Below are 72,089 nucleotides of genomic sequence, written 5' to 3'. Positions count from 1 at the left end.
GCTCATAATTCTGAATCTTCAGTTTTCTTGGGTATTTAATCCAGTTTAGAAACGTAGAAAATAGGGCAGGAGCAGGCCATGCAATCCTTCGAGCCTGCTCTGTCATTCATCATGACCATGGCTGATTGGAGTATGATCTTGTTTCATTAAATTAGTTGATCAAGGCTTGAAATGCAGGATTGTGAGACTTCTGCTTTTTTAATGTCTGGCAATAAATTATAGACCCAGACACCATTTTAGTTTGCTTTTAATTTTGATCAATTTCAATTTAACAGACAGAGCATTCAAAAAAATTATAGACTCAATTCTACAGAAAAAAAAGTGACGAAAAAGTAAGTTTGATTTGTCACGTGGCTAAATTGTATTTTTAATGTGGAATCTAACACCATGAGAGAAATTGCTGGAGATTCAGAATATCCTGCAAAATAATGTTGAGACTTTCTCATGAAGACATGCCCCGAAAACCAGTCTATATTGTTTGTCCTTGAATTTTTCCAAAAAACTTTCAAGGATTATGATCAATATGTATGGTTGTCTCAGATACATTACTGGCAAATGTTGTAACGCCAATACCAAACTCAAGGTCTCTTTCTCAACTTTAAACATTCCTCGGAGAAATTGAGGACGGCAGAGTCTGGAGATCAGAGATGAAAAATGTGTTGCTGCAAAAGCACAGCAGGTCAGGCAGCATCCAAGGAGCAGGGGAATCGACGTTTCGGGCATAAGCAATAGTCAGTATTTCTATCAGTGTCCACCGTTACAGCTACAAAAAAATCTCTAATATCTCTCCTCAATGGGTCATTCTTCCCCCTTGAATGTGGGCGGTGAGCACTCAGCTGTATCTTTTTTTGGCAGCAAATGGTTGCCCAGGTCATTTCCTCTGCTCTGAAGCTCTTATGCTACTCTCCCCCCACCCCTACCCTCCTCTAGCTTATCTCTCCACGCTTCAGGCTCACTGCCTTTATTCCTGATGAAGGGCTTTTGCCCGAAACGTTGATTTCGCTGCTCGTTGGATGCTGCCTGAACTGCTGTGCTCTTCCAGCACCACTAATCCAGTATTTGATTTTCAGCATCTGCAGTCATTGTTTTTACCTTCCTTGCTTCCAGCCTGCTCTCAACAAGAGGTTAACTTGCACTGTTAAAGTGTGGCAATACTGAGAATAATCCTCCCCATACATGACCCATGCTATGATCACAAGAGAGGGGCTTATGCCCGAAACGTCGACTCTCCTGCTCCTTGGATGTTGCCTGACCTGTCAAATATTCCTGTTGATGAATGTTTAGCTTCCTTATCCTGAGAAACAATTGATAAGTCTTTTTATCTTCTCGATGCTTTCTGTAAGATTATAGCACCAACACTTCTATCACTTGCATCGAAAACTACGTTGAATAGCTTTGGGTTATTAGTTGTCGCTAATATTGGGGCAGTAGTTAACACAACTTTCAGGCTGACAAATGCCTTCTGACAGTTTTCCATCCATTGAAACTTCCTGCATTTCTACACAATTCTGTGAGTGAAGCAGCCACACTGCTAAGACTCCCTACAACTTTCTGATAAAACCCACTTGTAGTACTACCAAATTCAGAACAACCTCTGTTATACGAACATCCAAATACGAACATACAATTATCCAAATTTCAGATTATCCGAACAAGATCTCAAGGTCCTTTGTTTGCAATCTGATCAGTTATCTGAGCAATACGTTATCTGAACAATTAGTTATCCGAACAATTAGTTATCCCCACCCGTCTAATGTCGATAATCAAGATTGTTTTGTTGTCATACTGCTCTTTTGGTCGATGAGGACACCTGTCCATGTTCAATAACATGGTCCAGCAGAGTGATTTGTGTTTTCTTGAGTTCGCTGTCAGCCAGGTTTATCACCAAGCCTGCCTCTCAAAGTCGAGTGAATAATTTTGAGAAATTCTGCAAATTTTCCATCCATGTGTTCCTAAAAACCAGGTCATCAATGTGTACCACGCAATTGGGGAATGAAGAAATTGCGTCATTGGTTAGTCTTTAAAATGTAGCTGGCACATTCTTCATACCACATGACATGGCCGTAAACTGTACAGTGCATTTTGGTGTCACGAAAGCCGAAATTGTCTTCACCTTTTTGAATAGAAGTAGCTGAAGGGATCCTTTGAGTAAATCGTACAGAGAAATATAAATTGCTAGTCCCATCTTCTCAATATGGTCTTCCAAACTTGATTTAGGACATGTATCAGATTTAGTAACTGCATGGATTATGCATAGGTCCACACATAATCATTGGATATTATCTGGCTTTGGTACCACTGATGTAGGTGAGCTCTATTCACTACGACAGATTTTGATTATATTGTCTTTCAGCAAGTGTTCAGTCTCTTTCTGAACCTGTGCCAACCTTCAAAGGTTAAATCTGTAGGATGTTATTTGATTGGAACAGCATTTCCTCAATCAATATTATGTGTAGTGAGATTAGTAATTCCCAGGTTATTCCCACATATCTCCCCATGTGATTATACTATTTATTTTGGGTCATTTCGATTTTCATCTGGAAGGGAACTCAGCAGTTTATCCCAGTCTCCCAGAACTTCTTCATTGTTCAATTTAATTTGAGGAGACCAATTCACAATCATCTGAAATTATTTCATCATTCTGTGTTGTAACCAGTACCACATTCTCTTTTGTTTTCCTATCAAAATAGCTTTTGAACAAAACACATCTCTTCAAGCCACAGAATGGTCACAGAAGTAAGTGGAGCAGTAAGCCATTCAGCCCCTTAAGCATGCACTGCTGTTCAAAATGACGAGGCTGATTATTCAACTCAGTACCCTGTTCCATCATTCTTTCTGTAAGCTTTGATCACTTTAGCCTGAAAAAAAACTATTACGTTTTGGACTCACTCAATTTCTATGACAGTGAATTCCAAAGAGTCACCACTGTCAGGGTGAAGAAAGGTTTCCTTATCTCAGTCCAAAATACCCGAGCCAGTATCCTTAGACGGTGAGCCCTGGTTCTGGACTCCCCAGCCGTGGAGAACATCCTTCCTGATTATCTAATTCTGGACATAAACACTGACTTGTGCTACATCTTGTGATCTTAGCCTGGGTCAATATGGGGAGGGTTGTTCTCAGTATTGCCACACTTTGACAGTGCAAGTTAACCTCTTGCTGATAGCAGGTTGGAAGCAAGGTAGCCATTTGTTGCTAAGGAAGAGATAGGACTGAGTGCTCACTGCCCATATTCAAAAGGGAAGAATTACCTATTGAGGAGAGATATTAGAGGACTTTTGTAGCTGTAACGGTGGACATTGATAGAAATTACTGACTCCCGTAGAACACACAGGGAATCAGCAAAGGTGACCCAAAGTGCTGATTTCTAATTACACATGTTGCACTTTCCAAATGACAACAGCCCATTGTTTGAAGAAGTTTTCCTTTATTTAAAATTAAAATGCCCATCGATGTATGATACACTTCTGGAGTAGGTGGGACAGGAAGATAAGCCTACTCAGTCTAACCTAGGAACTTAAGCTACTGATCTAGGGTAGGGAGACTACCATTCGACGATAAGAGACCTGTTTGGCATCTCATACAGAATCGATGCAATTGCCCTTAATTGCTTCATTAATCCCTGGGGATGTAAGTAATAAGCCACTTGACAGAGTGTTGTGTTTTGCTCAGGTGTCACTGAGTAGTGTGCTTATCTTTCAGTCGGAACGTTCAGGGTTCAAGATCTACCCTCGGGGTTAAAATAGACTAATTGATACTGCCACAGCAGTGCTGTCCTGAGATAATCCTACACATCAGACGTATATGAGGCATTAAACCAAAGCCACTCTGCCCGCTAAAGGGACCCTTATTATTTTGAACTAACGTGAGGAGATTATACTTGGTGTCCCGGCCAATATTTATTGCTCAATCCCGATGAGCAGATGATCCAGTCATCATCTCCTTCCTGGTTTTCTCATGACACACAAATTAAATATCACTTTTCTGACATGTGACTACATGATCAAAAGTACTTCGGTTGTTGTCTTGAATATCTCTGATTGAAAATTGATTTGTCAGAACCAGGATGTATTGTTACTCAACTTTGCTGTTCATTTTTTATTCTATTCACTCTATGCTGTAAGAAAAAAATCCTTTCCAACTTCCACCAAAGGAGAATGAGACAAAGCTCAGTGCTATAATATTTCACTTTGTACGTACATCTGGATGAAACTAAAATACCATTCTATGCAAATATCAAACGAATTGAACCAGTTTTAAACGTTTAAACCAAATTATATATTTCACCAAAAGAGTGTATTGAAATATTTCAATAGTTCTCATTGTGTCAAGTACCAGCAAACAGTGGAGTCTGTTCCAATCTATTTTATCTTGTCTAAAGAATAGGCTGGGGAAAAGAGCAGTGCATTATGGGCTCCTTCAATTTGAGAATGAGGAAAGAAGTACAGTGTGGATCAGTGATTAACAGCAGGAACAGTATCCTCCAGGTTAGAATAGATGTGCAGTGGAATATACTAAAATGATAGAATGAGAGAAGCTGAAGTGGGATATTGTCAGCTGAATGTTTTATAAGCCTGTTCAAATCGGGTCAGTCAGGATCTTATTGAATGGTGGAGCAGGCTCGAAGGGCCAAGTGACCTACCCTCGTTCATTGTTCATACCTCGAAACAATAATGTTAGTTACTGGAGCAGAGGTATTAAACACACATTTTAAACTGTTACATGGACACATGCTGATATTTCCATCTATGACTCCCTGGGGTTGATAACATGTAATTGACAGTGGCCCCAGGGGTTCTGCACTTGTTTCAGAGATCTGGAAAGAGATGTATAGGATACTCTGAGGTTGCATTAAGATGTTATATAAATGAACAACTTTTCTACTTGTCTTCCTGCGAGGGTAGAGAGGGTTTTGTTCTTCATCAAACCTGTGCATCATTTGACTTCAATCTGCTTTTCTTTTTTGCATTATTGTGTGGAGTTTATTCTCTGAAGTCAATCGCCTGGATTTTGCCCAAAGTTTAAGAGGTTTTTACTCACATTGGTGAGTTTCTGTATCCCATGAGGTAGATTCATTGCAATCAGTAATGGAAAATAGTGCAGATCAAATATAATCTTGTTAACTGTTATTAGGTCATTTCACAGGGATAACTATGTGCTGTTCTATGCCCCACAGGATTTAAAAGCCTTTTCAGTGAGGCCATTGCTGATTTACCCAAGGCGCTATACTGGTGAACTCACTGAGACTGAAACCTTTATAATCTGGGACAATGATGAAATACAAACTGACTGGAACTGCAACTTATCAGAAAAAGCTAGGGAAGAGGGAGAGATTGGGGCCGAAACTCAGAACACAGAGGCACTGTAAACCCAAGCACCCATTGACACAGCTTCTCGAGATGAGTTATGATGTGGTTCTGCACTATTCGGGTCTGATCTCTGATCAGAACCAATGCTTCTCTGTCAAACCTATGTGGTTTGTGGAAAAAAATAATGTCTGCTAGGAGGCAACTACAAAGCTCTCCTGCAATAATGTGACACAGAATCAAGTGAAATTTGGAGTATCCGCTTTTGGGGCTTCTTGCATCCTTTCAAGCTGAATTTGTTGATCAGGTATCAGTTACCATCGAATTGGATGAAATCTTGTTAGTGGTTCATTTATTTACATTTCCCTATCTCTGAGGTTTGCCCCATTTCTTTATTAAAGAGCCAATGTGTGTGAGATCTCTTTAGTGCTGTCCATAGGAGAGCCGTGCTCCTGCCACTGTGCAACTTCATATTGATATCTGCCTTTACAAACAATCTGAATCTATGGTCACATACTGGTCTCGGAACTGAGTAGGGCTCATAATAGAATGACCAACTCGACAACTGCTACAAACCAATGTGGGCTAGATTTTCCAACTGTCATTATCACAAGGGTGCTTTTGGTACCACATTCACTATTTAGAATAACAATTGGTTTTTCTGCTCGTGCAGAATTTCTCTCTATTACTTTAAATAATAGTGTATGGTGTGTGGTTTGTTTCTATTTATTTCTGTTCCTCAATGACTTTGAAATTCTTACTGTAAAAGGATCAAAGGCAAAGTAATGCCATTCTTCTCTCTCCAGAAGTACATTGTTGCTGGTTTTCCTCTGAGGCCAGTGCAGAACTCTACCAGTTCATGTAGGCCTGATACATTATAGTTAAGTTTCACCTCTTCCAGCTGGAACAACGTGGAAATTTGAGTATTGATGAAAATAAAGATTTTTTAAAAAAATGTATGTCTTTAGTATTGTACTTATCAGGAGACGCTCAAGAATACCAATGGGAAGGGAGAAGACATTTAATCTGTCTGGGTAATGAGTGCTGATTGGTAAAGGCATGGAGAATGGACCAGATGATGATTGGCAGTTAACTGCCAATGCTTGTTGTGATTTTACTAAATTGGTGATGGCCATTCTCTGATTCATTTGTCAGGGCATTACCTTGACCACTCAGGCAACCTGCCAATCGAAGACTTAACAAAGTTTAGCTGTTAACTGTCCGTCACCATCTGACCCGCCCATTTCCATTGGGGACATCTCGATCAATCATTGTGCACTTTCCAAAGCTGCAGAACTCTTTTCCTGTTCAGTGTAAACTGTTGTTTCCCTTTACATCAAAATCCTTGCAGCTATGCTGATGCATGCAAGACAAAAAAAAAGTATGTCCTATTTTACAGCAATACCCAATTTCTGTATTTGCAAACAACTGTTTGAAAATGGGAACTTTTTGCTAATGGAGGATCCAACATCCGGCTGATATGATTAAAATGGAGGAGAAAGTGAGGACTGCAGATGCTGGAAATGTGTTGCTGGAAAAGCGCAGCAGGTCAGGCAGCATCCAAGGAACAGGAGAATCGACGTTCTGGGCATAAGCCCTTCTGAAGACGGGCTTATGCCCGAAACATCGATTCCCATGTTTAAAATGGAATCTAGTTTTCGAATTTGAAATAATTTAACCCCCTGACAAGCCCACTTTGTACATGCAGATCCTCTTTGAATATTGTATCAGTCTGGCTGTTGAAAGACAGCTTTGGAAAGTTGTTTATTTATGTTCACTTCAATTTAATGAATTGCTGAACCGGTGTAAAATACATTCTATTGCATTTACGAAACTAAGACATCTTGTGAAATCAGGAGATGTGCACAATGCAAATGAACATCCCATTCACTGCTGGCCTGGACAAGACTGGTAAATTTAAACTGACGCTTATAGAGAAAAGACTGAGAATTTAACTGGCTCATTATCATCTAATGTATTGAGTTTAAACTTATGTCTGTCTGTAAATTCTTCAAGGCCTTGATCCACGCTGTCTCTTGTAGTTTTTATATACACACTCTGTTCTTTTGGTTCTCTGATTGCTTTATATCTTTTTGTCCACGAGTATGGTCAAGTCCCCTTAATTAGCTGTACTTTACTGATAAACTTCCTCAGATGCCCTCTTTACTCATTCTCTCTTTGAAAGCTTACTTAAAAGGCAGTTTCATGTTTCTGGTCATTGGTCCAAACTCTACTGATACATGCCAACAACCTTCTCCTGTTTGGATTTCGGTGCATCCTTTTTCAGTTTGGAATGTCGAACTCAAATGCTGAATATCGGGTTAAAGACAGGATTCTTGGCAGTGTGAAGGAACAGAGGGATCTGGGTGTGCAAGTACATAGATACCTCAACGTTGGCACCCAAATGGATAGGTTTGTTAAGAAAGCATATGATGTTTAGGCTTTCATTTACAGGGAAATCGAGTTTGAGAGCCGCGAGGTTTTGCTACAGCTCTACATGTCTCTGGTGAGACCATGATTGGAATATTGTGTCCAGTTCTGGTCACCCTCCTATAAGAAGTATATACAGGCTTTGGAGAGGGTGCAAATAAGGCTTACCAGGATGCTGCCTGGACTGGAGGGCTTGCCTTATGAAGAAAGGTTGAATAAGCTTAGACTTTTCTCTCGGGAGAGAAGGAGGAAGTTAGGAGATCTGATTGAGGTGTCCAAAATAATGAGAGGAATAGATAAAATCAAAGCTAGAGAATTTTCCGCAGGGCAGGATTGACAGGTATGAGGGGGTAATAGTTTAAGATATTAGGAGAAAGGTATAGAGGAGACGTTAGAGTAGGTTCTTTACACAGAGAGGTGTGAATGCATGGAATACATTGCCAGCGGTGGTGGCGGAAGCAGAGTCATTAGGGACATTTAAGTGACTGCTGGACATGCACATGGTTAGCAGGGAGTTGAGGGATGTGTAGGTTGTTATTATATTTTACATTAGGATTAAAACTCGGCACACTGTCGTGGGTCTGCGGGCCTGTTCTGCGCTGTACTTTTCTATGTTCTACGTTAAAGCATCTCATAAATGTGAGTAATAATGTCCACTTTTGGCAGATTTAATTGGAATGTATCTGCCAAACCTTTAGCAAAACTGAATCAGCAAACAGCTTCAAACTGTGCGCACATCCATCACATCACATTGCTGCTCCTCATTAACTCTTCAAATACACTGCTCCATTCCAAATAGCGGACCACCCCGTTCCCATTCAGAGAAATTTGTTTCTGATGGATGGAAGCGGTTGTTTCTGTACTTCTGCCATTTTTATTGAACTCATCTCAAGCTACAGTTTAGAATTTGACAGTCAGGCCAAGACTGTTTGTGTTAAGCTTTATCAATTTTGACCAGTTTTCCAGCTCTTCATGTTCTTGAATATTGGAATGGGACTGGGGTCTATCAGGCCTCAAGGGACAGGCAGCAAGGTCATTAGGTGGATAATACGGTGGAAGATGACAAGGGAAGGAAGGAGTTTCAGTGGCTCTCATATTTCCACCTCCGTAGTATTTTATTGATCCCAAATTAGGGAAAAGATTACCACTCAGGTGGTCAATGTAGAGTCTATTCCTGCTAATGCTGGCAGTTTATTAGCAGTAGGTGGGTCCTCCATTGTGTGGGAGACCTCCTCCTGCATCCTAGAGACACGCCTGCAGGATGTCCCTCCTAATGAAGTACCTCATGGCTCACAACAGGGTATCCCATCTGCATACTGGAACAGTCTCCTGTCCATGGTGGCGATTATTACGGGAACTGGAAATCAGAGTATGTGAGTGAAAGAAGCCGTGAGGGCGAGTGTTCACAACATTCCCAGGACCAGGTTGGCAGGTCCTACTGAAGCCATTGATAAGTCATTAAGATCCCCCAATTGGTGCATGAACAATGTGTTACTCCTACTCCTAGTAAGAGTATTGTGATTAATGCTTTTTAGTGCTATGAAGCAAATAGTGAAGTGTGGCCATGTGATAAAATCATTTACATTCACTGCGGAATACTCGAGACTTTTTTTGTGAGAAACTTTATAATTTTTCTAGCTGTTCTGAATACACTTTTTGTTTCATACAATGGTGATTTTCTACATAGGATTACAGAGGAAAAACAGACCATTTGGCACAATCAGTCCATGCCAGTGCTTATGTTCCACTCAAGGTGTTTCACATCTTTCCTCATCTAAATCGCCCATTGTAATTCTCTATTCCCATCCCTTCCAAGTGCTCGCCTAGTTTCCTTGAAATACATCTAAACTATTGATTTCAACTATTCCGTCTGGTCACATATTCCCCGGTCTCATCATTCTTTCAGTGAAGAGGTTTCTTCTGAATTCCCTTTTGGATTTCTTGAGGTACCGCCTTATATTGACAGCCTCTAGTTATGTTCTATCCCAAAGTGAAATGTTTTCTCTGTACCTTCTCCTTCAAAACCTTTCATAATTTTAGAACTGTCAGCCTTCTTTTCAAGAGAGAAGTGAACAGCACAACAATTCTTCCTTGATATGCACAGCCAGAAACTTGTGCAGCATTTTTATAAATCTTCTCTTCACTCTTTCTCATACATTCTATAATATGTCAACTGGAACTGCAGGCAATACTCTTAATTATAGGCAACCAAATTTTTATAGGGACCCTACTTTCAAATCTATCCCTTTCAAGATAAAGCTTAGAGCTTTGTTTGCATTTTTATGACCTTTGGAACCTGTGGTGAAATTGTTAGTGACTGATGTAATTGTCTGAAATCCCTTTGTTTGTCTCCCTCACTTAGACGCGCATCTTTGAATAAATGACCTGCACATTATTCCTAACAAGATGTAACACCTTACGTTTATCTGTGTGGATCTTCATTTGCTAATTATTTGAACATACCGTAAATTAATTAATGATCGCTTGCAACTTCTTGTAGTCCTCAGAATTGGCTACATTTCAACATTCCTTTCCAATTTGGTGTCATTGAATTGCTCTTTTTTTTTGTCGTAATTAGATACAATATTTAATTTGCAGTTTTACTTTATTTTGTTTTGAATTTTTAGAGAGGCGCAGTAATCCACACGGTAACTATAACAACTAAATGTAGAATGACAGATAGATGAAAATTATTACAAACACAGGACTAATTAATAGACTCTATTAACTGCAAGGTCAAAACAGGGAATTTTTTTACACGAATGATATGGTGAGATTATCCGTAGTGCAATAACATTTTGTCCACTTTTTTGTTGCAGTTTATTTCCTCAGGTCTTTCTGTGCTACTGGTACGAAATTGAAAAGGCACCCATCCTCCATTTTAAGCTAAATGATAATTTTTAAAAACAGCATTTATATAAAATGTAACATGATTTATGAAGCCATCCCTCTAGGCTTATACATATTCACAGCCATGTAGAGTTATATAGGGAGAGGCTGAATAGGCTGGAGCTGATTTCTCTGGAGCGTTGGAGGCTGAGGCGTGACTTTATAAATGTTTATAAAATCATCAGAGGCATGGATACGGTGAATAGACAAGGTCTTTTCCCTGAGGTGGGTGGAGTCTCACCTAAACCTATACTCATGAGTACAGGTTTAGAGTCAGAGGGGGAAAAGTTGAAAGTACCTAAGGAGTAACATGTTCATGCAGAGGATGGTGTGTATGGAATGAACTGCCAGAGGAAGCGGTGGAGGCTGGTGCAATTTCAACATATAAAAGGCATCTGAATGTGGATACGAATAGGAAGGGTTTAGAGGGAAATAGGCCAAGTACTAGCAAATGGGACTAGATTAGTTTAGAATATCTGGTCAGCATGGGCAAGTGAGACTGAAAGACCTGTTTCCAAGTTGTAAATCTCTTTGACTCTATGATCTACCCCTTTGCTCTTAATGTACTAGTCGAATCTCTTTGGATTATCTTTAACATTATCTCCCAAGGCTATCTCATTTTCCTTTCTTGCCCTCCTCATTTCCCTCTTTAGAATGTCCCTGCATCTCTTGGACTCTTCGAGATTCACTTGATCTCGTTTATCTATATCTAATATATGATTCATTCTTAATCTGAACCAGAACCTCAATATCTTTATTCCTCCAGTGTTCCCTCCTCTGACCAGCCTTATCTTCACACTAACAGGAACATCACGCCTCTGAACTCTCGTTATCTCACTTCTGAAAGCTTCCCTCTTGCTGGCCATTCCTTGAGCTGCAAACAGTCTACTTAAATCAACCCTTGAAAGTTTTTGTCTCATACTATCAAAATTTGCCCTCGTCCAATTAAGAACTTTAACTTATATATAATGCCAATCCTTTCCATAGATATTTTACAACTAATCGAATTATGACCCCGGCCCCAAAAAGCTCCCCTACTAGCCATTCAGTCACTTGCCCTGCCTTGTATCACAAGGGTAGGTCAGGTTTGCTCCTTCTGTGATAGTTACATCTGCATATAATGAAGAAAATTGACTTTAGCACTTAGCAAATTCCTCACCATCCAAGCTCTTAAGACCATGGCTGTCCCACTGTATGTTTGGAAGTTTAAAATCCTATTATTCTTAAATATAAATAAGATCTATCAACACATTTGTTACTCAATTTCACTCTGACTACTGGGGGGACTATTACAATTGCATCAAAGTAATCATGCCCTTCTTATTTATGAGTTCCATCCACATAGCTTCACTGGTTCATCCCTCAGAGTTACCTTGTGTTAGAACAGCACTTATATTTCACCACAAGAAAAATTGACTCCAATCTCCTTCTAGCTCTTCCTATTTCTGCCGTGCCTTTGATGGTGGGAGGGGCTTTGAACATAAATTATTCAATTTACTGGTGATGGTTCGTAGCTGAAAATAAAGATACCATGGATGATTTGGGTGATGGGAAATAAAAGGTTACATTGTGTGGAAGGAAAATTCTGGATATAAACAAGAATTTTACAAACCGATCTCCATTCTGTCTGCCCAGGTCTTGCCTACACCGCTGTACCTCCAGAGGACTTTCCTTTTATTTTGATGAGTTCAAGTTAATCTCAGCCGCTGTTTTGTACTTGTCAACTATTTGTTAACGGGGGTTTGCCGTTTCAGAATGTAGGTTGCCTTCTTGTGTACGTTCTCAGAATTCAGTGTTTGGAGTCCTTGTTGGTTCACCCTGTGCTTTGGTATATAATGCAAAATTACAGAAAAATATTAATAGCAATTTAAGGTAAAATGTTAGGATATTGGAAGAACAGCTAAGAGCATCAAGTTTGGCAGAGGGGTTTGTGGGACAGGACATGGAAAGCAGCAGGGTTTCCAAAACTTCTCATCTCTGCCTTCTCTGATCGAAATCAACCTGTGATTTATCATTTTTGAGGATGTTAATCATTAATATCGGTGTGTCAGATAGATCTCAGTCTCAGGGAGGTGTGATGTGCTTCTTTGTTTTGTGATGAACTCAGAGGAACATACAATAGTAAGGGAGTAAACCCAAAGGGGTGAAGGAGCAGAGGATCCCCCGTGTGTATGTACACAAATCAGGGAGTGTACCATGACACATGGACAGAAGAGCAAATAAACCCAACTTCATCAATAACGCTGTAGAGAACAAACACAAAGCAATTATATTAAACTCAAATAAAACAGTCTCTTGTCTCACCTGGAATGTTGCATCTTGTTTCCGGTGCCACGTTTTTGAAAAGATGCGAAGTTATGAGATTGAGTGCGTGACTGATTCACAACATTATTCCCGGAATGATACACCTCACCAACTCTGAGAAATTGGGACTGTTCTCCTCTGCTGATAGTTTCCAGACTCTGTGAACAGTTTCTCTGATTGGTTCTCAATTCCGTCTTGCGTCACATAGATCCCAATGGCTGAATATTTCAAGTACTTATGAGCTCTGCCTTGCCTGATCAACATTGACCTCTGATTTATTATTTGTGAGGGTTGCTGTTCAGTAATATCCCTGTCTCAGATAGATCTCAGTCTCATTCAAATAGACCCCAGGAATTGTGCTCCATGAGATTTAGGTGTGAGAAAAACTCCAGTCCTGAGAATCCGCCCTTGGATTGTGCACGTGTGAACAGTCTGAATACCTGACTGAACGTTGACATTTTTGGCTGATGAATGTTTCGTTGGGCGCTTTAGGTGGCGATTTCTGCATTACTAACCCAAGCTGTCCCCACATTGGGAGTACTTTTAGTTTAGACGGTGTAGAGTAAAGTTTCAAACTCCTTTGCCTGCCATTTATAGGCTTCTGGTGGAGCAAAGCTCCTCATTTGTATCATAGATGACCCGAGGTCGTGACCCTTTGTGCATAAGAGGAAATGTTCTCTAATCATTCTGCCTCTGGAGTGTTCCATCAGGCATATCGTGTGATAGATGTATTTACATTAGTGGGCTGCAAGGTAGCACAGCATTACACTAAATGACTGGATCAAACACAACCAAACAGAACAAGTGAAAGCATTTGGCTGGGAAAGGAGTGGGATGTGGGAAAATGTATTATTACTGACTGGTCTTGGAAAAAGAATTAAGTAAACTCAAGGTTAGTGCATATTCATTCGAGATTTATTAACAATTTCAGAAAGCATTTTTATCCAAAAAGTTGATGTAAAAGCTAACAGAAGTGAATATAATGGCTGGATGCCACATTGAGATGAGAACACATGCGCTGTGAGCTGGGATTTTTCTGTACATCAGTAACAGTCACAAGACAGGGAGTACAAAGGCCCATCAGAAAAGGTTACATCAGTAACAGTCACAAGAAAGGGAGTACAAAGGCTCATCAGAAAGGGTTACATCAGTAACAGTCACAAGAAAGGGAGTACAAAGGCTCATCAGAAAGGGTTACATCAGTAACAGTCACAAGAAAGGGAATACAAAGGCTCATCAGAAAGGGTTACATCAGTAACAGTCACAAGAAAGGGAGTACAAAGGCTCATCAGAAAGGGTTACATCAGTAACAGTCACAAGAAAGGGAGTACAAAGGCTCATCAGAAAGGGTTACATCAGTAAAAGTCACAAGAAAGGGAGTACAAAGGCTCATCAGAAAGGGTTACATCAGTAACAGTCACAAGAAAGGGAGTACAAAGGCTCATCAGAAAGGGTTACATCAGTAACAGTCACAAGAAAGGGAGTACAAAGGCCCATCAGAAAGGGTTACATCAGTAACAGTCACAAGAAAGGGAGTACAAAGGCTCATCAGAAAGGGTTACATCAGTAACAGTCACAAGAAAGGAAGGACAAAGGCTCATCAGAAAGGGTTACATCAGTAACAGTCACAAGAAAGGGAATACAAAGGCCCATCAGAAAGGGTTACATCAGTAACAGTCACAAGAAAGGGAGTACAAAGGCCCATCAGAAAGTGTTACATCAGTAACAGTCACAAGAAAGGGAGTACAAAGGCTCATCAGAAAGGGTTACATCCGTAACAGTCACAAGAATGGGAGTACAAAGGCCCATCAGAAAGGGTCGGTAACCATTCTGAGTAAGGAACAAATAAAAACAAAACAAATGGACTTCAAACAACTGGGAAGCTACAAATTCTTCCAACCACAACCATCTCAAAGATATCAAAGTAAAAAGGAAAATCCATCAATAATTGTCTCAGTTACACGCTGATAACTGAAGTAATCTCACTGTTAGAGTCAGCAACAGGACAGATTGTAGATTGGGAATTCAGAGACCTTGATAAGCAGATCAGGAAAATCAAGGGGGTCCACAATTCATTCACTTAACCTGGAAAAGAGAGATAAAGCAATGACGCAGATATTTATGATCAGGGACTTTCAGACTTAATGTTTATTCAATGGCACACTGAGAGATTTCACAAAACATATTGGGCTGCTTGGCATGAGAAAGATGTGATTATTCTCACCTTCACCAGAGTGACGGCAGCGCTGTAGAAAATACTCAGGAAGAACAAGGTAATGAATGTGGAAGCAGTTGTCCAGATGTTGCTGTTATCATCCTCATAGTCTTCAGTCCAAGTGCGATCTATTGAATCTATGAATATAAAGCCGAGAGAACGCATTTAGATTGTTTATTGATCCAGATCGATCTATCTGCATCCAAGTCATGTAATTAGAGACCATTACATCTTCATAAAGCAGTCAGGTATTTCTCAAGTGTGACTCTTATCTGTAACTATTAGTGCATTATTGACTCTCAGCAAGAAATTATAAATACTAACTGCACATGCACTTTCTTCATTGTCCATGTCAGAACGTTTTAAATTATTTTTCTTTCAATCTATTATTTAAGGATATTATTATTTGATGAATGATTATTTAATTATATCATTATATTTTAAATATAGGCTGTGACAGCATTTTGGTTGAAAATTGTGGCCATCACTGATTAAAAGTTCAAATGTGATTCTCATCTTTATGTATTGGTGACCAATTGCTTGGCAAATCATGAATATAAGTGACATCACAGTCAGGACATTGCTTCATATTTTTGTTTGTAGAATCTGTACGTTTAGGAATAAGTGTTTGTACATGTGTCCCTTAATTTATTTGATGTACTGCTTGGTGTCTTTGGTTTTCCTTTAATGTTTGTGTATGTGGTTATGAGAGTCTCTTACTTCACTCTTGCCCATGTTGGAGTCTGTGCATGAATAAACATATTCCTGTTCCTTTACTGCTGGTGTGCTCATGTGTTTGTGTACCTAAATTTTGGTCTTTTCACATTGTGTAAGGATCATCATGCTAATATGCCACTTCGTTGCTGCCTATGCTTATCTTGCAATGTCTTTGTGAGTGTTCACTTTTCATTAGTGCTATCTAAAATGTGTGCTTATGTGTCTGTGTCAGATCCTACCTGCATTAGGTTATTTTCATGTTTATGCTTAATAAATGTTAGCATGCAATGTTATATTTTGATGGATGTTTATATTTATATGATGATGTTTGCTTGTGTGGCAATATTTCCCAAACGATCTCCTGATAAGCTTGTTTGTGTTATTATTTGTGAATTGCTGATGCTTGTGCCCATTCTCCTTATTTAATAAACACCCCTCTATTTGTTGATCTATGCACTTGTGTGTCTGCATGTGAGACTCTGAATTTGTGTGTACGTGTGATATTGTATCCATGCTGATCAATGTGGTTTAAAAATAACTAATTAAGCTGCCTCTGTCATTGTATGTTTGTGATTCTGAAAATGGGAAAGTTATGATATTAATATTTATCTCTGTGCACTTACGTGCCTGTGTGAGTTGACAAGTGGGAGGACATTTTTCGGAATTTGTGTCTGTGTTCATGCGTGTATGTCTGTACGCACTGTGCTGTATGAATGTAAATGTATTTGTGTGTTACCGTGTGTCTATGTTTCTCATGGTTATGTGTGAGTACCCCTGTTCATTTGTGCAAATGATTTTCATTCGGTGTATGTGAGTTTTTGTATGAGCTTAGAGAGTGTTCAAGTGCCACTTGCATGTGTGGCTCTGTGTGAGTATGCATGTGTGACATCTTATCTATATGCACATTTGAGTGTGCACATAAATATGTGTCTTTAGGTGAGAGCTCGTATATGTGTCATTACGAGTGTATTTCTGATCATCTCTCTGTATCTGTTCTTATACCAGACAGCAATTTTTATATTATTCTAATTTATTGTTCGAATTTTAATTGATTGCCCATAATTAGATCTGACCTTGGTGTTGTAGGAAACATTTCCCATCGTCATGGAGAGATAAGTGTTTTATGAGCAACACTTCTGTTGCAGTGATAGAATTTCTGTCTCTGAGAGAAAAGTCTTGAGTTCAAATCCCCACTGCCCCAGAGATAACATTTCTGAATATATTTATTATAAAATGTCTACTTGTGTTCTGTATGTAAAACAAAATGATATCAGGTATTCGAATACCAGAATTGATCCCATGTGCTCCAGAAAACTGAGACAAACCTATGGAATACAAACCGGGACGATGCAAACACCAGTTTTGGATTATGGGAATCAATGTTAATCATTTGTTAACAGAGCCAAGCATGTCCAACATGCTTCAAAGGTATTATTTTGCATGGAAATGTTAAATCTTTGGACAGTAAGCAAGAAACTAACTGTTCCTGTTAGTAACTGGGTTACATTACAGAGGACATCTTCCATGAAAACTCTTCACAGGGAGCAAGAGGACAGACCATTCATCGTTCCCCTCTCCTCTACTCCACGATAACTTATCTGTTGATTCTCTTTGGTGTGAAAGTGAAGATACATTCTGTCAACTCATGCGCTGGTGCAAGATCCCTGGCAGTTCCCCAGAAACAAAGGTTACATTCAAACTGTTCTGCACTATTTACGATTGGTATGTTCCAATCAAATTTAATTTTAACGTGTCTTAAATTTACATTTCCAAATGGTGCAATGTGGCAGTTTAAAACTGATATGAATTTTGTAAGAGTGTCCAATCGGGGGAATCAAGAACACCAAGTTCAAAACTCGTGCTCTACCCTTGACATAAAATGGACATTGTCAGATTTTGTCACAGAGGGATTTAGGATGGATAAGGTATTTGGCGGAATCTTGCAATGAGTGAGCTTTACTCTGTCTCTAACCCAGGGTGTATCTGAGCAGAGAACATTAACTGCACAAGACACTCGTCCTAGACCTGTTAATAATCCACTTTAACTACACAGATGGAATGGAAGTCATGGTGGGAAACAATTAATTTAGGATTTAACTCACAACTGGAGGGGAAAAAAACACTTCTATTACTTCTGTTGAATTATTAAATGCAGCTTTGAGATTTTTATTGACATGAATTAACAGTGTCCATCAGTGCAAGCGAAATGTTTACAAAACTCGGTTTACCGCTGGATTTATCGACTGTTCTGTTGATGATCTTCAGTGGAACCGCTTCATGTCCCACCACACAGGAGTAAGAAGCACCGCTGGCCCACTCCTCCGCTGTAATGGATAACAGGCTGTACATGAAGAAGGAGATGTTGTCACTCTCCGCCATCACCTCGGTGTTCTTGTAGTTACTGGGATTCACCGGCTTGTCATTGTTTGTCCACTTGACGAAGATCTCTCGGGGGGAGAAACCTCTCACTAAACAGGTGAGGGAGAGAAACCTCTGAACGGAGATTTCTTCTGTTGGTGGCAGGAGGACCGACACTGATGGCTCCAACGGATTAATCACTGCAGAATATTTGAGACAAATATAAATCAACCAAAAAATCCTGAACTAATATCACAATTTCACTAAATATTAAAATATGCCATGTTTAATTTGGGATTTATTCACTTCCGTTTACTAAAGGAGCAGAATGGTACACATTCTGTCCAGTAAAAAAAGTCGAGTTTAATGTGAAAGTTGCCTCCATGTTTCCAGCCCACAACAAGGACATTCTGTCCAACTGTCATTGCTAATGGTGAGATCACAACCCAGGCTTCTTCCCACTTTATCTGACTGAATCAGAATACAATATCCTTTGGTCCATCTTTTTCTTAATCAGCTACCTAACTATCCTGCCTTCAGATGCATCATTAATACTCCCAATGGTTTTTGTTCATTACCAATCAAAGCCTGACATTGATGTAACTGGATCTGAATTACACTTGGGATCCTTTGTGTTTTAATCTCACCGCTCACCTTTCTCCTTGTGGATGGAGTCTCTCCGTGGAGTCGGTAGATTCTGATGGTACACCACACATTCAAAAGTAACGCCACTCAGCCAGGCTTCAGTAGAAATGTCTAATTTGCTGATCACGCTGTCGGGATTCTGTCCAGGCTGGTCAGCAATCTCTGTTTTCAGAGGCTTCTTTTCTTGTTTCCAGGTCACGTTGACTCCAGAAGGAAAATTGGACACAACGCAGGTTAACGTCACCGTCGCCTCCAGTAAGACTTGTTCTACTGGCGGTGGGAGGATTTTAACGGTGTTAGGGTGGCACTCGTTATCTTCTATGAAACAAAAATCAAAGTCAATGAAAAATGCCCCTTTTTGATACAAACAGCCAATCTTCAGATTACTTCTTCACAGGGTGAAGACACCACCTTCAAAATGGCAACTCCAACTATTGCTGAAACGATGCTTACTGTTGTTGATGTATTTTGATTTGTGAAAGCATTTGTGATTACCTATAACATACCCTGTGTAATTACTCCTAAAGAACACTGACTGTAACAAGTGAAACCTGAAAAAAAATAAAATAATCGAAGATACCATCATGTAACCCATGGAATTACCTTTCTTTCAGAGTCTATTCTCTCACTTAACACCATCAATTGATACTTGTGACAAGAGTAATCTCAATATAATGAGTTCATTTCCATGTTATAACCCTTAGGTGCAAATGCTGCTGGTCATGCTGACTCCCAAATCACATCCTACATTTTAGACAAATGATAATAAATAATAATTATTCTCTTTGCAGAGTTCTAAAGTGTTACAGGAGCGGTGAACAGCCATGGAAATTCTGTTCATTATATTTAACGTGATCAAAAATACTTTGCGTTATTGGTGTGATGTCATTCTCTAATTTATGTCATTGTTCCTCGTGAGCTGTGTTTGGAGTAGATCAGAAAACAAGACATTGAGTACAGCATTGGATATCGAGAAGGACACCCATCTCCTTAAGTCTTTCCCTCCATTCAGTTTGTTCGTAACTGGTCTGTACTTTCACTTTATTTACCAAGGTGCGTTTTTTAATTTCTTCATAGAGCAGGGGAGAAAAAAAAACAAAAGCGTCTTAAATCAATCTACAAACGCGATGGAAATGTGCACTAATTTTATAGACATCCACTACTCACTGTGTAAACATCGCTACCCCAAAACAGGCTAAATCAGCCTGTCTCGAGTTCCTAGTTCATTCATCCCTATTGGACCGTTCTTACCAGAATTTATTCTCCTGCCTCATCCACTAATTACAGAGACCATCTTAAAGAAGCTCATTGAGATCACGTTTATCCCAGTTGATGTGATACCCACTTGGTCTGGGGTCTGATCCCATAAATGAAGTTAAAGAGCTCAGTACCAGATAAAAATCAATGTCGTACAATGTCCAAGACCAACAGGTCATTCCTGAGCAGGGAATGATGCACTGAACGCATTTTGATTTATTTTCAAGTAAGGGTCACTGCATATTTTAATCACGTCTTTTTGAGACCACAACATCATAAAATAGAGGATCAGAATAAGACTGTACGGCCAATCCAGAGTTTCGATCAGAATGATGCTGGAAAAGCACAGCAGGTCAGGCAGCATCCGACGAGCAGGAAAATCGATGTTTCGGGCTACAGCCATTCTACTGTCTTCTCTAAACAAGAGCCGATCTATCTCTGTCTTGAATACACATAATGGCCTGGCCTCCACAGCCCTCTGCAGCAACAAGTTCCACAGCCTCATCACCCTCTGGCTGAAGACATTTCTCCCCACATCTCAGTTCTAAACGGTGCCCCTTTGACCCTGAGACTGTGCCCTTGGGTCCTAGTCTGGCCTACCAGTCAAAACATCTATTCCACGTTCACTCGACCTCAGTCTCTCAGTATTTTCTTTGTTTCAATCAGATATCTCTCCAATATCCCCCCTCCACCCCCAAACTTATCCTTGAAGCGGCCCTCTGAACGCCTCTCCCAGCATGGTCAGGCAATAAACTATTTAACAAAGCTCACTGTCTATATATCTATTTTCAACAGAGAGGAAACATGCTTTTCTGACTTGCCAAAATGTTGAGTCATGAGCAATGCTAATGTAACACTCAAACTGAAATGCAATATGTGGCATGTTGGGAAACGAGAAGCTGTACCGTACTGTTTACTACGCCTGATAAATGAGCGTGTTTGATTCACATAAGAGTTTAGAATGATTTGTAGCTCTCTCAGTGTGTGTCTCTTACCCTGGAGTGCGGTGATGTTTTTACTTTGAATGTTCTCTCCATGAGTGACCTGGGAGGTATAGACTGCGCTGTTGAACCATTCACCATAAGGGACCATCAGCCGACTTGTCACCGAGAAGTTCCCATTTGCCTCACAAACGGGAGACGTGAAGAAGCCAGAATCCAAGGGTCGGCCATTTTTCAACCAACTCATGGAGATTGACTTCGGATGGAAATCGATGATTGAACAGACGACGGTTGCAAACTTGCTGCTTGCGATTTCTTCACTGGAGCTCACGGTTAGGAGAAGAGTTGGTGGGAGAATACCTAGATCATTAGGAAACACATCGCATAAATTATCTGACGAATTTCAGAACAAATACAATCAGTTCTCATATATCAAGGTTTCTTGTGGTTAATGGATACAAGAATCATAATTGTGCAGAGTGCTGGAGAAGCTGGGATCCACACAGAAAGATCAGCAGGACAATGTGAAAGGCTAAAATTATAGGACACAGCAAGGGAGTCAAAGAGGCATAGAAACTATAGGCCGGTAACATCAAAAGGGAGATAGCAATGTTGGATGGTATTCGTTTTAATGACAGAGTGTGATGGACAAGGCAGACGAATTACCGGCATAAATGAGGAAATGATGCGGTTGCTATCACAGAGACATATTGAGAGCGGGGCAGGAGTGGCTATTCAACATTCCAGGATTTAGTGCCTTCAGGCGAGACAGGGAAAGAGGGAAAAGGATGAGGGGTGGGGGTGTGCAGTGCAGAATGTTGCTTCTGTCGCAATTCTGACAAGAGTATTTTAGGCTGTAAAGAGAAATGAAATCATGGATACCTCCTCGAACAAAGGCAAATGGACAGTTCTTCAAAACCAAAATACAGCAAACATAACTACTGGGACAGCACGATAGACCTTACTACAGGTCCAAAAGAGCAAGTGATCATACATGGGCAAATTTCAGAGAAATGTAAATTAAATAGGGGAATGAGAAAAGAGGTTTTTAACTTCGTCAGCATAGGCTTGGATATTCATTTTGTCAAAAATTTAGAGGGAGCAGAATTCTGAAAATGCCCCCAGGAGAATATTTTAACATAGTATGTGTTTAATACTGAGAATTTTAATCCAGACCTTGCAAGAGAGGTGTCAATCTGGACTTAACTTTAGGGAATGAAGTCGACCCAGTGGGTAAAACCTCAATGGTGGAGCACTTTGCAGACAGTGATCGTAAATCAGTTGGATTTCAGATTGTACTGCAAAGGAATAGAAATTGGCCCAAAGTTCTGAAAAAGGGAAGGACAATTTTAGTAAGATCAGGTAATGACTTGACCAGAGTGGACTGGAAGCTGACACTTACTGGTGAATCTGAGTCAGAGCAGTGTGACACATTTAAGAGAGAGATAAGAAAATCACATGGAGGACATTTCCCAGGAAGCCACTGAGTGGGACCAAGAATGCAGGGGGCTCTGGACACCAAAGGGCATGGAGGGGAAGATAAAGAGAAACAAGGGAGGCTTCCGGTCTATACTGAAATCTCAAAACAATAGGAATTAGTATGGAGTACAAAATGTGCAAGGGGGAGTTTGAAAGACAGAGGAATTAGAAGAGCAAAAGGGACCATGAGAAAATAATAGCAGTCAAAATAAAGAAAAATATTTTTACAAGTTACGTGCTCATTCATAATAAAAGAATTATTCAGGAAACAGTAATGCTCATTAAGTGTATTATTGGAGTGGAGCCGGAGGATTAGGTTGTGGTCAAAACAAACGTGTTGTGCCAGTGTTCAGTAGTAAGAGGGACAATGTGGGGACAGAAAACATGGAGGGGTGTTGTGATGTAGTTTTCAGAAATTAGGACACATGACGTGATGTTCTGTGTTGTCTTGCTGAATGAAAAGTGGTTATATTTCCAGGGCAGATGAAAAGTATACCGAGCTGTTGAGCGATGCAAAGGATGAAACAGTTGGGTCGCTGACAATAATTTAGAATTCCTGTCTGGCCACAGCAGTTGTGCCAAGTGAGTGTAGATCAGCCAACGCTGCACTGTCATGCAGGACGAAGGAAGGTATAAATAATGAAAACACAGATCTGTCAAGCTCATCTCAGTGGTAGGAAAACTATTGCGAAGTGAAATTAGTCTTCATTTGGAAGATAAATCACCAATTTTCAGCACGGTTTTATTGAGAGGAAGTCATGTGTAAGAATTTGATAGTAGTTTTCAGAGAGATAACTCGATGTCCAGATGATAGAAATAATCAGAGCCAATGGGATCGGAGTTAATTTGACAGATTGGATCGAGAACTGGCTGAGTGGTGGGAGCAGGGGATAATAGTCATCGGGTGTCTGCGTGACTGGAAATCTATGTCTCCTGGTGCTCTGTAGGGATTGGTTTGATTTCCTTGTTATTTCTCTTACATACTAATGATTAAGACTCAAATTTAGGAGGATTAACCAGTGAATTCACAGATGAAATGAAAACTGTCATGTTGGTAAGTCATGAGCATAATGGCTTTAGATTGCAGGAGGATATAAAAGGGTTGGTTGTATGTGAAGAGAAGTTGCAAATGGAAATTATTCTGCATAAATGTAAGGTGATGTAATTCGGCAGAAGAATCTGTGAGGTATGACGTTTTGAATGGTGGAACCCTGGAAAAGCCTGAGGATCTTTGGTGCATGTACCCATCGCTCCCCTATAGTACTGTGTCGTCTGGATAAAGAGGCTAAGAAGGTGAGAGGATATTTGCTTTTATGAGCCGAGACATTGACAATGAAGAGTAGGGAGATGATACTGGAACTTAATAGAACACTGGTTAGGCCATACTGAAGCGTTGTATGAATGTTATCGAAGGAATGTGATTACACTGAAGGCAGTATTGATGAGATTTGCCAGGATCTTGCCTGGGTTGGAGGGTTTTAGTTATGAAACTAGTTTAGATAGACAGGGGTTTTCCTTGGAGCAGAGGACAATTAGGGAGAAGATTATCATGATGTTTAGAATTATTTTAGGCATAGACAGGGTCAACTGGATGAAACCTTTCCCCTTGATGGAGAGAGAAGTTAAGGCCAGGAGCTTCCAAGTGGATCTCAGGGGAAAACAAAATCAAACAGAGGGTGGTGTTAGCCTGGAGCTCAGCACCTCTAAGTCATGTAGAGACTGAGCCCCTCATAATAAGTATGAAGTATTGCGATGCATCCTTGCAAGGGCAAGTCACACAAGGCAATGGATCAGCTGCTGGCACATGAGACTGGAATAGTTAGGTGGCTGTTATTGATAGGGGTGAACTGGATGGATCAAAGGGCCTTGTTCCTGTGCTGTATAAGGTGATTCTGTGAAAACGGTGAGAAATAATGCCTTCTTCATATTAATCCCAGATGCTCTGTTTATCTCAGTTCCCACAACAAATACCTGAACATGGCATTTCCTTGCTCTTGTGTGACCCGCTGTGTTGAACCTCACAGTAGATTTTGCTGGGGCAATCTGCCGCTGACTCGGGCAGGGTTAACTGGCTGCTCAGGGTGTAGGTTCCCTTCTTGTTTCTCACTGATGGGTAAGGCTTAAATCCAGTCGTGATTAGCTCCCCACCTTTCTTCCAGGTTACCTTGGTGACGTCAGGGTAATAGTCCATCGCCAAACAACCAAAGGTCGCAGAACCGGTGTCGTGCTCCTGACAGGAGGAGACCAGGCCATAAAGCGTGGGGGGAGATGGTGTCTCTACAATAGAATGACCAATTGAGCATGTTAGTTTCTGTTCATTTGACCCTATCAGTTACTCAAATGTATCCTCAGCTGTAAACATTTGCCAGTATGCTCCCACTGCGTCTACAGCATAACTGGAGTTTATTTTTGTTTCCTACCAGTTGCTGATCATGATCATTGGTTCCTTCTTTAGAAACATGCCCTCGACCTTGACCATTGCCATATAATTTAGGAAGAAGAACATCCTGATCCCACCCCAGTAACTTTGAAGATCTCACCAACTGACACTTTCACTGGATTGCTGTGAAGAGCAAAGAAGTTTCACAAAATACAAACCAAGGAAATGCAGAATCATCGAAATTCTACACTGTGTGCAAACAGGCCATTTGGCCCAACAATTCCACACCCACCCTCTGAAAAGTAACCCATCCAGACCTATTCCCCTACCCTATTACTCTACAGTTAACCCTGACTAATGCACCGAACCTCCCAATCACTGAACACAACATTTGCAATTCCCCCAGCTTGCACATCTTTGGACTGTGGGAGAAAACGCACACAGACATGGGGAGAAAGTGCCAACTCCACGCAGTCGCCCGAGGCTGGAATGGAACCCGAGTCCCTAGCACGGTGAGGCAGCAGCGCTAACCACGGAACCAGCGTGCTGTCCCACGAGGTACCGTGCTGCTGGAAATACCCAACCGCTGGCAGTACCCCCGGAGAGAAATCAGAGTGAATCATAGAACATAGAACATTACAGTGCAATACAGGCCCTTCGGCCCTCGATGTTGCACCACCCTGTCATACTAATCTGAAGCCCATCCCACCTACACTATTCCATGTACGTCTGTATGCCTAGTTAAAAACAATAACTACAGATGCTGGAAATCCGATTCTGGATTCGTGGTGCTGGAAGAGCACAGCAGTTCAGGCAGCATCCAAGCCTGTCCAATGATGACTTAATCTTGGCGAATCTACTACCGTTGCAGGCAAAGCATTCCATTCCCTTACTACTCAATGAGTAAAGAAACTACCTCTGACATCTGTCTTATACCTATCTCCCCTCACTTTAAAGTTGTGTCCCCTCGTGTTTGCTGTCCCCATACTTGGAAATCAGGTCCAGTGAGCCTTCCTCACTTATCAATGCAAGGCAGAATGTTCTCTCTGGGAGGAAGGTCACTGCAGCAGCAGCACAGGCAGGAGCTGAGCACTGGGACTGGGAGGAGGGCTGTCACGGCTGAACTCCTGCCAATTGTCTGGAAGTTGAAACATCTAATTTACAATTATCTGAATTCTGGAGGCCTCTGAAAAATGGAGGACCATTAAGGTTCAGAGACTTTGGAGTGTTACAGCTGAGTATTTACGTAAATATGATTTGAGAAATGAACTGGTAATCTTTAACTTTAATAACTATCAAATTGACACGCAGTTCACCACCAAACCTCATCTTTCAGACTAACCACTGCACTTACTCTGTCTAGACCTAAATTTCCACTCACATTGACAAACCCAACCCATTCATGCCCGGAACACACAACCCCTATCACAGAAAACACATCCAAGGCAATCCATATTGGTAGTATAGCTGAGAAGAGAGATCTCGGTGTCCATGTCCATAGATCCCTAAAAGTTGCCAGCCAGTTTGATAAGAGTTATTTAGAAGGCATACTTTCTGTTGGCTTTCATCGATAGAGGGACTGAGTTTCAGAACCACGAGGTTAGGCTGCAGCTGTACAAAACTCTGGTGTAACCGCACGTGGGAGTATTGTGTACTGTTCTGGTCACCACATTGTAGAGAGAATGTGGAAGCTTTGGAAGAGTTCAGAGGAGGTTTACCGGGATGTTGTTTGGTATGGCGGGAAGGTTTAATGAGGAAAGGATGAGGGTCTTGAGGCTGTTTTTGTTTGAGAGAAGAAGGTTGAGAGGTGACTTAATTTAGACATAAAAGATAAACAGAGGGTGGACAGTGAAAGTCTTTTTCCTTGAATAGTGATGGCTAGCAGGAGAGGACATAGATGATAGATGTCAGAGGTTGTTTCTTTACTCAGAGAGGAGTAGGGGCATGGAGCGCACTGCCTGCAACAATAGTACACTCGCCAACTTTAAGGGCATTTAAAAGGTCATTGGATAAACATATGGATGAAAATAGAATAGTGTAGGACAGATAGGCTTCAGATTGGTTCCACAGGTCAGCACAACATTGAGGGCTGAAGGGCCTGTACTGCACTGAAATGTTCTATATTCTATATTCCAGATGGACATATGATCTCAATTCCTTTCACTCATTTACACTCCTGCCGCCCTGCACCTGGCCCATGGTGAATCTGGCCCTGACTGGACATGGCACCGTCATTTTCACAACCTCTGACAAAAGCCCACTACCCAAGACATGACCTCAGCCCTTGATCACTGACCTCTCATCTTACCAAAGTCAACCTGTGCACATTGCATCCTCGCTCCTTTCACATCTGTGCTTTACAACCTACAATTTTGCCAGACTCCGAGCTTTGCATTTTGACAACACGTCCACCTGTCACTTCATTACGGTGACCTTCCACCCTGAAACATCCTGGCACTCTGCCCACCGCTACACTAACCAGCCTGGCATCCTGCCCACCTCTCCATAATCCTGTCTGGCAAAGACAGACCTCCTGCATTTCAGCTCAAACTACCCCTCACCTACCAAACACAATTTGAACAAATTATCCTGTGACCATTACCATTCACCTTGATTCCACAGAATGCATGCAAGCTTACCCAGCAGCCAGCCAACACCTCACAGCCTACCAGCCCAAACTCTCCCACATGCCCAATCTAGCCCCTCACTTGCTCACCACCTTCCAACTTTGAGCCTACTCCAACATAAAGTCAGTGAGTCATAAAGTCGTACAGCACAGAAACAGTTCCTTTGGTCCAGCTCATCCATGCTGACCAGAGTTCCCAAATTAAACTAATTCCACTTGCCTGCCTTTGGCCCATATCCATCCAGACCTATCCTGTGCCTGTAGCTGTTCAAATGTCTTCTAAATGTTGGACCTATCTCTGCATTTACCACTTCCTCTGGCAGTTCATTCCAATGTTTTGGACAGTTACAACATGAAGCCCTAACTCCTGCACTCAGTGCTCTGACCAATGAAGGTACATGTGCAAAACACCTTCAACACACTAGGTACTTGAGACAACGCTTTCAAGAATCTATGAGTCTGAACCCTCAGGTTCCTCAGTGTTCAACATCACTATCCAATGCCCTACCATTAACTCTGTAAGTTGTGACCTGATTTATCTTCTCAAAAAGCAACACGTCGTATTCATTTAAATTAAACTCCATCTGCCACTCCTCAGCCCATTGGCCCAGCTGATCAAGATCTCATTGTACGTTTAGATAACTTTCACTGCCAATCATACCACCAATGTTGGCATTACATGCAAACTTACAAACCTTGTCCCATTCAATGTTTTCATGGCTTTCAACCAATATTGTAGCCTGTTTCCCTTTCTCCCACATATCTGTAGCATTTTTTTAAGGATTGAAGGAATCTATCTCCGTATTGAAATCATTTAATGTTTTGTCCTCAATCAATTTCTGTGGTGGAGAATTCCAAAGGTTAACCAATCTTTTGCTGAATAGTAAACAATCAGGTTCAATGTTATCGAGTGTAGGGAAGATTGGTGAGCAGCAAGATTAATGATGATCCCATGAATGGAATAGCCTTCTATAGGGGCCAAGGTGCCTTCTTCACCTTCCATTTTGCATGCTGTCATGTCCCTTCGGCAGCATGTTCCAAAATTGTGACCCTTGAGGATAAGGGCCCACATGTATGTAAATGCTTCTCCTGAAAGCTTTCCTCCAAATCAGACTTCAACTTGACTCTCAACTATTTCCCTGCCCGTTTCCTCTTCCTCAATCAAAGGCATGGGACTCACTTCCTACCAGTGCTGTGAATGTGCTAATACCACACCAACTTCAGCAATTCAAATAGACTGATGACAACTGGTTTCTCAAGGCAATATAAAAAGTCTGACACTTCCACACCGGTCTAGAGATTCAAACAACCACTGGAAGAATTGTAAATTATTTGAGGCACTTGTGTGTCTACACAAGATGACATGGTTTCCTTTTGTGTGATTTGACTGTGTTTTCACTGAAGGAACAGAGCTATTTCTTAATCATATAATAGGAATCAAGCATCCCTCATTTTTAGCAAGGCAATCACACATTATATTTCTTTATTCCAGGGAAGTATAGTGTTAAATTAATGAAATATGATGATTTGGATGTTTCAATTGGAAATAGTCAGAGATTTAAAGTTTACTTTCATGAGCAATTAATTCCAGCCTCATTGTTTCACAGTACTCACAGGAATGTCTTTCAGAAATGGTGTCTCCCTTTGTTTACTGAATCAGTAAATCTGGGATAGTTTTTGCTTGTTTATCAAAGGTGTTAAAGAGTTTTACCCAAAGGGAGACCTGCGGATTTAGCTCACAGATTCTCCATGATCTAAGTAAGTGGTGGAACAGCTCGAGGGGCTGAGTGCCCTCCTCTTGCTCCTACCTTCCTATCATTGTGTCATTCATTAAGCTAGCACTGGCGGTGAACACTTTTTATTAAAATATTTGAACACATTAATTGTTTCACACATGCTTTAAAGAAATTCTGTTGATTATTTGGAATGAGATCATTGACATTCTCTATTTGAGTGATCAAAATAACTTCCACCCAATTACAGCAGCCACTGCACTCTGGAGTGGGTTGTTACTTCATAATAGTTTCTTGTGAAACTCCAGCTCGAGATCAGGGCGCTCAAATTCAATGATTCTCTGATATTTAATATCTCTGAACATTCGCAATTTGTTCAAATGCATCTTTTCTCTGAAGAACGTGTTTAATCAAACAGAACTTTTTTCAATGAAACAACAAACTTTAAATGCTAGAAAACCAAAATAAAAGACAGAAATTTCTGAAGAAACTCAGCAGGTCTAGCAGCTCCTGTGGAGAGAAGGCAAGGTTAACCTTTAACATCCAGAGACCCCCTCTTCACCAAATTGTTTTCATGTTTTTGGCACAAGAGCTCACACCTGTTGAGATAAACAGTGATTACGTTGGCTTGACTCCTGTTGGAAGAAGGATTCTTAGCAAAGGTACTGGATGGTCGGAGATAGCAATTGAAGACCAACTGAAAAGCTATTTCCATCTGCTGCAAGTGTTGGGTTCAGCGGAACTCCCACCGTACTGAACAATCAAATTCAGCTACAGCACTGGTTTAATATAAAGGTGAGCACTTACTCCATTAACACCATCTAGCGAAGTCCAAACGCTTGTGGACAAATATTGATCTGGAAAAAGCTGCTAACTGCCAAAATTCTGTTTAATATCTAAGACACACAAGTCAGGACAGCGATTGAATAGATTTCACTGGCCTCTGTGAGTGGAATTCCAACAAACACCCAAACATCTCAATCTGCTTTCTTGCACTGAAGTAAACTGATAAGAGATGGTGTTACATACCTCTCTAACAGGTTGGAAGTGAACACAGGCCACCTGGCACAGAATCAGGAACACTACTACAACATCACAACAGACCTGAACACAATGAGCTCGACACTATCACAGAGAACACAGCCCACCTGTTTTGACAGTACATAAACCATGTTAGTTATTAACACCTTCCAACAACCAGGAATTGTTCCAGAATGTTTGTACAATGAAAGTAACATTTCAACATTTATCCAAGAATACTTTGATAGCAGCTCCGAATTGTTCAAACTCTATAGGAACTACAGAGGAATAAAACTAGGAATTGCATTGCCATCAAATCACTGTCACTGGATTCCAACCTCGAACTCCCTTCCTCTTTCCCCTGTGAATGTTGCTGCACCAGACGGTCTACTTAGTCTGAAAAAGATTAAAATGTTTTGAAGTGTAATATGACCGTTGCCAGTGACATTAAAAGTTGATAATAGGTTTTCAAATAATAACATGCAAAAACATTCTGATTCAACATTGTGCCACGAAACATGTCCTGCATAACTGAGGCACAAAGAAAGTATACAGCATATTTCCATCTGCCTCGCTCAATCAAATATCTCTTGTTGCCAACAACCAATTTCAAAACTCTTGCTGTCTCCCTTTTAGATTAGATTAGATTACTTACAGTGTGGAAACAGGCCCTTTGGCCCAACAAGTCCACACCGCCCCGCCGAAGCGTAACCCACCCATACCCCTACATCTATATCTACCCCTTACCTAACACTACGGGCAATTTAGCATGGCCAATTCACCTGACCTGTACATCTTTGGAGTGTGGGAGGAAACCGGAGCACCCGGAAGAAACCCACGCAGACACGGGGAGAATGTGCAAACTCCACACAGTCAGTCGCCTGAGGCAGGAATTGAACCCGGGTCTCTGGCGCTGTGAGGCAGCAGTGCTAACCACTGTGCCACCGTGCCGCCCACGGTGTTCCTGAAACGTTCGTTCTGATTGGAACAACATGGTCAGGGCTCTCAATTCTGAGGCACCTAATCGAATATTGTATTTCTGGCTGATAAAAATGGTTTTGAAGCGCGAGATGAAATTGAACTGTCTGAGATTCAGGGATCCGAATTGGACAATTTACAAATGGTCAGGACCGTTGACAAGTTAGTCAGAGATAGCACTGAAACAAACTGTACAACAGACTTAATCCTAGAGGATACATTGCTCAACTCCTCACGTCAAATATATTCACTGTACTTGAACATTCATCAGAGGAACTAACCAGTGGATTAATGTGAACGAGAATGTGTTCGCAATGAACATAAATAACCACTGAGTTAATAAACTTAATAAGTCATTGTATTTAATAAAATGATTGAGGTGGGAAATATCGCCAATTAAAGCACAGATCCGGAGGCAATGGATTATTCTCCAAATTATTTTTACATATTCTTAAAACGTTCCTTGAACTGGGGAGATTTTGCATGCACTGCTAAAGTCAATACTGCATTCCAGTGTGGAAAGCATTTCTGTTGAAGGAATCAGGGCAAGGTCATTTTCTTGTTTACTGCTTTTAATGAACGAAAATGTTTAAAAAGGTATGAATTGAAAACATGCTTCTGTCTGGAGTTGCCCGCTTTAACAGATGTCTAAGTCAATGTGGGCACTGCTGCCTCACTGATCCAGGTACCCAGGCTCGGTTCCAGCCTTGGGTGACTGCCTATGTGGAGTTTACACAATCTCCCCTGTGTCTGTGTGGGTTTCATCCCACAATCCAAAGATGTGCATGTCAAGTGAACTGGTCATGCTATATTGTCCATAGTGTTAGGTGCATTAGTCAGGGGTAAATATAGGGTAGGGGAATGGGTCTGGGTGGGTTACTCTGCAGACCGTCGGTGTGGACTTGTTGGGCCAAATGGCCCGATACATACTGCAGGAAATCTAATCTAAACGATTGTCACACTTAACAAATGTGAGCAGATTCCTTCAGATCGCTACATTGCAATAAATCGGTCAAGTATATTAATTAAAATAAATATTACTCTATTTTCAGTGTCTGAATAAACAATGTGCTCCTTTATCCTCTAGTTCATGTCTTCTGCAAATTTGTGAACTCTGCATATGTCTGAACACATCGATGTAAAATGAATTCTCTGCGTTTGTAGCAAGTACTCCCATGGTTTTAAGAATAGAGTTCCTACTTTATGGAAAGAGGCCATTTGGCCCAACAATTCCACACTGACCCTCTGAACAGTATGTCGCCCAACCAGACCCATTCCCCATAATTTATATTTATCCCTGACTAATGCACTCTAACCTCGACATCCCTGAACACTATGGCTGTGCTAAATTGCACAAATCACCTGACCTGCGCATCTTTTGGTCTGTGGTAGGCAACCAGAGCGCCCGAAGGAAACCCACACAGACACAGGGAGAATGTGCAAACTCTACACAGGCAGTCACCAGAGGGTGGGATCAAATTTGGGATCCTGGCGCTGTGAGGCAGCAGTGCCAACCACTGAGACACCATGCTGCCCTGCGATTTCATGAGTGAATTATTTTAATTAATTGAAAATTTTTTCCTTGGTCACATAATTCACGAGAGCAGATGTTTCCGAAAGAATGACTCTTCAGTTGATTTTTTTGGTAAAATGTAACTATTTAATTAAAATGCACAGATTGGGAACACATAAAGCACTGTACAGATTAAATAATTCAGTTAATGTTTTATTTTTATCCTGCAAATCCAGTTTAATCAGGGACATAACAATGAATTAACTCAAGTTACGTATGAAACAGATCAAAGCAGTGAAACTGATCTGTTCTTCATAGAATTGTGCAGAATTTCCAAATGGTCTTTGTCAATGATCTTTTCCAGTCAGAAAAATATGTATGTAGTGTACAGCGGAATTGAAAGGTGTTTCTTGATCAATTATAACACAGTCATGGCATTTTTGCTCAAGAGTAAGAACTATTAGAACATTAGACTTTTGAAATGCTATTTATATTTCTCTATGACATGTAAACTGTTTAAAGACAGACCTTGTGATTGAACTAGATAGTGGAGTTCTGAATTTGGATTGGAATGCATGGATTAGATTAATCCTTAATTATTACTTTTAAGTAAAAATGGCACCCGAAGGTATCTGTTTTCCCTTCATTTCTAAAACCTTTGCGATTTGCCTTTCACTTAATAATAGGCTTTATGAAATTTCAACTCGCATGCTGATTGCATTGAATGAGGAACCTGGAGCGGTTCACTGTCACCAACCATGTTAACATTGCAAAACAATGTCGAAACCAGAAACGGTTTCCCAAATATAACACATTTAATGTTACCCAAGCACAGTCCTTCCTCAACAGATGAACGATCACCAGATCACAACATGGTGTGTTTGCAGCAGAACTGGCTCTGGAAACATTTTCAACAGAACCAAGAACATGATGTAACCTCACAAAAAAAACAAATTGAAATCTAACAAAGCTGCTCAGAATCCAGCAAACTAATGATTATATTGGATGGAAATAACAAGTCATAACAACAACCTTGTTTGTGAGGGGACTTAAACTTAAAGCTGTAATGTTTCTGGCAACAGTTCAATTTATTTCCAACCTGCACACTCTTCTTGATCATGACAATCCTGTGCAGCACACAGTAGAGCGGTTGAAGGCATATATTGATTAATCACTTCATGGTCAAAACAAAATTACTTGAATGGACAAATATTACCACATTATAATTTTAAGTTAGTTTCAATTACATAATCTGATCAATTCCGCAGTTTCAGATTTTAGTCCCAAATTTTATTTTGAATGAGGCTACTCAAAACAAAATTCAGTTAGTTTACAATTAGAACTGAGTTTTTTTTTAAAAAAACGTCAATACATTAAAAACTCGTTTTTTTCATTTCTCACACTTCTTTCTTCCTTAAGTTGGTTTTCAGTTAAAAATGGATGTAATGTTTTCAATCAAGCAGAGAAAAATGTGTCATATAAGTTTAACAAATGCAGAAATGATTAATGAAAAACAAAAGAACTTCACAAATATTGGTAATGAACAGTAATCCAGAGAGTCAATCTCCTCACCAGAAAGAAAACACCAATTACAGAAAGCATGAAAACGCTGATCAATTTCACAAACTGAATAAGAATTCAATCAACTCAATTCAACAGAATCAAGGAAAATAAAATCAGAATCCAATCAACTCAAAACAACAGATTTAAATGAAAGATAATCAGATTCCAACCAATTCAATTCAACAGAATCAAATAAAACAATTTCAAAAGCCAATCAACACAATTCAACAAAACCGAGTAAAATCAAAATTCAGAATCCAATTAACACAGTTCAAACTGAATCAACGAAAGCAAAGCCAAACTCCAATCAACTCAATTCAACAGAATCAAGTAAAACAAACTCAATCTAATGCAATGTATCACCGCAAGAAAATTGTATGAGTTTCTAACCTGCTTGTCATCAACAAAAATAACAAAATAAATGAGATAATATAATCATGGTAAGAACATATATTCAAGAAATGAATAATGATATTTTAGCATATTTTAATCATGTTTGGTAATATCTTGAACATCTTTGAATTCTTAGCATTTGTTGTTGATAATAAAACTCACAGTCAGGGTGTCACTAACATTAAACATTATTTATAGCTGACAGATTAAGAGACAGAATGCCCATCTGATCAAAAAAAGAGACACACTGAGCAACTGACTCTATCATCACCATTTTAACTATTTGCTGAGCCTTAACTGAAGTCTATAATCAGTCTGAACCAAAATCAATCCGAACTAAACCAAACTCAGCACAGAATCTGAGTTTCATTTAATTCAGAAATTAGTCACATGAATAGAAAGTTTTTAAAAAGTCACTAAGAAAGTTCAAAGTTCTTACCTGAAGTCACTATCAACATGGTCCCTTGGCCCCAGTATTCAAGACCATATCACAGTGTTACATTCTCTGGACTGGGTCACACAATAACTAGCTCTACATAAAACAAATAAAAAATCTACCATCATTTTAAATTTTCAGAACCACAGGCAAAATAAAGTCACGATAAATCTTCATCGCATAATTGCGCAAGTGAATTCTGATCATTCTTGATAAACTTTAATCCTGTTTTATCCTTCACAGAATAACACATGAGCTGATTCTCAAAATTCACAACGGTGTATTGATAATTACCCAACACTTTTACAAATTAAATAATGATACTGGCATTAAACCGCACAGAACTAATACTGCACTGCAAGTTAAGGCAGTTTGTAGAAGTAATCACTGACTAGTTTCAAACAGTGGAGGCTGAATAGGTTTTTGTATTGATCAGAATTGCAGTGCTCCAGCTATTCCAGCACAGTAATAGATGGCGGTGTCTTCGATCTTCAGGTTCCCCATATCCAACGCGAAAATGTTGTTTGAATTGTCTTTGGACGCAGTAAATCGATTCTTAATCGCTGGTGCATAGTTACTGTCGGATGAACTATAGTAGGACAGCAGCCACTCCAGACCCTGTCCGGGAACCTGTCGGACCCAGTACATGTAGCTGCTGCTAAGATCGAAGCCGCTGGTTTTACAGGTCAGTTTCAGGCTGCCTCCGGGACGGCCAGTCTCTGCCTCTGGCTGAGTCAAAACAACCTCCGACTGGACACCTTTAAAAAAGAAAACAAATAAACCATGAACATTAATGCTGATGAAATGGTGGCTGAGTCTTTTACATTCCTGCGGTAGACTAACATTGAGACAGTCACAAAGACAGACTTGAACAAAAAACACTCACATGATAAGAAAGTAAGGAATAAACTGAGAAAAATTGTCGACACAATCATTCTGATAACTTGTGGGAAGCGGTTCTGTCAAGATCTTTCTAAACAGAGCCGACCCAGGAGTGTTGAATTACGGTCGAGTGCCCAGGATTTATATGGCCATCGGAAAGGGCAGGCTTACAGCTTCCGCCTGTTGGTTTCCTGCTGGAGGCTCAGACTGGATCCTGGTCTCAGCTTGTACAGCCTGAACACATGGGATCATGTATTTACGAGGTTACGCTGAAACATGGACTTATACACATTTTGGGATATTTATTTTGCTGAATAGCTTCTTTGGGAGTGTTTTTATTTAAATGGTGGAAGTAAAATTGAGTAGCTTCAGGTCTGTTTCACATGATAGTTGCAAGTATTTTGTTTAAAAAAAAACAAATTCATTCGGATGTTAGCTCCCTTTATTTCTACATTCATTCGCAAGCAGATAAAACTAAAATCAAAGTTCAAACATATTACCAGCTAGTAAAACAATTGAGCTTGTTTTCCCAGGACACTGCCAGTCTCTGTCCCACTACAAAATAACATGTAATTCATAATAAACATTTCAAAATTCAATTTAGACAACTGAACACAGAGCTTGTCCAAAGTGATTATATTTAGAATATTCAATGAGAAGTTAACTCCCTTTAATTCTACATTCCACCACAAGCAGATAAAGCTAAAAAGAACTTCAATAATATTATTAACCAACAAAATTAGTGACTTTATTTTTGCTGTCACTCAAAGTCTCTCTCACTTTACAAAATAACATACCATTTCTAATCTGCGTTTCTAAATTCAGTTTAGGCAACCAAATATGGAGCATGTCTAAAGTGATTATATTCAGAATGTGAGTGTGTGTCCATTAACAGTTTGGACTCGGAGATTAGAAGCACCTCCTTACATTGCAGAATGTCTCTCCCTGCATCTTTTTTTTTCAAATTGCTCCGACCCTAAAATGCATAGTAAAGGAAAGCTGTGTGCCTGAGAAACAAAAAGTGAGTTGGCAGTGATACATAACACCTAGGTAAACTTTTGAAAGAGCATCTAATGAACTAGAACAGCACAGTCCATAATCCATATCTAATAGTCTGGGTACATCAGGAATGTTTGGTTAAATTAGAGAGTATTACAATAATCATTACCACGGATGTAGGTTATAAACAGTACATGTCTCTGCTCACTGATAGCTCTGACAGGGGCAGATAACTCATAAAAATCAGTAAAAATTCGCTGTTACACTCAGTTTTAATGAGATGCATGAATCAGAGAATGGTGTAACAAGTGATGTGAGTTTGAACCAATTCAATTTTGTTAATTTACTTTGAGATGATAACAAATGTTACTGCAATGCGGGATTTTGGATCCATTAACTTCATATTCAGGAGCTTTAAAGATACTCAATAAACAGGCTGAACTAACCAGAACGTCATTGCATTCAATGTCCTGTTTTCTGACAGTCACACAGTGAATGCTGTATTTAGTGAGTTTCCTTTTTAAAGAAGAAATGCCAAGTGAAATGTATCCATTGTGAGTAAATGGGAAAATATCGTTTGTTTGGTAGGATTTTACTTTAGTTGATTCATTTTCCCTTTAATAGGCCAGATACAATAGTTGGCAGCAATTAAACTGACTGCAGAAAAGGTCCTTGAGTCCCCAGTTTCATTTACTGGAAGCAGGTGGAGTTTCTGCAGTGGATCAAAGATATTTTGTCTCACTGTTGACCAGTTGGTTGAAAGCAAACTGCAAACCATAACCACCGCCTCCTCAGAAACAAATCGACTCAGCAGCAATGCTGGAGGAAAGTTTATTTTTCAGTTATGTAACTTGGAGAACTAGTCACTCCTCTCATTGAAGGAAATATTCGCAGAGTCTCAGACACAACCTTAACATCAACAGTTCATTCGAGGATCACTACAGCACTGTTTAATATTGAGAAAAATTGATAAATAGTCAGAGAGTCATGTAGTGATACAGCATGGTTATAGACCCTTCGGTCCAACCAGTCCATGCCAGTCATAATCCCAAACCAAACTAATCCCACCTGTGTGTACTTGGCCCATATCCTTCCAAACATTTGATATTCATTTACTTATCCAAATGTCTTCTTAAGGTTGTAAGATCATCCCACACAAAAACCATTCTCTGTCTAAAAAGTTGTCTCTGATATGTTCTTTTTTATTTTTCTCCTCTCATTGTAAAAACATGTTCCCTATTGTTGAAATCCCCCACCATAGGGAAAATTCGCCAATGTCTTCGTCAAAAATTGAAAACAATCCCAGCTCCAAACATTTACAAAATATCACTATGGATCTTCCTCGAATCCAAAAAAGATTGTCCCCTTTGATCAGTGATTTGTAAAATTTATTCGTGTATCTACTGTGATAGACGTTTTCAAATAACTTCTTAAATGCAAATGGTTCACATCAATCGGATTAAAGTAACATTTCGTGCACTACCCCACACACAAAAAAAAACTAGTTTGTTAACATGATTTGCTCTGAGGAAGTCTACGATGGATTCTTTTATCGAACAAAATCATTTCCAATGTTGTGAGCGCTCGTCTATCTTCTGTGCAATGGTCTGAATTTTAAGTTGTGTCTGACTGCAGATGAAACTGGCTGATGTGGGTAAAAGTACAGTTTGTGCCTTTCACATTGTTGATGTATATTGCTGACTTTAGTTGAATAAAGAGGTGTTGTCCCAGGCATCGTCTGGCACCATTAATTAGACCATTAATTTCCACATCACTAGCCAGATTATCAGGTGGAGTTTATTGATATGTGATATTTTTTAAACGATAGCTTTGTACATTACCAGTATGAATCATGTCAATTAGAGCCATTCACCTTTCCACTCATGGCTTGATAAACCTATATGAGGTCACCCCCCGAACTCTCACCCTCCAGTGATAAAGGTTCCAGTCTATCTGGATTTCCAACGGTTGTTCTGTTCCCTCACATTCTGCTGTTTAAGATCCTCCTGCCACCCCAGGTCCACAGACAGTGTCCCTTGATACCAGTTCAAAGAAATGAAAGGACCTTGTCCCACCATATTTTTCAATTTTCTTTGGCTTCAAACACCATCAAAAATAAATGTTTGTGTCATTGCTGATTTATGGGAGAATGCCGTGTACACAATATCGGCTGAAATACCTGCCATACCACCCTGAATCTGGTTTGCAGGTTCATCTGTTGCTCACAAATGCAACCAGACATCAGGGAACAATGAACATCGCCCACACCCAACCCTCCACCATTCCCCTCTGTACTTTGCACTTTGTGAAAACCGTGTTGTCGATAATCAGTTAAAAGAAAGGTTTTTTTAAAAAAATTTCTTAATTCATGTTGCTGATCTTGGCTGAGTAAAGGTATGTTGCTGTTAGCATTTCTGGGGATCATGTCTGCATTTTTTTCATGTCAGTTTACAATGATATTAAGTCAAGAATTGTCAAAATGTCCTGAGAAACAACGTTTAGAAATGGGCCTATTAGCTCCTCAGGGCTGTACCAACTGTTTGAATATTGATACAGTTCTGCCCCTACTTTTTCCCCATAAACCATGATTTACAGCATTGGACATCATATCTATGTTGATAATGGATTAAACCCTTCACAATGTTCCCGAATGTTTACAGTGCTATCACCTGCAGGGTTATGGACAACATGCGATAAATTGGCTGTTGGCTGGAAGGCTCTGTCTTCACGTGATACAGGTGCGATGGGCGAAGTGATCTCTCTCTGTCGTGAAAACTTTCTACTACTCGAAATTCATCTTTCCAACTTTGTCTCGTTCAGAGGTTCTTCATACCAGAAATATTCCAAACATTCGTTTCAATGAGATCAATACACTCCATCTGATAGTCTGGCTCATGATGTGGAAATTAATGGTCTAATTAATGGTGCCAGACGATGCCTGGGACAACATCACTTAATTCAACTAAAGTCAGCAATATACATTAACAATGTAAAAGGCACAAACTGTACTTTTACCCAGAGCCGCCAGTAACATCTGCAGTCAGACACAAAATTCAGACCATTGCACAGAAGATAGACGAGCCCTCACAACATTGGAAATGATTTTGTTTGATAAAACAGTCCATCATAGACTTGCTTAGAGCAACTCGTGAATATTGCTTGATTTCTTTTTGTGTGGGGTAACACATGAAATGTTACTGTATTCCGACTGATGGGAACCATTTGCACTTCAAGTTATTTGAAAACGTCCTTCATAACAGATATGTGAGTAAATTTTAGAAATCATTGATCAAAGGGATAATTTTTTTTTTGGATTCAAGGAAGATCCATAGTGATATTTTGTAAATGTTTGGAGCTGTGATTGCTTATATTTTTAACGAAGACATTGGCATACAGTGGACAACTTCACAATTTGCTGTAACATGAAATTCGCAAACACTGTGAACCTGGAAGGTGATGGTTCAGAATTTAACAAGGACCTAACAAGGTTCGTGAATGGACCAACGAATGATTCATGAAATTTAACAAAGGCATTTCTGAAATGATTAATAGAGCTAGAAAGAATGTAGAGACACAAATTCACATCTCTGTTTGCATTTCAATATACTATAAATCACTTTTCTATTATATCCTAAAATTCTTGCGTCTTCGTTCATATTTAATAAACTCTATCTTGTTCCCGTGTTATGAAAGTTTCTTTATTTACTTCACTCAAAACTGTATGCTGTATTCTTGCCTCAGTATTGACCAAACTCAGTTTGGTGCCAGCTTATATCACTTGAGCTGCTTTTTCAGGAAGTGAATCTCTCCACCTGTTATGTCAAAATAATCTGTTCATGCTTAGTTCGAAATGAATCCTGTTAATATCATCCCTAATTCAGGCTCGGTTATTTTGTATTTATTCATTGGAAATGAACAGAATATGACTGATCTGTTCTTGGTGGAGTGGGAGAGGGAATTAAAGTGTTCAGCCACGGGGCCGTGGGGTTGGTTGGCACGGAGTCCCAGAGATGTTCTCTGAAATGATCAGCATGTTAGTGTCCTGTCTCCCTGATGTAGAGGAGACCATGTCAGGTGGAACAGACACAGTGGATGACATTTGTGGAAGTATAGACAAATTTCTCTGGATCATTTGGGGCCTTGTCGGAGGTGAGGGGGAGGTGTGGGCGCAGATTTTGCACTTCCTGTTGTGGCAAGGGAAGGTGTTAGGGGTGGGGAGTGGGCTGGTGGAGGGGCATGGACCTGACGAGGGAGTCGTGGAGGGAATGGTGCCACCGGAATGCAGATAGGGGTAGGGAGCGAAATATACCCGAGTGATGGGGTCTGTTTACAGGCGGTGGAAGCAGCGGAGGATGATATGATGTATGCAAGGTCGGTGCATTGGAAGTTGAGGACCAGGAGGGCTCCCTGTTGAGATTGGAGGAACGGGGTTGAAGGGCATCGTCGACCACGTGGGAGGGGAAATTGCAATTTTTGAAAAAGGAGGTTATCTGGGATGTTTTATGGTGGAACTGGTCCTCCTGGGAGCAGGTGCGGTGGAGGCAGAGGAATTGACAAGAAAGGGATGGCATTTTAAGGGAGGTCAGGTGGGAGGAGTGGAGGCCAGGTAGCTGTGGGAGTCAGAAGGCTTGTAGTAAATGTTTAGTTGGTCACTGGAGATAGAGGTGGAGAGGTCGAGGAAAGGGAGGGAGGTGTCGAGATGGTCCCTCTGAAGTTTAGGTCAGGGTGGAAGGTCTTATTGAAGTTGATGAACTGTTCAACCTCCTCGTGGTAGCATGAGGTGGCATTGACACAGTCATCAATGTAGCGGTGGTAAAGGTGGGCAATGGTACGAGTGTAGCCGTGGAAGATTGACTGTTCCGCATATCTGACGAAGAGGCAGGCATAGCTGGGGTCCATATAGGGGTCCATGGCTACCCCTTTGGTTTGGAGGAAGTGGGAGGATTGAAAGGAAATGTAGTTGAGGTTGAGCATGTACTGCTTGGGTTGGCGTGACAGGAAGAAACGGAGATCCTCGAGGCCGACATCATGGCGTTTGGATGTGTACAGGGCCTGGACATTCTGTTCATTCTGGGGCTTATCAATTGCTTGCAGTTATTATGGAACTGCAAGTGCAATGGCTGGGAACTCGGAGAAACCAATGATTAGGTCTTCTGCTTGAAGCAAATTTTGACCAGAACATTTAAACACCACAAAGCTCGCTGTAGGAAATGCCAGTGCTGCAACTTTTAATAATATTTGAAACTTTGTTAAAAATAGGGATTTTTAGTCATAGTTTCTGAAATAATCAAGAAAATAATTAACCGTTAGAACAAGCTCTTTCAAAGAGAGAGGATTTGCAAAGTTTGAAACCATACAGTGCTGTGGTTTATTTGAATTCAATGTCGGTCAGAGTTAGATACTGACAAGGTGATCTCTTCATATATTGATTCTGTTCATCTGACAGACCGACATTCCTGTCTGTACAAAACTGTATTGTTTGTTTAGTTGATCAAAATTTAGGAAACAGATCAAACAGAATGTATTCGGCTGTGGAGGTGATGGATACAGAAGGCAGAATCAAAAACTGGGAACATTAAATCTGAAGAGAGAGTAACAAGGTGTACAAGATCAAAGACATGACAAGGTGCATGTCGATATGTTCCAGATGTTAGTGAATCGAATGAGATTGTTCGATGGTCGAGAGACGAGTCCAATGACGTCCTGGAATCAGACCATGAAACAGAGATCGAAATGTCGATTTGCAAATGTCACTTCGATGTGATCGCTTCACACTCTGTGTCCTGATATAGGCCACATTGACAGATGTTTCCGCCAGATTGCATCCCCTGGGTTTATTTTCTGATCAGAAGTGAGATGTGTGGCTTGCTGCTGGCACATAGAAACAGGAAGTTGCGCGCCAGCTGAGAATGATCCATCAGGCGCTACTTTCCGTATTATCAGCACAAACAGTCTTCCTACCTCTGAGGGTGAACACACACTGACAGGGTCAAGAACAAACGGACAGATTGCTGTAGGTCTCAACATTGTATTCAATTCCATTCCCATTTCCCAGAATGAAACAGAAGAGACACAAGATTATTTCAGCTAGAGTAAATTATCTGTCAGAGAGATTAAGAAGAGTTACCATCGGGTGAAAGGAGCTAAATGACAATATGGAGTTTCGCTCATAAACCTATGTTTAAAAGTAGAAAGCTTGAGGGAAGTTAATAAGTAAATCTAAGAGACAGCATCAATTAAAAGTTGGGAAAGTAAAGTTTAAGCAATAAAATTCAGCATGGTAACTCTTCTTATTTCTCTGACAGATAATTTACTCTAGCTGAAATAATCTTGTGTCTCTTCTGTTTCATTCTGGAAAATGGGAATGGAATTAAATACAATGTTGAGACCTACAGCAATCTTTCCGTTTGTTCTTGACACTGTGGAAGTGATATCATATCGGAAGTGGTTGATTCTGTTTTCCGGAGAGGCAATGAGATGTGACATCGGGTGTAAAAAGTTGATGTAATGCTTCTTGACTTCAATCAGGTTTTTGACCAGATCTTGCATCTTCAATAAGGTAAGGGTTCATGGGATCTGGTGCAGTTTGGCAAATGCATCGAAAGTTTATTTGTTGGCAGAAGGTAATGGTCGAATGTAGTCATTATGAAGATGTCTTGTGTCCAGTGGCTTACTATATGACTTGGTGCTGGATCCTTTGATGTTTGCAGAGTATATGAAAGGTCTAGTCAAGAATGGAGTGATTTTGATCAGTAAGTTAATAGATGAGGTGAAAAACATTTGGTTTTGCAATTAGTGAGGAGGAAAGCCAGTGTGACATCAATGACCTTGCCTGTCGGAGAGAAGAATTCAAAACAGAACATTATATCCTAAAGTCTGTGAAGTAAAGCCGTTTCGAGACTAACAATTTAAGCGAATATATGATGTATTGTTGGAATCTACAAAATACAAATGATAAGCGATCTACAGGAATCCTGAAGAAGGGCTCATGCCCGAAACGTCGATTCTCCTGCTCCTTGGATGCTGCCTGACCTGCTGCGCTTTTCCAGCAACACATTTTCAGCTCTGATCTCCAGCATCTTCAGTCCTCACTTTCTCCTCGATATTGTGGCTAGACCATTAATTCAGGAAGCTGGGGTCTGAGCCCACAGTGCTGCCACATCAAGTCGTGAATTAAGGTTGATAATTAAACAACTCATTGAAGGAATAAGCTCCACAGATATTCCCTTGCTCTGCTTTGGAAAGAACAACACATCAGCGCAAAAGTTAAGGCAGAAGCATTCACAGCAACCTTCAGCCAGATGTGCCAATTGTCTGATCCATCTCAGCATCTTCCATAGATCACCAATATTACAGATACCTGTCAGCAGGGAATTCGCTTCGCTCCACGTGAAATCAAGACACTGTTGGGCGAGTGGCACTGGTTACTGCAAATGCTATGGAGCCTGACAAAATTCTGGCAATAATACTGATGACTTGTGCTAGCCAAGCACTCCCGGTACAGCTACAACACTGGCATGAACAATGTGGAAAATAGGCCAGGTATGTCCTGGGCACAGAAAACAGGTCAAACCACCCTGGTGAATTACTGCCCCATCAGTCCATGCTCAATCATGAGTTAGGTGTCGGAAAGTGCTTTCCACAGTGCTATCAAGCAGCACTAGCTCAGCAATAACCTGCGTAAATGTGGGTCATGCAAGGCCTACTCAGCTCATATCTGAATTACAGACTTGATTTAAACATGGACAAAGAACTGAATTCCAGAAATGAGGGGAGAGTGACAGCCCTTCACATTAAAGTCACATTCGACAGAGTGTGATATTATGGAGTCCTAGCAAAACTCGATTCAATGGGTATCAGTTGACAACCTCCCTGCTGCCTGCAGTCAGACCTCCCACATTGGAAGATGGCTCTGCTTGTTAGAGGTCAGTCGTCTCAGCCAAAGCAAATCTCTGTTGGAGTTCCTAAAGAAAGTGTTCTTGGCCCAATCATGTTCAGCTGCTTCAGCAATGACCTTCCCTCCATCAGAAAGTCAGAAGTGAAATCTGCATTGATCTAGCACTTTTTCTGTGACTACTCAGTCCACATTCAAACACAACAAAATCTGGACAATATCCAGACTTGAGCTGACAAGTGACAAATAGCATTCACACCACAAAACTGCGAGACAAAGACCATTGACAATAGGAGTGAATCTAACCAAAACCCCTTGACATTCAATAGTGTTACCATCACTGAATCCCTCACCATCGACATCCTGGGTTTTATTGTTCATTAGAAATTGAGCTGGACACTCCATATAAATACAATGGTTGTAACAACAGGACAGAGGTGAGGAATACTGCAGCGAGTAACTCACCCTTCTGACTTGCAAAGCCAATTGACTATTTAAGAGACAGAAGTCAGGAGAGTAATAGCACAGCTCACCCCTTGATTGGATAGGAGCACCTTCAACTGCACTCAAGAAGTTAGGCATTGTCCAGGACAAAGCATCCCACTTGATCAGCAGCACATCCACAAGCGTCCATTGCCTCCATATCTGATGCTTAGTACCAGCCGTATGCTGAAAAATGAGTTGCTGGAAAAGCGCAGCAGGTTAGGCAGCATCCAAGGAGCAGGAGAATCAACGTTTCGGGCCTAAGCCTTTCTTCCGGCATACCTGCCATATGCATTATTTAAAATACTGCATTGCAGAAACTTAGCCACTTCCTGAGACAGTATCTTCCCACTACCACTTGCATCTCGATGGACAAGAATAGCAGATACTTGGGAACAGCACCACTTGAAGCTCCTCTCTAAACCACTCCTGACATGGAAATATATCAACGATCCTTTACTGTAACTGGGTAAAAATCTGGAACTCCCTTCCTCAGGCCATTTTGGAACATGTTATTTCAGAAAGGCAGCTTACTGCCATCGTCTGAAGGACACCTACAGACAACTGAAAACAACCACCGTGTTCCATGAGTAAATAAAAAAAAAATCATTGAAGCTAACATGACAGTTTGAGAAAGTGGTTGAGGAGGCATTATGGGTATGTAATAAGCAATCAAAAGGTTTGGAGCAAAGTTCCAGAATCAATCTCTACCATGGTAGCTTCAATTAATGAAAGAGTATGAAATGAAAATGCTGGGGTAATGAATGATAATCACAGACCTACCAAAGTTTTGAAACATGATACATGGTTCAGTATTGTCCTTCAGAGGAGGATGTGTGACTTTCCTACCTGGCCTGCCGACCTGTTCAACAAAAAGGCGATGGTTCCTTTCCTGTGCCGAACCTGACTAAGAAAGTGAGGACTGCAGGTGCTGGAGATCAGAGTTGAGAGTGTAGTGCTGGAAAAGCACGGCAGGTCAGGCAGCATCCAAGGAGCAGGAGAATCAACGTTCCAGGCATAACAACTTCATCAGGTATCTTAATGAAGGCCTCATGCCCGAAACGCCGATTCTCCTGTTCTGGATGCTGCCTGACCTGCTGTACTTTTCCAGCACGATAGTCTCGACTGAGAAGCCATTTGGTTGTAATAAAGCTTAAGAAAGATCAACCATAATTAGCCGAGCAAGATGGCAGACCTTCAAAAAGGTAGCTGATGACCACCTTCTTGGGATATGTGACTAACTTTTTCATAAGTCAGTGCAGAATTCAAAAATGCAAATTATGGTGAGTCAGGCTGTTCAGACAGAGCCCGGTACACATTTAAGATTGATGATTGGATGCAAAGTCTCCTGTGGTGTTGCTGTGAACAGCAAGAGAGTTCTTGCCAGTATTGCACTCCAACTTTTGTTCATGAAGTAAAGTGTCAGATTTATTGCATTTCTGTGCTTTCTGTGCATTTCCCACATTAGGATCACAGTGGTGATATCATGAGACCAGCATTCTCGAACTCCAGTTTGATGTTGAATGGCCAGGGTTTGGAATACCATCGTTTGCCCAGGGTGAAATTTGAATTTAAAGAAATCCTGGAATCGGAAAGAAAGCCAAATGGTGACCATGTAGCCGGAGTCAATGGAAAAATATAAAAACAGCTGCTGCACGAATGCCAAGGCATCTGTCACCTTTCCATGGTCTGGCCGACATGAGATTCCAGACCCACTGGGAAGGAATTGACTGTATTCTGAAATGGCTTTAGCAAGTTATTCAATGGCCAATTGGGGATAGGGACTCATCGCTGACCCTAACCAGAATGTAATACGTGTAACAAAACCTCACAACAACTATATCAATTAAATGTAATTGTTGCGGCAGTTCCTGATGTCATTTCAAGTATTTCATGTGAATGTTCTAACACACACTTTGAGTGATGTTGCACCGTCTAAACGGACTACAATATAAATCATTGGTCATTCAGAGAAGATCCAGTTCAACATTTAAGTTTAATTGCAGAATTTTCAGCACTGAATTTTTAACCTAAATAAAAGTTTTCAATAAATAAAATCTGTTGCAATTCGTCTTCATAAATTTGTATTCACTTCTACAAATGGTCAATGTTCTTAAAACATACTTGTTTCGATTTGAATCTTACCAACAAATCACTTTGTTCATCTGGCTTTGCTGTCATCATCACTTCCTTGAAGCCAATTAAGCATTTATGTAAATAAACACAGAAATAGAATTCTCAGAATAGATTACAGAACCACAAAACCCTAATTTATATTTCCCCACAAGCACAGCACACGAATTGTGGAAAAAATGCAAATAACTCAATGGATTCCAATACTAATTGATGTTAGGACTTTTTAATACATACGTTGTATGATTGTTGAATGACAGAGGTATCAGTTGTCATGTTTAGTCAAAAGTCTATAATTCAGAGATACATTGGCACAGCTAATATTTCTGTCTCTATTTTTCTCTCTTCCCCTCCTACATTCTCCCCTTTTTTCTTTATATCTGATGCCGTGTTTTGGCTCTCCACAATCGGACGATGTTTTCCTTAATAACCTGATCCAACACCTCACCAACATATCCTCTCAGCCAAATTCATCCATTTCTTTAGAGAGATTTGAGTCAAGATTTTCTCAAAAATCTGTCTGAGTATTGAGTGATCTGGAAATGCTTGATAGGAATGAGGCTGCAAGACTGTGATAGCGTTTTCATTGTAGCACAGCAGTATTATTCTTGGCTGAGGAATGTTTAATGGTTCAGGGCAATGCTTATTTAGACTATAATTAACCTTTACCGCACATCTCATGGTATGTTTAATATTGTAGAGGTCGATTTATTCTGTATCGACTCTGTGTTGTACCTATTCTGGGAGGATTTTTTTAGGGAACCCTGGACGCAGCTCTACTCTGTGTCTAAACCAAAATATATTTGACATGATTGCATTGGACAGCACAATATAGAGGGAGATTTACCCAGCCCATTTCATGAGCTGTACAATCACAGAAAACATTTGATGTAGCCGTGTAAAGGGGCTTGGACTCCTACCCACTGTCTTTTGATTTTGAAATGCTTGATACCAGAATAAAAAGGGAACAACACTATGCACCGAAACTTTGTTATACAAGCAGATTATCATCTACAGGCACATTCGCAAATCATCTATGAACAACCCTTGCAGTGTTTAATGGATGAGTGCTGAGAGAGATTTAATATGCAATATGTGTCTATTCCATGCAACACATGCCGACAGTGTGCTTGATATGGTAGTTTAAATGTAGTTTTGATTTGTCTTTAACCTTTTCTGTGACAGTCGTCGTTGTGTTTGACAAATATTCAACAGAACTGGAGGACTCTATGACGATAAAGGCGGTCACTGCATTCGAGGCAGAATGCAATGCCATCAAACAGGGAGAAAGATGATCCCTGTCTTTTTTCATGATGAGGAGAGATTGAAGCAGCTGGGCTTCAAACATGAAATTTAAATGAGGCCTATATAATTCTGAAAAGAGTAACTTCGAGCAAAGGTCAATGATAGGAAACCAGAAGCAGCTTGTTCAGCTAATGGAGTTTGGTCTTCCACACAATGACATCATGGCTGAACTGATCATCCTCATCTCAACTTTCCAGCGTTTTAAATGTAAGCATTGATTCAATTACCAAATCAAAATCTGTCCATTTCAGCCTTCGAAATACTGAATGACCCAATCTCGGCAGTCTTCTGTGGAAATGAATTCCACAGATTCACTACATTCTGGGAGACAAAATTCTCTTCTGCCCGAAATTTGTGACCTCTAATTCAGAGATTCTACTCCCTGGTCCGAAACTCTCCCACAAGGGGAAACAACATTTCTGCATTTACACCATCAAGTTTCCTGAAAATAATCGATGTTTCAGAATGTCACCACTGAATCTTCTATGTTCCATTGAGTATAGGCCCAAATGACTCGAATCTCTACTCTCAAGACAGTCCCTGCATCCTCAGGATCAGTCGACTCAACCTCGTGTGGATTGTCTCACATTCCAGTGTATCTTTTCTTTGATATCAGTCCAAAGAACAATTCACAGTGTTCCAGCTGTGGTAAGAATAGAGGTTTTTTTCAGTTTTAACAAAGATTATTGTATACAGACATCCAGCAAAGAAACATACCCTTCGGTCCAACTGCACTGACCTGACATCCCAATCTGAGTACCATTTGCCAAACATTTGGCCTATCTTCCTCTAAATGTTACCTGTTCATACACCCAGCCAGGTGCCTTTTAAATGCAGTAAATGAACCTGCCTCCACCACTACCACTGGCAGCTTTAACCATACATACATGTGAAAAGGTTACCCCTCAGGTTCTTTTCAAACGTTTCTCCTCTCACCTTAATTCGCTGTCCTCTAGTTTTGGATTCTCCCACTCGAGGAAAAAGGCCTGGGCTATTCACCATATCAATGCCCCACATGATTTTATAGGTCTTGTTCAGGCCACTCCTCAGCCTCCTTTCCTCTCACTGCAGGGAAAAGAAAAGCCCCAGCCTATTCAGCCTCACCTTATACCTTAAACACTCCAGTTCCAGCATCATTCTTGGAAATCTTTTCTACACCCTCTCAAGTTTCACAAAATCCTTGATAGAAATGATCAGCAGGATTTGTCTGTAATAATTCTAAATGTGGCCTCACAAACGTTCTGTAGAGCTGAGACATGACATCTCGACTCCTACACTTAATGTTATGACCAATGCCAAACACCATCTTTCCCACCCTGTCTCCCTGCAACTCCACTTTCAAGGAATGATTCATCTGCACCCTTTGGTGTCTTTGCTCAGCAAAACTCCCCAAGGCCCAGCCATTAATTGTATAAGTCCTGCCCTGGTTTGCCTTACAAAAATGCAACACCTACATTTATTTAATGAAGCATGGGTTCATGAAAGGCAAGTCATCTTTAACTGATTTATTGGAATTCTTTGAGGTTACAATGAGCGTGGTAGACAATGGGGAACTGGTGAACATGGTGTATCTGGATTTCCAAAAGGCATTCAGCAAGGTGCTGCACAAAAGGCTGCTGCATAAGATAAAGATGCACAGTGTTACGGGCAATGCATTAGCATGGACAGAAGAATGGTGAACTAACAGAACGCAAAAATTGGGGATAAATGGGTGTTTTTCTGTTTGACAATCAGTGGCTAGTGATGTGTCTCAGGGATCAGTGTTGAGACAGCAATTATTTACAATTGTTGGGACTGCAATTGTTTACAATTCAGATAGATTGCTTCGAGTTAGAGACCCAAGTGTAGAGTGTTGTAATTCACAGAAGCCACTTAAATGATTGATAGTGCAAAATGTGCAGAAGGATATAGATAGACTAAGTGATTGGGCAAGGGTCTGGCAGATGGAGTACAATGTTAGTAAACGTGAGGTCATCCATTTTGGTAGGAACAATAACAAAGTGGACTACTTTAAAATGGTGACAAATTACAGAATGCTGCTGTGCAGGGGGACCTGGGTGTTCTTGTGCATGAAACACAAAAGTATGGTTTGCGAGTACAGCAGCTAATTAGGAAGGCAAATGGAATAATGTCCTTCATTGCTAGTGGATAGAGTTTAAAATTAGGAGCTGCAGCTGTATCGGGCGCTGGTGTGGCCACACTTGGAATACTCTGTACACTCTTAATCGCCTTACATGAGATGGCACTGGGGTTTGCTGAGGAGGTTGACTGTGTTGATTCTGGAAATGAGGGGGTTGGCTTACGAGGAGAGATTGAGCAGACTGGGATTATACTCATTGGAATTCAGAAGAATGGGGTACTGGGTTTGTAAAATTATAAATGGGATAGATAAGACAGAAGCAGGGAGGCTCAAAGTTTGGGAGAAGATTTGTAGCTCGGGTGCTCGTTGTTGTGGTTCTGTTTACTGAGCTGGGAATTTGTGTTGCAAACGTTTCATCCCCTGTCTTGGTGACATCCTCAGTGCTTGGGAGCCTCCTGTGAAGCGCTTCTGTGACGTTTCCTCTGGTATTTATATTGATTTGTATCTGCTGCTTCCGGTTGCCAGTTCCAACTGTTCGTCGCAGTGGTCGGTATATTGGGTCCAGGTCGATGTGCTTATTGATTGAATCTGTGGATGAGTGCCACGCCTCTAGGAATTCCCTGGCTGTTCTCTGTTTGGCTTGTCCTATAATAGTAGTGTTGTCCCAGTCGAACTCATGTTGCTTGTCATCTGCGTGTGTGGCTACTAAGGATAGCTGGTCAAGCCAAAGTCTTCACCCAAAGGGTTGTGAATCTCTGGAATCCCCTGTCTTGCGAAGCAGCTAAGTCTAACCTGTTGAATGTTTTTAAGGTGAATATAGATTTGTGAAGAGTAAAGGAATGAAGGGTTAGAGTGAGGGGTGAGTAAGTGGAGTCTCAGTCCATTGAAAGATGATCCACGATATTATTGAAAGGCAGAGCTGACTCATGGAGTCAGATGGCCTACTCCTGATTGTATTTTTTATGTTCGGATGTTGTTATGTTCTAACAGGCCTCCAATTCAAAACGTAATGCTCTCTGACTACTAAATAAAAACTGAAAGAACTGTGGATGCTGTGTATCAGAAACAAAAGCAGAAACTGCTGGAAATGCTCAGAAGGTCTGGCAGCATCTCTGGGGTGAAAGGCTCACCAGTTTATGGTTCCCTGGCTTTTCCATCCAACTTTCTTCAATAATGCTGCCCCATTAGTCACTCTCCAGTCTTCTGGCATCTCATCTATGATTATCAACAATACAAATATCTCAGCAAAGTATCCAGGAATCTCTTCCCTAGCTTCCCACAAAGTTCTGGGAAATACCTAATCAGGTCTCCAGGATTTATTTCCATTTTTCTACTTTAGACCTCCAACACCTCCTTTTCTCTAAAATGAACTCATTTTAAGATCACATTATTTATTTCCCAAGTTTCTTAGCTTCCATGCTCCTGTCTACTGTAAATATTGATGCAAAATATTTGCTTAGTGTTTCTGCCATCCCCTGTGGTTCCATGCATGGAAAGCCATGTTGATCTTTAAGGGCTGTATTCTCTCCTTAGTTATTCTTTTAACCTTAAAATAATTTTAGAATCTTTTCGGATTCTCCTTCATTCTATTTGCCAGAGCAATTTTATGTCCACTTTTTTCCCTCATGATTTCCTGTTTAAGTATACTCCGACTGCCCTTATACCCTTCTCAGGATTCACTCAATCCCAGCTGTCCATATCGGATGAATGCCCCCTTCTTTTTCTGGACAGAAGTTGCAATTTCCCTCATCATTGAGCTTTCCTCATGCCTTGCCCTTCACACAACCAGAAACATACCATCACTGAACTCTCATTATCTCATTCTTAAAGGCCTCCCACTTGTCAGCCGTCCCTTTACCTGTGAATAACCTCCCCCAACCAACTTCTCAAAGTCTAATACCATCGAAACTGGCCACACTCGTATTTGAAACTTTTCATTTTTAAATCAATTCTATCCTTTCTCATCATTATTATTAAACCAATAGAATTATGATCACTTTCCCTGAGGCGTGCCCCTATGGACACCTCAGTCACTTGCCCTGCCTTGGTTCCCAACAGAAGGTCAAGTATTGTGAACTGTCTGGTAGGTGCATCCACATATTGAATAACAACATTTTCTTGTACACACTTAATCAATTTCTCCACATTCCAAGATCTTAACACTACCCCAAACTCTGTTTGGAATGTTAAAATTCATGACCATTATCCGTGTTTTCTTACAGATAGCATAATCGCTTGTAAATTTCCCATTAACTATTAGGAGGCCCATTTTACAATCCCAGCAAGGTCATCACCTCTTTCTTATTTTTATGTTTCATCCATATAACTTCACTGGGCAGTCTCCAAGACATATCCTCTCTACATCCAGCTGTAATGTTCTTTCTAACCAAAAACACCACTCCATCTCCTCTCTTGCTCCTCTGTCTATACATTCTATAGCATCTATATCCTGGAACATTAAGCTGCCAGTCCTGTTCATCCCTGAGCCACATTTCTGTAATGGTAATGATATCCTTGTCCCACATTCCCATCTATGCCCTATGTTCATCTGTCTCACATGTCAGGCCTCTTGCATAAAAGTAAATGCAGTTTAGCAGCCTTCCCTCGCTCTTGCCAAACTGTTATCTGCCTTGACCCCTAGAACTGCTCACCATATCTCACCTCAAACATTTCTCTTTTCTCACGATCTTGTTGGTTCCCACCATCCCCTTTACTAGTTTAAAACCTTCAGCATACTGCTAGCAAATTTCCCCACAAGAATATCTGTGCCCTTCCAATTCAGATCCCTCTTATACAGGTCATTTCTATCCCTGAAGAAATCCCAATGATTGAAAAATGGGAATCCTAACCCCTGCACCAGCTCCTCAGTTACACATTAGCTGCTCGATCTGACTGTTCCTAATCTCAATATTCCATTAGTTTTTAAACAAATCCCAACATGACATTTGCCACCTTTATTGACAGTTGAAATTAAAAGCTAACTTTTTGTGGTTCGGAGATGCAGACACACTGTAGATTTCTGAATTCAATCTCTATCTTGCCTGTTAAAATGTATAACTTCACTGTTTATGTCTGTTCTCATTTGTTTCATACACATTACATTATTATGCAAAGTTCCTTGTTCACTCTCTTGTCCTATCTGTATCCCTCCGCAAACTTCCTTTTGTGTCATATTCACCACTTGTCTCCGCTCCAACTTTTGAGTCATTCGCAAACTTGCCTACAATATATTCACTTTCCTCATCTAAGTCATCAAAATACTTTGTAATTTTGTTTTGTCTCCAGAACAGACTTATGTGGTACTCCACAGGTCGACATCCTGTAAAATAAAACTCTTAGTCGAACTTTTCTGATTGGTATTTCAAAACTCCTCTCTCCATGTTAATACAGTCCCTCCAAAGCCAAGGCTCCTTTCCTATTCAGTAATCTTATCCATGGGTGCTATCAAACACCCTCAGAAAATCAAAACATATTACAATCACGGTTTCCTCCATTTTCCCCAAGAATTCCGATACTTTTCTCAGGCAAGATTTCCATTTTGTAAAGCCATTCTCGGTTTTCTGCTATAACATCCCTTTTTAAAGACCCCACCATTCTTTTCAATAATTGATGTTAAACTAAGTAGCCTCAGTCAATCTTTTGTGTGCCTTAACCTTTTATGAGTGAAGGTGTCGGGTGAAGGATCTACTATCAGCCCTCACTTCCAACTGCTGGACTAGATTAGATTGCTTACAGTGTGGGAACGGGCCCAACCGGTCCACGTCCACGTCCACGTCCACGTTCAGGTTCTTCTAGTTTTGGTCTCGCTGCAGCATTCCCAAGATGTTTTGAGTTTCAGAAGGTTGCAAGCTTCAGTGAATGATTCCGAACTGAGCACTCGGGTATTTCTCTGGTTGTTGTTCCCTCCTGCCTGTAAGAATACGAATTTGTATTTACCTTTTTGCCAAGGGGTGTGTTTATGAGATGTTACAACATTGGATCAGGAAATTAGTCAGTTACTGTATCAAGTAGTCGGTTATGTTTTCCAATCGTTTAATGCCACTTTCTTTTGTTTGTGTTTCAACCGGAGTGTTTAAGTGAATTCTGTTTGGCTTAATGCAGAGTGGTTTAACCAGTTGCATCACATCTGGAACATCAATGTCACATTTGCCTTTAAACAATGAAAACCTTATTTATCCCATCCATGCCTCAATGATTTTACAAACCTCTATAACGTCACCCCTCAGCCACCGACACTCCAGGGAAAACAGCTGCAGCTTCTTCAGCCTTTCCTTGTCACTCAAACCCTCCAACCCTGGCAACATCCTTGAATATCTTTTCTGAACCTTTTCAAGTTTCACAGCACCCTTTCTTTATGAGGGAAATTGCACGCAATATTCTAACAGTGGCCTAACCATTGCCCTGTATAACCGCAACATGAACTCCCAACTCCTGTACTGAATGCTCTGACCAACAAAGGGAAGCATACTCAATGCCTTCTTCACTATGCTGTCTTCCTGGGACTCCACTTCCACGGAACTAGGAACTCCAAGGTTTCTTTGATCAACAACACTCCCCAGGACATTACCATGAAGTGTGTAAGCCCAGCCCTGATTTGCCTTTCCAAAATGCAGCACCTTGCATTTATCGAAATTAAACTCCATCTACCAACCTTTGCTCCATTGGCCCATCTGATCAAGATCCCGTTATACTTTGAGGTAAGCTTCTTCGCTGGCCATGACACCGACAATGTTGGTGTCATCTGCAAACTTGCTACATATACCTTCTGTGTTCACATCCAAATCTTAAATGTAAGTGATGAAAAGCAGTGGATCCAGCATTGATCCTTATGGCACATCACAGGTCACAGGCCTCCAGTCTGAAAATCAAACATTTACCACCATCCTCTGTCTTCTACCTTCAACCCAGTTCTGTATCCAAGTGGCTAGTTCTCCCTGTATTCCATGAGAATTAATCTTGCTAGCCAGTCTCCCATGGGGAACCTTGTCGAACGCCTTACTGAGGTGCATATAAATCACGCCTACTGCTCTGCCCTCATCAAATCTCTTTGCTCCTTATTCAAAAAACTCAATCAAGTTTGAGAGACATGATTTCCCATGCACAAAACCATGTTGACTATCCCGAATCAGTCTTTTCCTTTCCAAATACATTCTGTCCCTCAGGATTCCCTTCAACTGCAACGCACCCCGCCCCCAATGATATCAGGCTCACTGGGCTATAGCTCCCTGGCTTTCCATACCACCTTTCCTCAATAGTGGCACCATGTTAGCCAACCTGCTGCCTTCCAGCACCTCATCGTGACTATCAATGATAAAAATATCTCAGCAATGGGTCCAGCAATCACTTCTAGCTTCGCACAGAGTTCAAGCGTACACCTGATCAGGTCCTGGGGATTTACCCACATTTATGTGTTTTAAGACATCCAGCACCTTCTCCTCTGTAATGTGGACATTTTTCAAGATGTACTGTTTATTTCCCCACATTCTATTTCTTCCATGCCCTTCTCCACAGTAAGCACTGACACAAATACTCCTTTAATATCCCCCTCCAATCTCTTGCTGTTTGGTACATAGGCTGCTTTGCTGATCTTTGAAGTGCCCTATCCTCTCCCTAGTTACCCTTTTGTCCTTAATGCTTTTTTTGTAGAATCATTTTGGATTCTCCTTAACCCCGTTTGCCAAATGTATCTCATGCCCCCTTTTTGCCCTCCTGATTTCCCTCTTAAGTATACTCCTACTGCCCTTATACTTGAAGAATTCACTCAATCTCTACTGTCTATACCTGACGTATGCTTCCTTCTCTTTCTTGAGCAAACCTTCAAGTTCTCGAGTCATCCAGCATTCCCCACACCTCCCACCCTTGCCTTTCACCACAACAGGAACATACTGTCTCATTATCTCATTTTTGAAGTCTACTCATTTTCCAACCTTCCGTTTACCTGCAAAAATCCGCATATAATCACTTTTTCAAAGTTCTTCCCTCATACTGCCAAAATTGTCCTTTATCCAATTTAGAACTTTAACAGTTAGATCCTATCTATTCTTTGCCAGTACTATTTTAAAACTAATCGAATTATGGTCATTGGCACCAAAGTGCTCCCCCACTGACACCTGTTCTGCCTTATTTCCCAAGGGAAGGTCAAGCTTTGCACCTTCTCTAGTAGGTACATCCACATACTGAATAGGAAAATCTTCTTGTACACACTTAACAAATTCCACTCTTTGGGTGCTCCAGTTTCCTCCCACAGTCCAAAGATGTGCAGGTTAGGTGAATTGGCAACGCGAAGTTGCCTATAGTGTTAGGTGAAGGGGTAAATGTAAGGGAATGGGTCTGGGTGGGTTGGTCTTTGGAGGATCGGTGTGGACTCGTTGGGCCGAATGTCCTGTATTCCACAGTGTAATCTAATCTAATCTAACCTTATCTAATCTAATCTAAACCCTTAGCACTATGCCCGTTCCAGTCTACATTTAGAATGTTAAAATTCCCTACCATAACACCCTATTATTCTTATAGATAACTGAGATCTCCTTACAAATTTGTTACTCAATTCCCCGCTGATTATGTGGAGCTCTATAGTACAATCCCAAAAAGGTAATAGTCCCTTTCTTATTTCTCACTTCCACCCAAATGAATTCCCGGATGTATTCCCAGGAATATCCTCTGTCATTACAGTCATAATGTTATCCCTTATCAAAAATGACACTCCTCCTCCTCTCCTGCCTCCCTTTCTATCCTTCCTGTAGCATTTGTATCTTGGAACATGAAGCTGCCAGTCCTGCCCATCCTTGAGCGACGTTTCTGCAATTGCTCTGATATCCCAGACCCATGTTCCTAACCATGCCCTGAGTTCATCTGCCTTCCCTGCTAGGTCTCTTGCATTGATGAATATGCAGCTTGATTTATCAGTCCTACATTGTTCTCTGCTTTGTTCCTGCCTGCCCTGACTGTTTGACTTGCTCCTTTTCCCAACTGTACCAGTGTCAGATTGATCTATTTCCTCACTATCACCCTGGGTCCCATCCCCTTGCCCACCTTATTAATTTAATTCGTCCCAGCAGTTGCAGCAATCTCCCTGCCAGTATATTAGTCCCTTTCGAATTCAGGTGCAATTCATCCCTCTTATATGGGTCACTTCAGCCCTAGAAGAGCTTCCAATGATCTAAAATGTGAATCTTTCTCCCATACACAAACTCCTTGGCTACACAATAATCTCGGAGACCACCTTCCCTCTCCTTCTTAGACCACTCCATCTCCATCAACAGTGTCCAACTCAACACAGACATCTTCTCCAAACCCACCGGCTCCCACAGCTAAACAAGGTCATAATCCCCCTGATCTTCACGTTCCACCCCACCAAACTCCAGATACATTTCATCATTTCCGCCACCTGCAAATCGACTCCAGCACCACAGATATATTTCCCTCCACACACTTTTTGCGTTTTGTAAAGACCATTCCCTCCGCCACTCCCTTGTCAAGTTCACACCCCACACCCCACCAACCCACCCTCCCCTCCTGGCACCTTCCTCTGTAACCACAGGAATAGCAGAACCTGTGCCCCAAACTCCCTCTCACTTCCCAAATGCCCCAAAGCAGCCTTCCACGTCCAACAGAGCTTTCGCTGCACTTCCACACACGTCATTTACTGTATCCATTGCTCCCGATGCAGTCTCCTCTATGTCAGGGATAGAGGTCGCCTACTCGCTGAGTGCTTCAGAGAACATTCCCGGGACACCCGCACCAACCAACCCCACCACTGTGGCTGAAAACCTCTCAACCCACCTCCCACCCCCCACCAACTCCGCCGAGGACATGCTGTTCCTGGGCCTCCTCTATCACTAAACCCTAACCACTCGACACCTGGAGAAAGAATGCCTCACATTCTGCCTTGGGACATTGCAACCACACACTATCAATGTGGATTTCACCAGTTTCCTCATTTCTCCTCCCCCTCACCAGCCCCCCAATCTCAGCCCCAACCTTCCAAATCAGCACCACCATCATGACCTGTCCTATCTGTCAATCTTCCTTCCCACCTATCCACTCCACCCTCCCCCCGACCTTTCACCTTTACCCCCAACTCCATCCATCTAATGCACTCTCATCTCCCTTTCCCCAGGCCCACCCTCCTCCCAGTTATCTCTCCACCCCCTTGGCTAACAGCCTCATTCCTGAGGAAGGGCCTTTTCCTAAAATGTCGATTCTCCTGCTGCTCAAATGCTGCCTGACCTGTTGTGCTTTTCCAGCACCACATTCTTGACTCTGATCTCCAACATCTGCGGTCTTCACTTTTTCCTAGACGTTCATCTGCTTGATCCTCCTATTCCTAGCCTGACTAGTTCACTGCATCGGGAGTAATCCAGATATTACTACCCTCGAGGACCTCCTTTTAAAACTCCTGCCTAACTTTCTCTCTCCTCTCTTCAGCATCTCATCCATTTTCCTTCCTGTGTCATTCGTTCCAGTGTGCACAGTGACCTGCTGCTGGTCCCACTGCCCTTTGAGAATATTCTGCCTTGATCCTGGAAACAGGGAGACAACACACCATTCTGATTTCTCACTGTCGACCGCAGAAACATCTGTCTGTGCCTCTGACTAGAGAGTCCCCTCTCACAATCGATCGCTTGGTACCTGACATACCTCTTGTTACATTACAGCCTGTCTCGGTCCCAGAAACTTGGCTGTTCATGCTGCGTTCTCCTGAAAGGCAATCACCCCCTACATTTTCCAAAACAACATACTTGTTTGAGATGGGGTTAACCACAGGAGACTCCTGCACTACCTGCCTCCCTCTCCTACTTTTCCTGGTTTTTCTCCCTTTCTTAAAACTACCATCCGTCAGATGCCCCTAGTTCCTGTAAATTCCTCCTTGCCTCAAACTGCTGCTCCAACTGATCGATGCGATCTGATAGGATTCAGAACCAAACACACTGCTGACATAATCTTCAGAATTAAGGAAACTGTCCCTAATCTCCAACAGCTGACAGGAAGAGCACATCACTCTACTCAAGGCCATCTTTGTACCTTAACAACCTACAGAAAATAGCGTAGTCTTATGCACTAAAAAAACAGTAATCCAGTCTAACTTAGTATCTATGCTTCATATTTTTAAATTTTAATCAAAGGACAGATCTCAAACAAAAACACTCACCATTAAAAATGACAGCAATATTACACTCAAAAACCATGCACTTATCTGCTGCTGTGCTGTGTGCTCTCCAACATAGGTTCCTCAAATGTCAGCTGTGAATTTCGCTGTTTGTCTATTATTCTTTAACACACTCCAATATCCGGAAACACTTGAACTCAAACAACAAAGGCAGTAACTGTACAGATTCACTGCTGTGTCAGTTAGCAGTGTAAGTTTCTTTCTCTCTGTCTCTGTCTCTCTCTCTCTCTCTCCCTCTCTGTTTCTCTCCCTGACCATGTGGTCACTACCTTTGTTCACTTCCTCCTCTTTAAAGAGCCATTGTTTGATCTTTTCTCCCAAACTTCCAAAACAATGCAACAGCTTAAAAACAGTAATTACTGTTTGTGGAATTCGAGGAACTCACTTCCAACACGCAAAATACTCCAAAAGCGAGCAGCTCTTAGAGCCAAACATTTCCCATCCTCCATCTTGGATTACCCAAATCCTGATAGCTTTTGCTCCATCTCCATGTCAATCCTTATCACTCATTAATTGGTTCTCCCTGTTTCAGTTTGCTTACTTGTCTTCAAATCCTGACCAGTGTAGGGCAGAAATGTTCAATTTTGTTTTTTCTTTTTGCAACATTTTGGTCTTGTTCAGTTCTATAACAATAATTCACTATCTTCTTTTTAAAGTCCCTTCCACTTCTCTAATGGCTATATTTATTGCCTTCAGTTGTGAAGAATATTTGTCCCTATTCTCGTAGAAACTGAACTCATCTTGTACCAAACTGGTTGAATGTCAGACAGATCAGGGAGTTAGGCATCATTCGCCCCAGACTTACACTGACAAGGAAAGCCCAGACTTCAGTCAGGTTTTCTCTTGTTTCTCACCAGCTATTCCTTAAGATACTGAAACTTGACTGTCCTCCAGTCCATTTCTGGAGTTCTTAATCCATGAACCTTCAACCTTCAATAGGGCCAATGGTGAAATACCACAGTGGGGGTGATCCCTTCAAAAATGAACTAACTTGTGTCAGAGATGCTAAAATGTCTCAATATAGCTAAGGCAAAACTAATTAATTTGACTTTTATCCAAAATAGTAAACCTGTCTCAAACAGGTTAATTAACCTGAGCATAAACAGACTCAGTGAACATGGCTTGGGCCTGGATGTGGTTAACAGCACAATCTCATTGCTGCAGTTCCTTATGAACACGTCGGTGTCTCAGCAGGTTGAATGAGCGAGCAAACCCTTCTTACACACAGAGCAGGTGAATGTCCTCTCCCTGGTGTGAACTCACTGATGTTTGATGTCAGATGATAGACTGAACCTGGTCCTGCAGTGAGAGCCCCAGAAAGGTTTCTCATCATTGTGAACATGTTGATGGAACATCAGTTTCCTGGAACCTTTAAAGCACTTCCCACAGTCTGGACATTTAAAAGGCCTCGTCTCAGTGTGACCTCACTGGCCTCCCATTAGGGCAGAATAGTGAGTAAATCCCTCCCTAAACACAGCGCAACGAAATGGTCTCGCGCTTGTGTGAACTCACCGGTGCTTTTGCACATAGGATATGGTACAGAATGTCTTCTCATTCGGCTCAGGGGAACAGTCTGAGTTTACCGATATATCTGCAGCTGGATGACTGAGTGAACGCCTTGCCGCAGTCAGAGCAGGTTCTTAGCCTCTACCCAGTGTGATCTCGCTGGTGTGTAGTGAGTTGAAATAATTGTCTGAACTTAATGCCGCAGTGAGAACTCCTGAATGGTCTCTCCTCTGTTCGAATATATCAATGGCTCATCAGTTGCCCAGAATTTCTATGGCATTTTCCAAAGTCTTGTGATTTAACAACTTCTTTTATCTGGGTGTACTCTATGGTCTGCCTGCAATTGAGAAGACTGAGTGAATCCCTTCCCACACTTGGAGCAGATGAATGGCCTTTCCTCAGTGTGAGTGCATTGCTGACTTTCCAGTTGAGGTGGGGATTTGAATCCTCCTTCACTGCCCTCATATTTCCATACTTTCTCCCCAGCTTGACTGTGATTATATTTTGACAATTCAGATGATTTCATCCACACACAGGACAGGTGCACAGTTTCTCCTCACTTGATGTTTTTTCCTTCCAAATTCAGAATTGAACAATATTCCAATCATAAAATAAAAATCATTCTTTCCAATTCTAATATGATACCTGGTTCTGTTTCCTGACCACAGAGTGTCCCCTTCACATCATCTATGAAGCTAATTAAAGAGAAGGAACGTGAGTGAGAAGACCACAATCTGACTGAATGGTCATCCCTGAGACCTGACTGCAGGATGATGTTCTAGGACATTCCTGAAGAGGGCGCGCGATATCTACCCCGCCCCCCAAAAGGCACCAGTGCGCAGGCGCTGGATTGAGCACATTAGAGCATGCGCAAATTGACTGACGGCCCCTTTTTCAGTGTTCAGGTTATGGCGGGGAGAGGGTGGTCCTGGAGGAATAATAGAGCCAGTGGTGGGAGAGGTGGTGCGATCCGTCTTCGTAATATCCAGTAAAGGTCCCGCGAACCGAATAAGAATGAGCGGGTCCCGCGGTTTTAGCCCTGAGTTCAAATTCCGGGACCTGGGCCGTGGCCACCATTTTGTTTGGGGCGAGGCGCATGCGCCGTTATACTGGTGACGCAAAGGGGGTGGGCGGGGCCTACGGTCCCAGTGACGGATACAATGGAGACAATGGGGACGGGGAGGGGCCTGTGGGACTGACCCAGGGAGGAGGGAGAGCCTGGGGGTGGGGGGGACAGGCATTCACAGATCTGGGGGAGGGGGTGGGTGACAGGCATTCACAGCTCTGGGGGAGGGGGTGGGGGACAGGCATTCACAGATCTGGTGGAGGGGGTGTGGGACAGGCATTCACAGCTCTGGGGGAGGGGGGGACAGGCATTCACAGATTTGGGGGAGGGGGTGGGGGACAGGCATTCACAGATGTGGGGGAGGGGGTGGGGGACAGGCATTCACAGATCTGGGGGAAGGGGTGGGGGATAGGCATTCAGAGATCTGGGGGAGGGGGTGGTGACAGGGATTCAAAGATCTCGGGGAGGGGGTGGGGGACAGGCATTCACAGCTCTGGGGGAGGGGGTGGGGGACAGGGATTCACAGCTCTGGGGAGGGGTGGGGACAGGCATTCACAGCTTTGGGGGAGGGGGGCAGGCATTCACAGATCTGGGGGAGGGGTTGGGGGACAGGCATTCACAGATCTGGGGGAGGGGGTGGGGGACAGGCATTTACAGCTCTGGGGGAGGTGGGGACAGGCGTTCACAGCTCTGGGGGGCGAGTGGACAGCCATTCACAGATCTGGGGGGGCAGGCATTCACAAATCTGGGGGAGGGGGACAGGCATTTACAGATCTGGGAGTGAGGAGGGACAGGCGTTCACAGCTCTGGGGGGGAAGGGGACAGGCATTCACAGTTCTGGGGGGGACAGGCATTCACAGTTCTGGGTGGGGACAGGCATTCACAGCTCTGGGGTGGGGTGGTGACAGGCATTCGCATCTCTGGGGGAGGGGCGGGGACAAGCAATCACATCTGGGGGAGGGGGGGACAGGCATTCACAAATCTGGGGGGGAGACAAGCATTCACAGCTCTGGTGGAGGGAGGGGGACAGGCATTCACAGCTCTGGGTGAGGGGGGTAATACGCATTCACAGCTCTGGGGGTGGGGGAACAGGACAGGGACAAATAATTCACCAATACTGGAATGGTCTGAACTTCTGTCCTGTATTGACAGTGATCACTTTTATAAACTTCTTTTACAGGGCATCAGGAGAGAGCTAGAGAAAGGAAACTCAAACCAAACCAAAAACAGTCAAAATCTGATACAACACAATTAATCAGGAACTGAATGCTATCGGTCTTTGAACTTGAAAGCAGAAGTGTTACAACCAGATGCTCAGCCTAGAAAAAGCTTTGCACCATTCGCAGCAGACAGGACCTGGACAGCATAGAGTTACAGAGATCTACAGAACAGAATAAGATCCTTGAGCCCTTCTGCAATTTAAACCAAACACACAGATTACCTTGCCTCGTAATATGTTAAAGTATGAGTGACAGAGGACTCCTAAATTCCACTATTTAAAGAAAATTATCAATTTTATTCTTTAGCCCTAAAAGTGAAAATGTAACATTAAACAAAAATGAACATTTGAATGAACATTTTAATTGGGGAAAATGAAATTATGATGCGAACAGACAGGAGTTGGGAAGTACAAACTGAGAGCAATTGTTCCACAGATAGGGCACAGCAGACATGTGGAGACTATTTAAGGAGAAGTTGTTGCAAGTGATGGACGAAGTTGTTCCTGTGAGACAGGTAAGAAGGGGTAAAATTAAGGAACCTTGGATGACGAGAACAGAGGAACGTCTCGGCAAAAGATAGAGGGCAGCTTACGTTAGGTGGAGGAAGCAAGGATATAGCACAGCTTTAGATTATTACAGGTGAGTTAGAAAGGAGCTCAGTAAATGGACTGAGGAGAGCCAGGAGGGGGCACGAAAAAGGCTTGGCAAGAAGGATTAGGGACAATCCAAAGGAATTTTACTCCTACGTGAGGAATAGAGAATGATCAGGGAGAAGGTAGGGCCAATCAGGGATAGCGTAGGGAACTTGTGCTTGGAATCTGAGCAGATAGAGGAAGCCCTAAATGAGTTTTTTTGCTTTGGATTTCACGAAGGAAAGAAATCTTGTTGTGAATGAGAACTTTGAGGAGCTGGGATACAGGCTGGAACCGATCAAGATTGATGAGGTTGATGTGCTGGAAATTTTGGCAAACATTAAGATTGATAAGTCCCCAGGACCAGACCAGATTTATCCTAGGTTACTCTGGGAAGCAAGAAAGGAGGTTGCTAAGCCGCTGGTGAAGATTTTTGCATCCTCACTCTCCACGGGAGTCATACAGACGGATTGCTAGGAGGCCAATGTTGTTCCCCTTTTCAAGAGGGTAGTAGGGAAATCCCTGGCAATTACAGACCAGTCAGTCTTATGTTTGTGGTCAGCAAGGTTTTGGAAAGAATTCTGAGGGATAGGATTTATGACTATTTGATAAAGCATAGCGTGATTAAAGGCAGTCAGCATGGCTTTGTGAGGGGAAGGTCATGCCTCATAAATCTTATTGAGTTCTTTGAGGAGGTGACAGGACAGATCGATGAAGAGGATGTGGTGTATGAGGACTTCAGCAAGGCACTTGATAAGGTGGTCTCATCCATAAAGTTAGGAGGTATGGGTTACAGGGAGATTTAGCTATTTGGATTCAGAATTGGTTAGCTGACAGAAGGCGAGATGGAAAGTTCTGCCTGGAGATCAGTCTTAAGTGGTGTCCCACAGGGCTCTGTTCTTGGGTCTCTGCTCTTTATAGTTTTTATAAATTACTTGGATGAGGGGTGGGTAAGTAAATTTGGAGATGACACAAAGGTTGGAGGTGCCGTTGATAGTATTGAGGGTTATTGCAGGCTGCAGCGCAACAAAGGCTGGTGCAGAGCTGGGCTGTGAAATGGCAGATGGAATTCAACCTGGATAAATGCGAAATGATGCAATTTGAAAGGTCGAACTCGAATGCTGAATATAGGATTAAAGACAGGATTGTTGGCAATGTGGAGGAACAGAGGGATCTTGGTGTTCAAGTACATAGTTCCCGCAGATTTTCCACCCAAGTGGATAGGGTTATGAAGAAAGCATATGGTGTTTTGGCTTTCATTAACTGGGGGAACAAGTTTAAGAGCCGAGAGGTTTTGCTACAACTCTACAAGTCCCTGGTGAGACCACACTTGGAATATTGTGTCTAGTTCTGGTTGCCCTACTGTAGGAAAGATACAGAGGCTTTGGGAGGGAGCAAAGAAGGTTTGCTGGGGTGCTGCCTGAACTGAAGGGCTTGCCTTATGAAGAGAGATTGACGAAGCTCAGATTTTTCTCTCTGGAGAGAAGGAGGAAGAGAGGAGGCCTGTTTGTAGATCTCCCTGGGTCGTCTTTGGACTTCTGCTGCAAGGGTAAAAAAAGTACCGTTGATCGAGAGTGTTTTGGATGGCAGTCTCTCTCTCGCTCTCTCTCTCTCTCTTTGAGTTTTAGTATACTGGGGCATAATTTAAACAGATTGGCTGAATTCAAATTGTGGTCAAACTACTGAGGTATCTAATTTACAACCAAATGTTGCATATTTTCAATTTTCCAGTACACTCTGAGACTGCTCGTCAGCCACACAGCAGTTGCTCTCACTGCCAAAACAGCCTTCACTCTCCCTTCAAGGTACAGTGTACACCTTCAACTTCATAACAACATCTTCAATATTTGGAGAGTTTCTCCTTCTGTCACCCTTACAGACAGTAAGTTCCCATTTCCCACTGCCCTGGGGCTATGCTTGTGTGTGGGCAAGGCTTGAACTGATCACCCAACCAGGGGACAAGCAACAACACCAGTACCACAGGGAAACCATGTAAACATGGGGATTGTGGAAAGGCATTCAAATACTCATTCCTGTTGGAAATTCATCCGCACAGTCACTCTGGAGAGAAGCCATTCTCCTGCACTCCGTTTGGGAAAAGATTCACTCAGTCAACAGCTCTGCTGACACACCAGCTATTTCACACAAGTGAGAGACCATTCACCTGTTGTCTCTGTGAGAAAGGATTCACTCAGAGTGACTGGTAGATCAGGTTCATACTGGGGAGAAGCTATTCATTCCCCTGCTCCATTTGACAGAGGGATTTACTCAACTGTCACAGCGACTGATCCATCAGCATGTTCAAACCGCGGAAAGAATATTCATCTGCCGTGTGGGAGAAAGGGTTTCCTAATATATCCAACCTTCTGACCCATCAGTGAGTTCACACTGTGTCAAGGCCATTCGCCTGCCCTTTGTGAGAGAAAGGATTCACAACTTCATCCAACTTCTGACACATCAGCAGATTTACACCTGTTCAACCAGTACAAATGAATTTAGTCAGCTCATACACCAGCAAGTCCACATGAATCGCAGAGCTTGGAATATTCCATTATTGCTGTTGCTAGTGACATCCAGCATTGAATCAGGTATGCCCTGACAGTTAGGGCTTGTTTCTGCTGAAGTTACTTCCTTATCACGAGAGTCGAGTTGAAGATTCTTGTCATTGTAGATGACAGCGTTCTTCGGGGTATAGTGACCCTTTAAAACCAGCTCTCTGTGATTATTGTGTCAAATTCAGAAAAATTTCACAGGCAATTAGTGTGGAACTAATATTGAATTTCTGCTTCAAATGGAACTTGATCCCTGTGATAAGAACTGAAATTTGATATCTGAAAGGTTCCCCGGCATTAAAATCTCCAGCAAGAAAGTGTTGATGGATCCTTGCTGACAATTCTTAGTGAGTCCTTCATGACAATTCTTAATGAATCCTTGCTGACAAATCTTACTGAATCCTTGCTGACCATTCTTACTGAATCCTTCCTGACAATTCTTACTGAATCCTCCTGACAATTCTTACTGAATCCTTGCTGACAAATCTTACTGAATCATTGCAGACAATTCTTACTGAATCCTTGCTGACGATTCTTACTGAATCCTTGCTGACGATTCTTACTGACTTGAACATTCCACACATGGCCCTACTTTCCTACCAGGAAGAATGGGAATCAAAGTTTATGTCAGACCTGAGGCAATTGGTGTCAGGGTCTGAGGGGCTGGATTAAATCAGACAGGAAGAGATTGGTGTCAGGGACTGTGGGACTGCAATCTCCCCTTGTCTGATATAAACCAACCCCACAGTCAGTGACACCAATCTCATCCTGTCTGATATAATCCAGCCCCACACACACTGACACCAATCTCCCCCTGTCTGACAGAAACCAACCAGGTAAAAACAAGGACTGCAGATGCTGGAAACCAGAGTCTAGATTATAGTGCTGCTGGAAAAGCACAGGTAGCGTTGATATAAATAACCTCCACAGTCACTGACAGCAATCTCCCCCTGTCTGATATAAACCAGGCCCACAGTCCCTGTCACCAATCTCTACCTGTCTGATATAAACCAACTAGTTGAAAACAAGGACTGCAGATGCTGGAAACCAGTCTAGATTATAGTGAGGCTGGAAAAGCACAGGTAGCGTTGATATAAACTAACTCCACAGTCACTGATGCGAGTCTCCTCCCGTCTGATATAAACCAGCCCCACAGTCACAGACACCAATCTCCCCATGTCTGATATAAGCCAGACCCACAGTCTCTGACACCAATCTCCCCTTGTCTGATGTAAACCAACCCCACAGTCCCTGACACCAATCTCGTCCTGTCTGATATGAACCAGCCCCACAGACACTGACACCAATCTCTCCCTGAATGATATAAACCAGCTCCACAGTCACTGACAAATATCTCCCCTTGTCTAATATAAACAAGACCCACAGTCAGTGACCCCAATCTCCCCTTGTCTGATATAAACCAGACCCACAGTCTCTGAAACCAGTCTCACCCTGTCTAATATAAACCAGACCCACAAACCCTGACACCAATTTCCCCCTGTCTGATATAATCCAGCCCCATAGTCCCTGACAGCAATCTCCCCCTGTCTGTTAAAAACCAGCCCCACAGTCACTGACCGCAATCTCCCCTTGTCTGATATAAACCAACCCCAGAGTCAGTGACACCAATCTCTTCCTGTCTGATATAATCCAGCCCCACTCACACTGACACCAATCTCTGCCTGTGTGATGTAAACCAACTAGGTAAAAACAAGGACTGCAGATGCTGGAAACCAGAGTCTAGATTATAGTGCTGCTGGAAAATCACGGGAAGCGTTGATATAAACAACCTCCACAGTCACTGATGCCAGTCTCCTCCTGTCTGATATAAATCACCTCCACTGTCACTTACACCAATCTCCCCCTGTCTGACATAAACCAGCACCACAGTCACTGACACCAATCTCCCCCTGTCTGATATAAACCAGAACCACAGTCAATGATACCAATCTCGCCCTGTCTCATATAAACCAGAACCACAGTCAATGATACCAATCTCCCCCTGTCTGATATAAACCAGCCCCACAGTCACTGACACCAATCTCCCCCTTTCTGATATAAACCAGACCCACAGTCCCTGACACCAATCTCCCCCGTCTGATATAAACCAAAACCACAATCACTGACACCAATTATCTCCTTGTCTGATATAAACCAACCCCAGAGTCAGTGACACCAATCTCTTCCTGACTGATATAATCCAGCCCGCCACACACACTGACACCAATCTCTGCCTGTCTGATATAAACCAACTGGGTAAAAACAAGTACTGCAGATGCTGGAAACCAGAGTCTAGATTATAGTGCTGCTGGAAAAGCACAGGTAACGTTGATATAAACTAACTCCACAGTCACTGATGCCAGTCTCCTCCTGTCGGATATAAACCAGCCCCACAGTCACTGACACCAAACTCCCCCTGTCTGATATAAACCACCTCCACTGTCACTGATGCCAATCTCACCCTGTCTGATATAAACCAGGCCCACAGTCCCTGACACCAATCTCACCCTGTCTGATATAAACCACCTCCACTGTCACTGATACCAATCTCGCTCTGACTCATATAAACCAAAACCCACAGGCACCGACACCTATCTCCCCCTGTCTGATATGAACCAGTCTCACAGTCACTGACACAAATCTCCCCCTGTCTGATATAAACCACCTCCAATGTCACTGACACCAATCTCCCACTGTCTGATATACACCAGACCCACAGTCCCTGACACCAATCTTCCCATGTCTGATATTAACCAGCACCACAGTCACTGATGCCAATCTCACCCTGTCTGATACAAACCAGCCCCACAGACACTGACACCAATCTCCACTTGTCTGATATGAACCAATCCCGCAGTCCCTGACACCAATCTCCCCCTGTCTGATATAAACCAGCCCCACAGTCACTGACACCAATCTCCCCCTTTCTGATATAAACCAGCCCCACAGTCACTGACACCAATCTCCCCCTGTCTGATATAAACCAGCCCCACAGTCACTGATGCCAATCTCACCCTGTGTGATATAAACGAGGCCCACAGTCCCTGACAGCAATCTCCCCCTGCCAGATATAAACCAGCCCCACAGTCACTGACACCAATCTCCCCCTGTCTGATATAAACCAGCACCACAGTCACTGATGCCAATCTCACCCTGTGTGATATAAACGAGGCCCACAGTCCCTGACAGCAATCTCCCCCTGTCTGATATAAACCAGCCCCACAGTCACTGACACCAATCTCCCCCTGTCTGATATAAACCAGCACCACAGTCACTGACACCAATCTCCCCCTGTCTGATCTAAACCACCTCCACTGTCACTGATACCAATATTGCCGTGTCTAATATAAACCAGCCCCACAGTCACTGACAACAAACTCCCCCTGTCTGATATAAACCACCTCCACTGTCACTGATACCAATCTTGCCCTGTCTAATATAAACCAGCTCCACAGACACTGACAGCAATCGCCCCCTGTCTGATATGAAACAGTCCCACAGTCCCTGACACCAATCTCCCCCTGTCTGATATAAACCAGGACCCCAGTCCCTGACACCAATCTCCACCTGTCGGATACAAACCAGACCCACAGTCACTGACACCAATCTGCCCTGTTTGATATAAACCAGACCCACAGTCACTGACCACAATCTCCCCTTGTCTGATATAAATCAACCCCAGAGTCAGTGACACCAATCTCTTCCTGTCTGATATAATCCAGCCCCACACACACTGACACCAATCTCCCCCTGTCTGATATGAACCAGTTCCACAGTCCCTGACACCAATCTCTCTCTGTCTGATATAAACCAGACCCACAGTCCCTGACACCAATCTCCCCCGTCTGATATAAACCACCTCCACAATCACTGACACCAATTATCCCCTTGTCTGATATTAACCAACCCCAGAATCAGTGACACCAAAATATTCCTGTCTGATATAATCCAGCCCCACACACACTGACACCAATCTCTGCCTGTCTGATATAAACCAACTGGCTAAAAACAAGGTCTGCAGATGCTGGAAACCAGAATCTAGATAATAGTCTGCTGGAAAAGCACAGGTAGCGTTGATATAAACAACCTCCACAGTCACTGACACCAATCTCCTCCTGTCTGATAGAAACCAGCCCCACAGTCACTGACACCAATCTCCCCCTCTCTGATATACACCAGCCCCACAGTCCCTGAAACCAATCTCCCCCTGTCTGATATAAACCACCTCCACAATCACTGACACCAATTATCCCCTGTCTGATATAAACCAGACCCACAGTCACTGGCCGCAATCTCCCCTTGTCTGATATACACCAACCCCAGAGTCACTGACACCAAACTCCCCCTGTCTGATATAAACCAGACCAACAGTCCCTGACACCAATCTTCTCCTGTCTGATATAAACCAGACCCACAGTCACTGACACCAATCTCTCCCTGTCTGATAGAAACCTGCCCCACAGTCACTGACACCAATCTCCCCCTGTCTGATATATACCAACCCCAGTGTCACTGACACCAAACTCCCCCTGTCTGATATAAACCAGACCCACAGTCACTGACACCAATCTCCCCCTGTCTGTTACAAAACAGGCCGACATTCACTGACACCAATCTCCCCCTGTCTGATATAAACCAGGCCCACAGTCCCTGACACCAATCTCCCCCTGTCTGATACAAAACAGCCCGACATTCACTGACACCAATCTCCCCCTGTCTGATATAAACCAGCCCCACAGTCACTGACACCAATCTCCCCCTGTCTGATATGAACCAGTCCCACAGTGCCTGACACCAATACTCCCCTGTCTGGTATAAACCAGCCCCACAGACACTGACACCAATTTCCCCCTGTCTGATACAAACCAGCCCGGTAGTCACTGACATTTCCGCCACCTCCAAAAAGACCCCACCACCAGGGACATATTTCCCTCTCCCCCCTTTCCGCCTTCCGCAAAGACCGTTCCCTCCGTGACTACCTGGTCAGG

At 42.0% G+C, this 72,089-nt stretch overlaps 2 gene segments (V, D, J or C); both read right to left on the bottom strand.

The window, feature by feature from the left end:
* Nucleotides 1–13,819: 13,819 nt before the first annotated feature.
* LOC140456952 (Ig heavy chain C region, membrane-bound form-like) lies at nt 13,820–36,176 on the bottom strand. The segment is given in 9 exon segments: nt 13,820–15,011; nt 15,151–15,278; nt 18,087–18,416; nt 18,871–19,179; nt 21,114–21,419; nt 24,510–24,815; nt 35,184–35,276; nt 35,573–35,938; nt 36,067–36,176. Coding segments are annotated over 7 exon segments (1,407 nt in total).
* On the bottom strand, nt 35,613–42,088 carry LOC140456876 (Ig heavy chain V region-like). The segment is given in 2 exon segments: nt 35,613–35,938; nt 42,040–42,088. Coding segments are annotated over 2 exon segments (375 nt in total).
* Between the last annotated feature and the right edge of the window lie 30,001 nt (nt 42,089–72,089).

This window comes from Chiloscyllium punctatum, chromosome 31, assembly GCF_047496795.1.
Source record: "Chiloscyllium punctatum isolate Juve2018m chromosome 31, sChiPun1.3, whole genome shotgun sequence".
In the NCBI taxonomy this organism is placed as follows: Eukaryota; Metazoa; Chordata; class Chondrichthyes; order Orectolobiformes; family Hemiscylliidae; genus Chiloscyllium; species Chiloscyllium punctatum.
The sequence above is the reverse complement of the archived record's forward strand: the minus strand, read 5'-3'. Positions and strand labels throughout refer to the sequence as shown.